Genomic DNA, 72,089 nt, shown 5'->3' on the forward strand with positions numbered 1-72,089 from the left:
GCAATCGGTACCTAAAGGAAGAACTTCCATAGCAACATAAGTCGGTGTCTTGTACCGCGGCACGGGTATGGCGCGGTCGCGCTGACTCGGTGCAGTCGCGCCTGTTTGCACAGCACTGCACTGTCATGCGGTAATGGATATTGAAGTGTCCGACCAAGCTGGATTTTTGTTACCAATAAAAAAAAAACTGATTCGTCACAAGTAATGGAACGCCACGTTTATTTTACAGTTGATGTTATGATTCTTTTCTGCATGGTAATGAATACCTTTTTCTTTCAATGATGGAGAACGAATACGAATACGAGACAATTGTTTGAAAAAATGTGTTCTACTTGAAGAACAAGAAACTGAAATCATTCTGCAACTCTAAACCTGAAAAACTTAAATATTTAACTATAACACAGGCGTGAAGTTATCTAAAGGACAATTTCTCTTCATAGCAATAAAAGATAAGTTAGACTTTATCGCGGCGAGCGCAGGAATAATGTGCTGTAGAGATGAGCACAGATATTAGCGCAATTACACACGGGAACACGCTCAACGACCGCTGCGCTGTACGCGGATAAGGGCTGGAGTACAACATCTGGATACAGCTAGGAGTAAACCTTGCGAAATAAAGCATGAATAGGCTATAATAGTGGGTCCTCTTTTAATGTTCATTACTTTGATTAAGGAAAATATAAGTACTGTTACATAGCTGCAAATTCTGGAAAAAAAACAGTTTTTTTAATGTCACATCCCGCTGCTTACTAAAAACTACCTCGACTATGACCTTTCTCCGATGTTCAATTAATTAATTATAGTAGGTAATAATAAATTGAATATTTCGTAATATCTATTAACCTTATATCAACGATGTTATTTCTATTATCGTTTTAATCCAATTTTATAAATATACCCTAAAGGTTAGCTTGTGATCGATCAATTATAACAAAAGACAGAAGGAGTGTGAATATTCTTTTTACTATTACAACTCAAAGAATATAATTATTGTTTATTTTATTGATTTAAATATATATATTTCAAATAATGACTTTTATATGGAACCAAAAGTATTATGTTTTAGATACAAACACAACACAAAGTTTTGTGGCATTTTCAGACTTATCCTCTGACTTAACAGTTGCTTTTATAAAATCTCTGCAGTTTGATTATGAACACATTACAGATTTTTTTAAAGGCCTCATTTATAATAACTTTCTCAGCACAAGAATTAACTGTAAACTATTGATTGATATTCTTATGCTAAATTAAAAACTATAACCAAATATTCAAAAGCTAATTCGTCAAGTGTAGACCTAGCTTAAGGTCACATTACATCGGTGCGCCACACCGCGTGTCACGCTCTGCGTACCGTGCAGATGTGAGAGCTCCTTAATAAATAGTGTGCTTCAGAAAAATTGTTATATCATGCTTCGTGAAAACGTACAAGTTTCCCTATTATGTTCCATGTTTACATAATAAATCGTGTTAGTGTATCCTAACATAACTGCTACTTGCTGATGTTCTTTTCTTAACAATTGTTTTATGTGTTTACTGTCATTCGATTTTTGTTTTACTTTTATAATTGGCATCTGTTTTTTGGACAGTAAATGTTTTGATGGTATTCGATGATGACGCAAAAATATTTTTTAGTTTTACAATTTATTAATCATATAGGAGCTCGTGGCTAAGCTATAACCGCGTAAGTGATTCGTTCACAGGTTAAGCTATGCTTGACGCGGTTGGTCCGTAGATTGGTGACCATCTTTGTCATAACGAGTTCCTCCGTGTTTCGGAAGGCACGTGAAATTGTGGGTCCCGGCTGTTATTCCTACATCTTTGACAGTCGTTACAGGTAGTCAGAAGCTTGAAAAAGTCTGACAGCCAGTCTAACCAAGGGGTATCGTGTTGCCCAGGTAACTGGGTTGAGGAGGTCAGATAGGTAGTCGCTCCTTGTAAAACACTGGTACTTAGCTGAAACCGGTTGGATTGGTAGCCGACCCCAACATAGTTGGGAAAAGGCTAGGCCAATGATGATACAATTTTATTAATCACTTTCATTTTAAACTAAAGTTCTAATATTCTTATAGTCCTAATCTTGATATTTTTATACCTTAACATATACAATCTGATAGCTTTCTTTAAGTATACGGTTAAGAAAACTTCTTTATCAGGATGCAGGGGCGTCATAATGACAAAATTCAAAGTCCTGATTTTCATTTCTATTCCTACTCTGTAATTAGTTTCTAAAACTAGAATCAAATTATACTCCGACCATGTAACTGTGTCCGCTCGATGATATCTGTTGATAATGTGTCCCTAGGTACAAATTGTTACAAAAGGGACTGGAGTATCTTTTGTTTAATCTTAATAATTAAATCTTTTATTTGTTCTGAATATTTGGAAAAGACAACTGTGAACCAAATAATGTGTTAATAAAAGTTACTTGTTGAAAATTAGGTGCCATGTTATGAAAATTAATTTTGATTGGTTAAAATATTTAATAAAGGAACGAATTGCGTATAAAATATTTTATTTCTTACTTTGAAAAATGATTCATCTGTTTCTCTCTCCGATAAAAAGCACTTAAGAAGTTTAATGGAATCTTTGTGAAATCTTTCACATGTTATGTAACTCAGCCATGCAAGCAACAACTGCACCACATCGTTAGATAAAACATTCTCCGTTCTAGTTAACAATCTCGGCACGTGCACAGTCCATCGTAGCTCCGAGTGCTACGGAGCGTAGCAGATCGGTGACCTGCTACGACCGCGACGACCGCGTAGCTACCGTTATTGCACATGCCACATATATTGCACCTGCTTTTTGAAGGTATTATAATTTGACTTGTATTTGTGAAATATTATGATATATATTTTTACTCTAGTAAATTTTACAATATAACTAGCTGTTGCCCGCGACTTCGTCCGCGTGGTTAGAAGAAATTGCGACTATAACTTGAGATTTAAACTATCCTATCTCTCAAGTTGGATCGAATTGCACATGGTGTGCGAATTTTATTTTAATCGGTTAAGTGGTTTAGGAGTCCATTGAGGACAAACATTGCATTGTGACACGAGATTTATATATATTAAGATTTTTTTCAGATTTAAAAGCAAAATCTGTAATTTTTGGCTTAAACATGGATTGAAAACATCTTATTTAAGTACTGTTATTGAGGATGGGTGTGATCTAAAAAAAAACATACAAAAACTTGGTCGTTGTTTAATTACGGAAAAAAGTTCTTCATCGATATTTTTTTACAGCGAGAAATAAAATTAACGAATAAAAAAAACACCATTACACTAATTAAATGTACATCAGTATGAGCATGTCGAAATTACCTATTTTTAACTTCCCAGTAATATGCTCACGCTTCTGCAGTAAACTCTAGCATAAATGTAGGTAACGACCAAAGAGGTACTAAGTCACCTGACGTGCACAAAGTTTAGGGTACCTTGTGAAAAATAAATTATTTGCTGATGGTTTTATAAACGTTTTGCAAGAGCACGAGATCTTGAATTGTAGGGTACCTGGGTTCTTTCCTGATAGTTCTCGTTTTAAAGAAAGTGTCTGTACCTTGTATGTAATTAAAGTTTTTTTACAGGGGAAATACTCAGGTCTCAAAAAAAATTGGAGCTGTTTTCTAATCAATAGGGTAGCTGACAGTGAGCAAATATTTTGAAGATTTCTATTTTTTATGGTAGCTTAATATCTGTAAATGTGAAAAAACGATCACATTGATTAAATAAATCATGATTATTTAATATTTTTGAGAATTAACATTCCAGAAATACTGTCATTAGTCACGAGACAACGAACGCCAATTTTGATGACGTCACTTGTTGCTACACAAAATAAACTTGACATTTAACAATATCCATTTTAAAAGATAATTTGTAAAAACTTGTTATTTACTCAACCACACAGTTCTTTGTTTAGCATATCGTGACGTAACACGAGTCGCCATGACAGTATGGCGTGTTTTTTAGCCATAATGTCAAATAGTTCATAAAAACATAAAATATAATATGTTACAGATTGAATTTTACTGAAATATTCATATTTCAGCTAAATTAGACCATAAAGCACACGATGAATTAGTTTTTCAAAATTAGTCAACTACCCTATTATGTTCATTATTTTTATTTCCGTCTCTATTCATTTTAAAACTCTACATTTAAAAAGTAAAGAGAGTAAAACCGTGTATTAAAATTCTTTGAAAATTCACATGATAACGTACATGACATGATAACATTTAAGATCACGAAAGAATCAATTAAGAAAAAGGCTGTATATGTTTTTCAGAGAATCAATAAATACACTAAAGTAGGTTGGAATGCGGTCTTCGTATTGTGACAGTAAATTGAATCGCTTTGGACTTGTTTAGGAAGCACTACACTCTCGTGACTCCTATTACACGAGTGTTCCACCAAGGATTGGCAAACGTTTGTGTTCAACGAATTAAAGTAAACGGGATCTAATGGTGCTGTTTATGTGACCTTAAAATATAAACTTGTGAGGGTAACGGTCTTACTTAGGTATAGGTTTAGGAACTTTATAGATGTTTGATGTTCTAATATATTTTATTGATCTGCTTACACTTCAAACTGCTAGTTTTACACATCATTCCATTATTTATCTCTGCCTTTTTATATTATGCTTCAAATAAACCAGAAAATAACCTCATGTTTGTGAAGTCTTAAATATAAATTCAAAACACACTGTTCAGATAACAAATACAACAAGAAGACTGTCGCTTCCAAAACACTAAAAATGTTATTGCGATGACCATCCTGTATTAATTTCCCTTTCGCGCCGGGGTTCACAATAAAGTGACCAAAGATAATCAGTGCGGTCGTAATACGCGGTAATACGCGCCCTACAGCCCTGCATTAGTCGGATATTGACGGGCCAATCGCGCCGCGTCCATCCGTGACGCGGATAAAGTGCGGTCGAAAGTGGCCGGCAGTTAGTCGCCTGCCCCACTAATGGAGGGAAAGTGCCTGATTACAATTACGTACCTACCGGAGTTCAGCTTTTATGATGGCTACTTGTAGATAGACGGGTGAACGAAGTGACTCTACAATGCCGTAATAGTACGAGAAACAGTGTTAACGAACGAATTTGTGAATGAAAATTTGATGGTTTTGATACTTGTTTTAATTTTGAAACTAATCTCAAGATTTATTTATGTCAGTTTAATTTTTCGAATATCGTGTTATCATTTAGTGTACTGTAATTTAATAGATGATTTCGAGCAACGTGATTCAGAGATTCACTTACTCTCAAAAAGACTCACTCTAGCTTTAATTATTTATAATTCATGTGTTATCGTGGTATTTTGAGAAACGAACCTCGAATATAAGTTCTAATGTAGGATTTACGAGATCTCACTTTAAAATAAGTTATGATGTCCTTATTTCATTCTCTTGGGCGAGCACCGCGCAACTTACTTAGAATGAGATTTAAAATGTATGTAACGACGCTTTACATTTTCCGTCACGTTTCTAAAAATATAAATTAACTTTTCAAGAGCTTAAAAATGAGTCTTTGTTACTTTCATAATTTAGTTTGAGGCATTGCTCTTTGCATGAATATTTAAGCTACGAGCAGACTGCTGACAACTTTAGTAGGTAGTGGTTTAGCGAAAATGTTAAAATTGTGTCTATAATTTTGATGTTTGTTACTGTGGACGAAGCAGTTTTCGGAGATTCATTATATAAAACACATGTAAAACTAAAAAAATGCAGAAAAAAATAAGCGGCTAGATAGATTTCAATGAAATTAGTATGGAGGTACCTTATACTTCGGATTAACAAATAGGTTACTTCTAGCCGACATCGCTAAAGGGATCAATTTTTTACAGCTATAACAACCATATTCTTAATCATCCTGTAATATATAAAATTCCCGCGTCACGATGTTAGTTACCGTACTCCTCCGAAACGGCTTCACCGATTTTTACCAAATTTTATATGCGTATTCAGTAGGTCTGAGAGTCACCTAACATCTATTTTTCATACCCCTAAGTGTTAAGGGTTGCTCAAACTAAAAAAATAAATATTTTTGGACGAAATTTTTTGTTTTATTTTTTTATAATGTGGCATTAAAAAATACATACAACTAGAAATAATTGATTAGGCAAAACAACGTTTGCTGGGTCAGCTAGTATTATTATAAAACCTAATCTACTTCTGTACAATAAAATACTTATTTTTCTTCAGAACTGTACAGTACCTTTGATTTCATGGCCCTGTGACGTCATACCTCAAAGAGACGGCAATAATTTTACAACCGAACAACTGCCAAATGACTATCTTCCGTCAATCCACTTCAATGTACTCGATATACAGAAAATGTGTGTTCGTTTGACTTTACTTTCTTAGGAGGCGTGTTATGTAAAATATTTTTGAACACACCCAATGCATAAAAATGGATAAACGCTCTACAAAAGGTCAATCCTCGCAAAAGCCAGCCAGCTATAGAAAACAAAAATGACATAAATAAGTCGACGGATAAAATTATGCATACGTACTCGACTACATCACATATATTTAATTGCCAAAAGACTTATCTTGTATCTCATAAATATCTAGTTAGGCAACACTAAGTACAATGAGACACGAATTGTTCAAGCTCAAATAAAAAAAACTCGTAATTTAGTCAGACAGAGCCAGGAGTGAGCGGTTGTAGTATTGTTAAAATAAGGGTTTTCAACGTCTTTTCACGATCCGTTCGAATGGAAAATCGCTAATGAGGCTGAAAGGAACTCAAAGAGGACATACTCTCCGAACAAATTTGCCTATTCCAACACGACGGGGATATTTCTTTTATCTAAGATATAGCGGCTTTTATTTTTATGACGATTTATTTATAAATTGCCGAATTAAATAATTTTCTGAATTATAAAATGAGTATTTTTTTCTTTGAGATAACGTCTATTCCAAGGAAATGCTTGGAACACGTTGATTCCTAGAACTGACCTTTGATTTGTATGCTACGATTTCTTTTTTCGCACTTAAGTTACGATAATAGGTTCATGACACTCAATTCAATGTTTACTGTCAACAAATAAGAATAAACAGGACATTTTTTAAAACATGGTATATTCAACTCAAATAGAATATTCGTAGCATATCAAATATTGCTAACTGGAAATTCCTGGTAAAGTCAACCAGTCATTTGCAGTAGTCTTGTTTTAGATCAAATTAGTATTTGTGTCAAATTGTACGTAAGTAGCAAATGGAACATTCGCGATGAGAAGGACTTTTGTAGCACACTTGACATTCGTAACAAATAAGGCAATTACATTTGTATATAATGACACAAAATAATTTAGCACAGTTGTATAAGTTAACGTGTCGTTTTCTTTTGATTATTTCTTGTGTTCTAGTTCACTTAAAGTAGAGTAGACAATTAAGATATTAAACTGTAAATTAATAACGAATAATTTAAAAAGGTAGACAATGAATAAATGTTCCCTTTTTCTTGATAATTCCTCCGCGCGGAAAATCGCAAAAGGGTTTTAAAGTGCTACGGATAAAGGAGGGTGGTGCGGATTAAAAGTGGAGGGAGAGGCAAGGGGAGCTTGGGGGGGGGGCTGCGAGCTCGTTAGCGACAATTTTTCTCAAAGCTCTCGCCAGGGAATTGTCACAATTCCGATTGTGACGAATTACGCCCGGAACAATATGGCGTATTCTTTTTTTGATTAAATTAAATAGAACTTAACGACTATTATTTCAAAGAGGTTAAAATCAATCGAACTCTTTCAATTTGAAACTCCAATGTCTTGCAAAAAAAATGCTCTTAATTCAAATTGAGAACAATTTTCTTGCTCTTGTATATTTATTTATTTACACTTCTTACACAATACTTGTGGCATTCTCTACCAGTCAACCAAGACTGTGTATCACATTTTTAAGGAACTTACGATCCTTTATGTCATTAAAATTATACAAGTAAATAACACTCCTTGCTATCATCAATAATTACTATAAAGCAATTAAAAAACTCATATCTCGTGGAAAATAAGCCTTTAAAACAGGCTCGTTTTAATAATGTTTTTCTTTGCCATCACTGGCTATTTAATCCCGCAGTGATTGTATTAAATTGTAATTTATTTTAGTTCGCCTCGAAGGCGTGCCATGCGGCTGTTAATTACAAAACTAATTAAAACTGCCGATTCTGTAATTAATCTCCTCGACGCCAGAGAAGGGGACGTCTGGTAAAAATAGCTGTGTATAAACTACTGCGACATTATCGTTGTTTCTTTACACTAGTTTGTTTAAGAATACATCATTCTTTACTATATGCATCTCACGATTTTCCAGTTTCTTTTCAGAAGAATTTTTGGGTAGTCTTGAAAGCAAATATGCTTTTTTTAGCTATTTTGTAATTCTTAGTGAAAGCTTCCAAATAAAATTAGATAACGTGACAAATTTACTATAAAAACTCAGAAAATATGAATACTACCCGGTAACTATTTTTAATATACCGAGTTAATACACACATACATCAACAACCTATTAACCGTTTTCCCAACAATCATATTTATTTCAATGAAAATTTGAGAAGCCAATCAGAGCACTCGTGATTCAAATAACAAAATCTATATTAAAGCTCTTAACTAATATAACACAATAGGGTTTTAATATAATAAATTAAAGTGTGGGACCGAGTGCTGGATAAAAGGGCATAAAAGACGACAAATTGATTGAGAGTTGCCACTGCGAACGGTACCGCACTCCCGATAGGGTTGTTACACCGATTGACTCGTGCTGAATAGCAAATTACATTAGGTAGGAAGTGGACTCGTTTGTATCGCTGCCAGTATTCACATTTGTTGGAACAGCTTTCGGTGAATCTATAGAGTCTTGATTCTGATGAGTTAGCTATGTGTGGTCTAAAAGCCAGTGGTTTATTTTGAGTTAATGAAAAAAAATTATCAACTTATGTAAAGACGACAAATACCATTTCGATATAACTTTATGTTTAAGGGGTAATATTTCTTAAGCTACATTGTGATCCTCAATATCTCACATGATCTTTTAGAAAAAGCAATACAAATAATAAATATTTTTTGATAATATAACACGTGGAACCATATTGATATTTCCAATAACTACATAAAGTGATACACCATCCTGTACAATTTACTACAGATACGATATATACATAATAGATTGTATATTGGAGGTAGTTTTTGCCAGCCCTGTGGGCGCGCCGGCACGGGCGGTGGATCTAATTACAGTGTCATTTCGACGCCCGCGCCGCGCTCGCTGTGACTCTGCCCCGGAATATCAATTCAATTTAAAACGTATGTCTTTGGTCGCCACATAGTTTATGAGCGTTGCGGGACTGAATTATGATGTAGTTATATATGAAATGTTTTATGCTTTGTTAATTTTTTAAAGAAAAAAACGACTCCCGCAGTAAGGAATTTAATCCTTGTTTCGCGGGGGTTTACAAACATACAAGTCACATGCACAAAGACGATCACAAATGCTTGTCCTACGCGGAGGTCGAACCCGCGACACGACTCGCATAGTGGGTTTGGCTTGGTGACCTCACCCACTCAGCTATCCGTGCAGTCAAATTATAAGGGCCAAATTAGTTTCAAAAAAATGGACTCTACTTTTTACGTCTTTGACAGCGCTCGTCGCTGACAAAATTCTTGGTATTAAAAGCACCCTTTTCTGTTAGGCGCTTACTTTGGCTTTAGTTTAAAAACGTGAAATACTGTAGCGGCTTAAGTCGGCTAAAAGTCAACTCCAGAAAATATTAGATTTTGTAAATAATGTTGCTGAAATATTTCAACAAAAATTAATTGTTGCTTTAAACTCTAATTGCTACTATTTTTGTGTTGGTGTATTCATACCTATCTGCGTATTTTTATTATTTTCATAAGTAAAAAAATTGATTATAGAATTGAGAGCATTCAGATGATATATAATATACATCCTTATAGAAATCTCCGGGGAAACCGAATTTGTGGACTGAATAACGCTTTTCACCGCAACACATATTAAATATGAAAAGCAACGCCAGCCAAACAACCACTACAAGCATTTCATGAAAGTAGTTCAAAGAAATATAATTTTAATAAAATTTTGAATTTTCACACTTATTTCAACTGAAGTTATATTAATGCAAAACTTTGTCTGGACTTTCAATTTTCAAAACTTAGACAAAACATAACATTACTTTTTGACATGAAAGGGTTTCGAAATACTGTTTCGGGAATTAATTTCACAATTTCCAGTTAAAATATCGTAACAATTTTATCAAGCAACCAAAACTACACATTTTGCTAATTTTTTTTTATTTATTCAGTTATTACAGGCACACGTTATACTTATGACAGTGCAGTGTCTCACAAAACAGTACACACTGTTTGTCTGCGAGACCAAATGTATATAAACTGATAGATAAACTTAAATTATACATATTATTATATAAACTTAACAAGGTATTACTTAATATTAATTCTATACAGGAGTGTTATTATGGCTGAGTATTATTTTTTTTTTTTTTTAATTAAGACTTAAATTTATTTTTATTTTGTTCATCTCTGATGATTAACACCCACACAGACACTCACTCACCTAGTGACACTGTAAACAAGGATCTATTTTCCGACTCAACTTACCTACTACGTCAAATAAACAAACCAAACACCAGTTTAAGCTTCATCTAATAACTCATGCCAACGTCAGCGTGGTATAAGACCTATTTTAACGTACTGCTAAGATTGATCGAGTCCGGTGTCTTTATAACTTGACACCAGCCGAGTAATCCTGGCCTACGACTAATTGTTTCACTTTGACACGTTATTTGCTGGAAATACGATGTTACGTGACGTTTTGGTAGTCTGTTATTATTACTTGTATTTAGAGAGAGTTATTATAGTACATTAGCAGTTGTTTATCCTTACATAATTTTAATGATTATCAAGTCAACCCCACTGAGCCAGACGTGTCGCGGGTTCGATTCCCGCGTAGGACAAGCATTTTTTTGATCCACGTATTTGTAAAGAGATATATAGATATGATAAAATATTTTAATTTTATAACACCCCGTAACACAACCATATTTTAAAAATAAATCACTATACTATTTTTGCTTGTTCAATGTATCAATCTATCACAGATCAAAGGATTATTCTTGTAACAATCTAAAATCACATTTGAGCCTGATTTAAATGGAATTGGAATCATTGTGATCCGTTAATCAAGTTTGCTGACAGACAGTGAATCATAAACAACTTGCTATGCTGATTGTACTCTCAAACGAGCTAATCAGAATCTGACGTTAGCATGCAAAACAATATTATTCTGATATATAAATTCTCGTGTAGCGTTGTTGCTGTTTTCAGTTAAACCCCTCCCAAACGGCTTGACCGGTGCTCATGATTTGCGTGCATATTGGTTAGGCGTGAAGATCGCACAACATCTATTTTCTTACTTTTAAATGTTGAGGGTTATCCATCCCTATATTTCTTTAAAAATTAAGCATATTTTTTACGCATCTTTAGAAAATACATAGGTTCAACCTTACATTTTTAACCTCTACATTTAACTCTATTTTTAAATGGCAAAAAATCTTTACAGGATCAACTAGTAATATAAAGATAATAATTCCATAATATAATCAACAAAAAACCTAAAAGGTTCCTAAAATACAAAAAAATGTGTTATTTAAATATTCTTTACAATATTTTGTGAACGACTAAAACGATCGATATTTATAAAAGCGAGACCTATTTTCCGTAGCCTGGACATTGGATAAACCCCAAATTTACCCAAATTTTAGAAACCTGAAGAGATGTGAAGGTCACCTGCAAAATATTTTATGTACATCATTACCGTTCATAGGTTTAGCTTACCTTAGATATATAGGTAAAGCCCTCGAGAATGGTGTAAGTTTTCATACTTGTGATTAATGGCTACACATGACGTAATAATCTACACTATCGCACATGTCTCTACCTGAGGTATTACCTTACCTACTATGAAAATATCAGAATATATTAAATATGACAAGTTTGTAACACTGAACAGTTGCAACAGTTTTCTCACGTATAGTTATCGGGATTGCCTGACTTTATTTTTATAGTAACTTAACGTGACAATAACTCTTAATGAAATTTTGCAACGGTTTACTGACACGTCTTTATCGGGATCCCCTGACTAGTTTCGAACCCAACCGAATCCTTTGTTATCAGATAATGCATCAACGTATTCAAATACATGTCATATTTAGATGATGCGGCGGTGGTGACACCAGTCGAACTCAATCAAAATACCCGCAATCCTGAAAAATACGCGTGGGATAACAGTTCCCTCAATTAGTTATTACCCGACCAATTTCTGTCCTAACCGCAGTCCTTAATCTCGAACTAAAACGAGTCTGAAAATAGTCCTTTGGAAAGTTACAATGAATCTCTGTAATATTCTGACGCATGGAGTACACAACCACATTTTGTAGTTCCCACAACGCAGCCGCAAAAAGCCGCAGTGACACTATTCACGTGGCCACAGCCCGACTACATTTAGTCGCCATGGTGTCGAATAGTTGTACGTATTTAGCTTTACTCTGTTCACATTGAATGTTCAGATTTCTGGACAGGGAAAAAACGAAAATCTGTTTCTAATACTTCCACCTTCTATTCGTCTGTCACTATGTATCTACGCAGCTCGCAAAATTAGACGATGAAATTCTCACAGATATTTGTGTTGTCGATGTTGCGAGTCCGACTCTATTTTGAGCTGATTTATTATATACAAAGTAATGCACTAATTTCTATATAATAATGCTTATATGATGCAAACATGATAATGACGGTGGAAGGTGTCGGGCTGGCAGACATTTGTAGCAATCAGGACATTCCTACAATAGCAGTATTTGGAACAACTTTATACAGATTTTTGATCCAGACTTCTGTAGCAAATGACCAGATGCATTTGTTTAATAAATGACATATTAACCTTTCAAAATTCTAATTTAACCAGTCTCATTAGTCTGGTTAGACTACATTTTGAAAATTAAAGTCAAAAACCCCGAAAAATATTCACGGAAAGATAATGATGAATACATAAAGGCTCTTTGTGCCCGTACGTTTATACAAAACGATCTCAATCAGACTTTTATTCTGCACTCAGGTTGATGATTTTCCATTACCCTAATCGTAACTCAAATCCTCGTTATTTCAGGTAATATAGAGTTTGACGGAAAATATAATTGTCTATCAGATACTATTCGAAAATTAAGAGTTTGCATATTTTTTTTTTATTTCATCAAATTAAAAAAAAGCAAGACACGCATCGTATATCTAGAAACGCATGGGCCAGTTACTGGTAGTGAAATCTCCATATAACTATGGGTTTCAGTTTTTAGTACGCGAAAAAAAGTGTTCAATAGTTATCGGTAATCTGTTAAATACTCTATTGAGATTTCGCGTAACACTGACAGAGTTGATACTGGCTTGGAATAATTCGAATAATTCTATTTAGGTGATAAGGTAATGGGCACATTGGGTTCTTGGGTGTCGTATTCGGGATATGTTATCAAATCGACCCAAAAGTTGGCTGGGTCTGCCCCGCGCACTGATAATACCTACTCGTACTTCGAGGGACCGTTTTCCATCAGAACGGATTTCGGGAATAAAATTTGCATACAAACGTGTTATATACGGTAATATACTGAAGCTCGTTGTGAACTACATCAACTGTGCGCTCTTTCGGATTTCGTTTTTGTATTTTTTTACGGCAACAGAACCACTAACTAATCCAATTAATATTTTTTCAGTTGAAGTTTCTGAATCTTCCTTCAATATTTGCGTAGGTCTTTCGAATTTGTCTGTATGGGATAGGAATTGTATTTTTAATTTAGCGAATTACTGTATTTTATTATTACTCTATCCCTTATTATTCTATCCCTTGGATGAAAAAAGTATATTTATTACAAAAATCTGTGGATTTATAAATACAAAAACCGATATTAGGTTACTTAACCCTAAAACACGACACAAACTCAATACAATAAAAGTCTGTCTGGCATTTTCGTGAGCAAATATTCTCATAGTGCGTGCGAGCGGGCAAGTGTTCGCAATTTACTTACATTTTTGTGTGGCCGCCATATGTTCGGAGTTGCCGGTTCTTAATTGCCTGTGTCGGGAGTCGGGACCCTCCTGCGGATTGTAGATTACGCGGCGGTGGAATAATTCAGTGGAAGTTCGGAATGAATTAGTTTAACTTATGTGATATTATGATATTGAGCATTAAATAATATGTTGATCTTTGATTAGGGTCACATACTGTACGGTTGTTGGTTCTTATGACCTCATTTTAAGGGATCCGTACATAAATTGAAAAACAACGGTGTTACGACGCAGAGGCAATATCGTAACCAATGAGTTACCTCATTGGTTACGATATTGGTTACGAGTTACGTATTCGAGGTGCGATTATTGCTAGTTGACAACTTTCTTCTCTTTTACGAGGTTCCGCAGTCGATCCGTCTTTTATCAGGGTTTATTTCAGGAACCGTGTTAGATAGATAGTTGAAATTTCACAGGATGGTGCATTTTTGTTTCTACTGTAATTAAAATTAGAGAAAATAGATATTGAAGTTAACGAATGCTTGGTATGCTAATAAAATTGTCGGTGATTTCTTTTCGCTGCAAATTGGTTTTTCTTAAGCCATAACCCATAAACCAGCGTTGCGAGTCGTATCGTTCTCAAAATATTTCTATGAATAACTATTTCAGCATGTTTGCTATAACCCTGTAAGCAGAATTGAGAGTCAATCACTCTCGGAATAGAATCCACAACCTAGCACAAAATGTGAACATACAATTTAAGCGAATCATAACAGAGTCAGCTTATGTTTAATTACGAGTTGATAATAACATTTGAGGGAGTTACCTCGTAAGGATCATACATATCCAACGTTTATGCTTGTAAGCGGATTACGTGCTAATTGATTCTCGTCGGTTAAGACGAACACTGACTGACTTGATCCCAGATTAATTGTTACCGTATTATATATGCGGGCACTTCAAATTTTCACGTTAATATGGTAAGAGGACTTGCTAGTATGTACTGTCTTAAATTTTTGACCGGAACGTTTGTTTTATATGTTGTGAAATGAGGTTGATGTTGAAATGAACTAGAATCATAATCATAATGTTATTGCCAATAACTTTACAACTCTCGTAGCAAAGTACGGCATAATTTATTAACTATAAATATATATATTTTTTAAATTTGGGTTTTTATAGCTAAGTACAAAGTACGTAGTTAAGGAATAATTTTGTTTCATAAAGGCCAGAAATATAAAGTCTGACGAAACTTATGTGTCGTTTTTACAGCCCAGTAACCGTCCCATACAGCTTTCTTATAAACTCAGCAAACATAACAAGGTAAGATCCATTCTCGTTTCTTTCAGTTATAACACTTCATCCTTAAGTTTACGAGTAACCAAATCGACCTTTAAAGGGAAGAGCAATAACCTGTTGCATTTTAAGATAGCGATCTTGAGAAATGGACGTGTTCAATGACTTTCAGTCGACAGTATTGTTGTGAATAAGTCGAGTCAACTAAAACTTTGAGGTGTTGAACGAAATGGAAACGGCCGTACGTGCGTGGATCATGATGGTACGATGCCTTCTGTTCATGCAACAAGAACGACCGAAATGTGCCTCCGCTGTCTGTCTAGCGTCCACTCATTAATCGTCGGCTGTTTTTTGAAATTTTCACCATTTTATCAAATCAAATTCATTAAATTTTCATAAATAAATGTAATGGACACACTGATTTACTTGTCTACCAATAGTTTTGCTCATCTTAAGTCTATTTACCGAACTCTTTGTGTTGCGAGACCGAGTAGAACTAAACAAGTTTTAACAGCTACTATCGGTAGCATCGACATTTTTACCGTCGGCAGTTTTACCGGTATCATCACATGGTAGTTTGATTGCAAAATGCATTTTCTTTATTACCCCAGTCGAGAGCGTAATAATGGCCTCACGTATTAATAAAGTGCAAGAAGCTGAGTTTTAGGTTGTTGCAGCTGAGAAATATGAGGCATTTTAGTAGCAGCGTAAATGCCTCAAAATTTTCAGATATAATCGTAATTTAGAAGTTTGGTTCTTCTCGAAAAATACTATAATTACAGTTTAAATGTAAATCATAAGACCGACATAACGTTTTTAAAAATTTTGATAGCAAAATCAATTCTTCCTAGCTTCCTAAATTCTCAACATCATTTGGTATTTCTGTTTGTCCGTGCATAAATATTGCACTTTATTCATTCAGCATTACTTTGTTTTATGTACTCTATGTAGCTATCTCAGACGGCTCAAAGAAATATTCGCTTTGTACTTGCATTGCTATTGATAACCTTAGAGGAAAAATAATCTCAAATATTTATTGTGTAACATTATCTTTTATTGAAAATTTCGGGAAAATAGGTAAAGAAAAACATCGTAATATAAATAGACAATATTATTGTATAAATTTTTGTATACATATTAATATGTATAACCGAATTAACTATATTATTACACTGACTAGATATTTTTCACTAAACAATTTGGCAGTTTTGTTTCTCAACTTCCTGAATCTTGTGAGCAACCTGTGGGCAAACAGACATATTTTTTGTTAATATATGTATATATTTACAAAATATAAGATATACTTATATTTCAATACAAATGTCGTTACCGTGGTCGGGGCAGTAATGTCGTCGGCGTCTCCGTCGGCGTTGAGCATCGCAGGCATCCACGCACGTTTCTTCTGTAGATACGCAAAGCATTTTAATATTTTTTATAAATAAAGTTCTTTGTTTTACCCTAGCCTATCATTACCCTATCAAGCTAGGAGGCTTGGTCAAGTAAAAATAGTGTCACAAGTATCACTGCTCCATTTAAAAATCGAATGCTTTCAATCATTGAGCAAGACAATAGGTTGCTACGAGTTATGGTACCTGCTAAATAGCCATGATCCATCTTAATATACACGTTTACGTACACGTTTTTTATGAGGTTTTGATCGTTTTAACCTGAGGATACAAGACACTGGAGTAGGATGGCGTTGACGATCTTCGAGTCTGTATTGATGCAGTTTCTTACCTGTTCTTTTCCAAAGGAAATTTTAGGTATCGCCATCATCAGTCTATAATAATGCAACCATTTTCTTTTCGATCTATAAAGCAGCATGTATTTGTATCTACAAGTCTTACCGTCGCAGCAGGCGGGGTGCTGCGGGGGAGCGGCGTCGTCATCGTGCCGCGCGAGCGCCCGCAGTTGCAGCGTGTAGGCGCGCGCGCCCCCGCCCGCGGTCACGCCCGCGCCCCCAGCGAACGTCGCGTATGGACTTATCTCGTAAACATCTGTACGAAGATTAAAGTTAAAGGTAAAGTAACCTATTTTAAAATAGCTATTAATGATGAATGTTGTGGCTGAAGAGAGAAGAGATCGTTTTGATCGTTGTGAAAACTGTTTCTGTGATATGTGTCGACAAAGATAGCTAATATTTTGAAGTTTAAATTGTTGTGCTGGTAGCAAGAAGTTTCACATACTTCTATACTAATATATAAAGCTGAAGAGTTTGTTTGTTTGTTTGAACGCGCTAATCTCAGGAACTACTGGTCCAAATTGAAAAATTCTTTTTGTGTTGAATAGACCATTCATCGAGGAAGGCTTTAGGCTATACACCATCACGCCGCTACGACTGATAGGAGCAAAGTTACAATGGAAAATGTGAAAAAAACAGGGCAGGTATAAATCATAACTTATATCTTTTAGCCACGGGGACGAAGTCGCGGGCAACAGCTAGTTATCTATATAAACGAAACTGAAATATTTCATTTATATACTCGACTATGAAATAGCTACGCCGTAGCAAACACTAGCTAGCTACGTGTCACGATCGTAGTTTTTATTCGATTCATAAAAAAAATACGAGAAAATTTTGTGTTCACTCTGCTATTACCAGGAATTGGATAGATAAAATAGTCATACCGAAAAACGCTAAAAGCATTTATCTGGAATTTAGATTAGTTTATGATTTTGATGATGTTTTGTAGGCAATGTAGTCATGTGTTATATTACTATGAAAATACATCCCTTTTTCAACCAAACACTTTATGAGGACAAAATCTAGGCTTAAAATATTAATAAAAGATAATTTTTTTTGTTAATTACCTCCTAAGTACACTGACTCGCGTTATTCGAGCATTTCCCCGAAGCTCAATAGGACTTATGAAATTGGAACCAGAGTATTAAATATTAAATCCCCCGAGTAAGTGTCCTGAAAGCCTTGTAAAAGGTTTCGACGCATTTTCTTAGTAACTTTTATTCCAAGTTTTGAAAGAAAATTGATAATGAAATGTTTTGTCGAGTAGCATTCTACTATACCTGTATTGTGTGAAAATTCTTTTATTAAATTGAAAAGGAGGTTCTGTATTGCGTTTTCAGATATTGATTAAATTTTGCATTTTTAAGTCCCGCGATAATCTTATTTCGATTTTTTAAGCTAGTTTAGGAAATTTTTATTTTAAATTCTTTTGGTTAAGCGGAGTAACACAAATAAATGTTTTTTTTTTAAGTTTGAAAGGTAAATAAAAGTAAAAAAAAGTATTAACCATTGAAAACCAAATCGTTGCGCAACCAGAAATAATATTGAAAAACTAAATTATTTTCCGATACACTCCCTAAAAAGTACCTACCCCTAAAAATTACATCTCATCGATACCAAAATAATAGATTCAAAGTAATTTATGTTCAAAAAGTACACATTAAGTAAGACTTACGGCCAACAAATGCCCTTCCCTACATAATGACCTATTTAAATGTCAAGTATTAATTAAAACTTTAGGGAAAAGGGGAAAGTTTACAAAGTGTCATCTTGTTACAAGTTTTGAGTAAGGTGGCCTCGCGTTACAAAAATGTTAAGTAACATTATAAACCAAAAAATGACCGCAATTTGCAAAAAGTTGAAGAAAAGATGTCAAATTCTAATGTCTAATGGATGGCCTATTGAGTAAATAAGAATTTTCTCTTCTTAAAATTATAGAGCGCGAAGGCTGGTTTGAAGTGGCACAATATAGGGAATCATTGAAACATTTTTGCAACAACATTTTTTCACACTGGGAGAGAAGCGGGCAAGACAAAGAATGTTTAAATGACAAAAAAAAAATGATTGACCAAAACCAAAAAACTAAATGGTACCACACCGTGATTTTTTAGTCGTCTTACAAAAGCAGCCCAGTTCATGTATCCAATGACTAGAACACGTTCATGATAAAAAAATAGGTATTTATGAGATTTGAAAAAAAAATGCAATTTTTATTCAATATTATTATGCAATTCGTTGTTTTTGAGAAACACAGCTCTGTTGCGAGTGCGGTCCGAGCCTTATTACAATGGTGAGAGGCGCGGGCGGCGGCAATTTTATCATTTTTAAGAGTATATTTCAGATTTCTCTTGTTTAATTTTCTTCGTACTTATATCTTAGTTGATGATAATAAAAAAAATCGCGCCTAGGGGTATTTTAGGTCGGATACATGAACTGGGCTGTTTTTGTAAGACGACTAAAAAATCACCGTGTATAGCTTTTACGTTATTTATTTCAGTAACCCTTTACTTTATAGTTTCTTCACAAAGAGTAAAACAATATTCTCCACTGTATTCATGCATAAAAGTAAAGTTTACAAAAGTCGGTTTGGATTTCATTTCCATTCGGTTTTCTGCACATCGTCGTTTTTCCGGAAAATCTCTTGAAACAGAATCCGCTTTAGCTGGTTACTAGAGAGTACTAGACCAAACAAAATGACGGCCAAATACACAAGATTATTAAATACGTTGAAAGTTTTAAGTTTATTTTTCATTTATTAAGTTTAGATTCTTATGTAAGAGAGCGTTGGACTCTGAGGTCCCGTTCGAACCTAACGTGTAATCAGCCATGAATTGTGAATAGGCTCTCGGTTAGCCGAAATGTAAATCTGAACTAAACGGTACATTCTCTTTTACTTAAAACGCAGAAAGCCAGAAAAGAGAAATAAATACAAAAATGTAAACCTAAGACTTAACTATGCGAGCCCTAGCTAAAAGCACCAGGCGCTTCACCAAGTTAGCTCGCAGTATAAGAGCTGAAATTTGTCTGCTGAAGTCTTGTCACTACTTATGCCTTTTGTCCTATACTTTTCGGTAATAGGTAAAAAAAAATTAAAAGTACATCCTGTAAAGTACATGATGGAAAGTTATTCATAAAAAATAGTTTTATTCAGGATTATAACGTACCTGGCGGGTCGGGAGGTAACTTGGTGGCTTGATGCTGTGGTGCTCTGTAGGTCCCGCATGGAGGCTTCTCAGCGCTCGTCGATACTCTTGCTACCGCACCGTCAGTCCTTTTGACAACAGAAAATTATTAACGTTTTAAAAAAAATACTATCATACTAAGTGATTTCATCCTTGTGTCGCGAGGGTCTCACAAACATTCAAGTTAATTGCCCAAAGACACCCCCGGATTCTGGACAAGCATTCGTGGACCACACTAACGGTCTTTGAATAAGACACTCAGGGATCGTACATGTGACAAGTGGTGTAAGTTTTTCTCGTGGTAGCCTCAACTAGGCTATTAGAAGAAAATGTACGAGTATAGGAATCAATGTAATTGAAATATTGATAATTAAATTGAGATTTATCTATTTTTGAAAAGTATCAAAGGAAACATCCTAGCATTATTAAAATCCTGATTCAATTATATAAAATAGTTATATCAGAATTTCACTCAAAATGAAAAGATTCCCTCACTCTTTTATAACAAATTAATTTATCTACATAAAGTTCACTAGAGGTACAGCCACGTAGTAATTCATTTCTGCGCGCGTAGTTTCAATGTTCACTTTTCATTATCAAAATGGTTATCGATAGTGCATCGGCTATACAATGTTACACAAAAGGTATCTGGGTCACGCTTAGTTCAAAGTGTTCGAACACGCCATTTATTTAAAACCAGAATATTCATACTTCATATTATGTTGAATCTGGATTTATGACGTAACACGTATATACCGTGATTCCCGCCCTATGTAAGATATGAGCAGGATTAGTGACTGTAGCTTGCTACTCGTTCTATAAAAAAAAACACTATGACGATAAGAAAAGAGTATCAAGTCTTTGACAATAAGCTTTGATATCAAACGCCGGACATTTGCACTTATCAATTCACTAGGTACCCATAGACTGAAATCAAATCACTCAAATCCTTCTCATAGATACCTGTTATCTTGCATTTTGTAAGGAATAGCGATTTTATCGTTTATAGTAGAGGCCAGTATCCCTGATTCACTAACTACTCCGGGTTTTACGGGCTGTATAATCTGAATGCCGTTGCCATTGTTTCGTAAAGTTGTAATGATTGTTAGAGCAAGGAGGACCATTAACTTCCACCCCGGCAAAATACAAACTCCCTTTATTTCTCCGCATACAGGAACGTTAGGTTTTTAACTTTATTTTATAACAGCACTGGCTGAATATACTCTTAATTATGAATGGACTTAATGTGTTTCGCTAGAGCAATTTTTTTGTATGCATTTATATTCCTTTTAAAAATACACGAGAATTTCCAGTCGTAATAGGACTTAGACCGATACCCGTAGTTGTGAGATTATTTAAATATTTATGTATTAATTTAATTAATCAGGTTACAAAGTTTGAAAGTACAATATGTTTACGAATCAATCATGATCAAAAGTCTTCGTTAATTGTGAAAGTTCCCGGCAGCGTTCCAACAAAGTTGCAAAACAGTAAAACCAAAAGTTGAAAGTAGAAGCTAATGTATGACGCACCATATAAATATATATGCTATAAATTCTGAATGAGTAATATCGCTAAATATGGATTACTCTGGTTTGTTTTCAATATAGTAAACAAAAAAGCATCTGTGGATAAATAAATGAGTAAAACCTTATTTGATTTCCTATAAATAGAAAACGTTTTACGTTATTCATATTTATTGCTGTAATCCAGAGCTCGTAGAATTTTAAATGAGAGTTTTAAATCAGCTAAAAACGTGTTAATTAACGTTTCTCATCAAGCACGTTAAATCCGATTTAAACAAACCTTTTTACATCAAATTAATATATTCGACAGCCAAAAATGTTTTCACAATCATTCTCATGTCAAATCTGGCGTGGAACGAATCAGGCGAGTCAAAAAAACTTGCAAACGTCAGATCGGCTCTTCAAAGTCAAGGCGAGTGAAAAGGGTCGATGTGACGTCGCTTATGTTAGCACTCTGTCACGCACAGAGCGCAAATACTAACGAGTAACGAGCAAGGATCAGAAAAGTCAGAGGAAGTGGGTGTGAGTTACATGTGTGTGTCGATATTAAAGGGTGATGATCAACCTTATAGCGTCCTGCAAGTAAAGATCACTTGTCGACTTGCAAAAGCTGTTGCCTCGGGTTTATAACAAGGGATAACCTCTGTTTATAAGTACGTCAATAAAACCCGTTAATACTTTAAGAATGAAATCCTATAAACTTAGGCATTTACTAGTTTGCTTGCCAGACATTCGCTGTCTAATTTTCATCGCAATCATCTAATACACAAACGACGGCAAGAAAAACTTCAATGTTACTTATACAGGACAAATTTGAATCTATTAAATTGAATGCATGAATTGGTAGACCCTACGTAACAGAACTGCAACAATGTAGGAGCACTTCCCTTTACTTCTCTATTCAATGCCAGCGAGTGAAGACCCACCTTTATTCCTACTAATTATATTTTCTATACTTCGCTTAATGATTCCGAGAATATAGACTTTGATCAAGCTACCTTTTAATCTCTTTGAAGTTTGTTAAAAATATTTACATACCTAGGTAGGTATCGGGCGTTTTTTAATGTAATTTGTTAGTCTGGTTTAGACACGTTAAAAGGTTTCATATAATTCACATTTTTATTTGAAACTCGCATTACAAACAAAATAGAGTGAAAATTTCATAAAAAAATTTACGAAAAATTCAATATTCGTTACAAAAATAGATTTTACAACCGAAACTTATAATAAATCCGTTGCATTAAAACTTTTGCAGTAAATTCATTTTTATTTTGGCTTTTTTGTCATTTCAGTTGCCTGAAATCCCGATATCAGTTTTAAAATTGCAATAAAATATTTCCATTAGGTAATTACTATGATAACATACTTTTCTTGTATTACACTGTACATGGCTACTCAACATAACTGAAAAGTTCTTTCATTTACCACTTACGGTACCGTGTAAAAATAAACAGGTTGGAAAACGTATTCATTAGAATCCCTTCTCTTTTTCAAAGCATTTCAAAAACCGTTGTGAAAGAGGCAACAGTCCAAACTTACATTTATAATTTCAGGAAATTCCAAAATGTGCTTTAATATAATGACGTACCTTTTCCTTCGCAACAAAATGGCGAGGATAGTGAGCGCGGCGAGTGAGAGTGCAGCGCACAGAGCGAGTAGCAGCGCCAGCTCGCCGGCAGTAGCGGGGAAGGGGGCATCGACCTCTTCAGCCAGGTGGCCGTCCGCGGCTTGCGTCGCGAACTCAAACACCTCCCGAGTCCAACCCGCCTCGTTTGACGCGCGAGCGGCCACGCGGTACCGTGACCCAGGAGTCAGACCTAAGATAATATGAAATTATGGAGACTACTGGATGTAGAAGAACTCGAATGCTGATTTTAGTGATATATGAAATTCCACAACTTACCTCCCAAAATAACTTCTCCTCCAACAGGTACATCCCTAGCGCCGGCCACTCCAGACCCTGCCCATTCCAGTTTCAACGCGACGGGACCGCATCCACCGTCAGTCCAAGCGCTCGTATCAAACTTCGCATGTGTCGCATTAGCCCTGATCCATCTGACATCTGGGGGAGCTGTGGGCGGGCCACCAGACGTCCTGACCGCCAATTCAGGTCCGGGAGCACCTCCAGCTTCGCCGTAAGCTCGGTATGCGGAGCCACATCTGAGACCTGACAGTGTGACTGGACCGGGACTAGCTAATTGTTTTCGCCATTCACCCTTAAATGAATTTTACGAGTTATAATTTGATAAATGATGTTTCGGCAAAAAAATACAAATTTATTGATCTTTTACTGCTGGAAATTTATAACTGTGGAATAAAAAAAAATACGTAAATCTATGGATCTCATTACAATTTCATTCCTGACAGTACTAACCTCTGGTGACGCCAAACGCCAGTGCAAGGTATACGTCTTGGGGATAGCATGTCCAGGTGCTCTGGGCGCCGGTCTGATCTCAAGTTCTAGTTCCCTAGACCTTGCTTCAAGTAAGGCAAGGCCTGGAGGAGCAGGAGGTCGCAGGACTATCACACGCCAAGTAGCCGAGTCCGAACCGTGAGGGTTCTCCGCCACGCACGTATAATTGTCGGCATGGGAGAGTTCTAAACCTATGAGACAAGAAAAGTTATGAATTTATGGGCCATTAAGTTTTCGGTAGTTCCCAAAATATTACTTGGCATAAAATCTATCCAAAGTTATTTTGAAAGCTACAAGTGGCTTTGAATACACAAATCAATTGTTTGAAGTATATCAAGCAGTAGTTTTAAAAAGTTGATTACAAACAGAAAACGGGTCGGAAAATATCAGGCATCAACAATATTTGGCTTCATAACAATCGTAGCAACCGGCCGCTAGTTGTAAAGTTAAATTGAAACTGGCGTATTTGCCATGTCAGCCTATTTGATTTCGAACCATAAAGGTCTAAAACAACTATGTTCCTTAATTTTGCGGGTATTTAATTGTTTTTGAACCCTTTTAGTTAAACAATATGGACAAACTGATTTTCGCCATGTTAACTGTTGAATACCGTTAAAATTAAATAGGATTATGATTACAACCCGAACCTACTAAAATACGTTAAGCCGGTTGGTAGGTTTTACAAAATAAGTTTAACTATTTCATCTAAACTCATAATACAGAGAGAACGTATTTTCAACCTAAGAAACCAAGAATGAATCCTCATAAATACTTTATTCACTTTAAAAAGCTAAGAAAATATTCTTGCAAAGTTTTTCAAGGAGTTTTAATGTAGTTACTGATTTGAAGCGATTACCTCTTATAAGTAGCGCATCTCCGTCGAGGTGGAAGGGTGGGCGCGGGTGGAGGGGAGCGCCCCCCCGCAGCCAGCGCTTGGCCGGGGGCGGAGCGCCGCCGACCACGCAGCGCAGGGACAGCGAGCCGCCCGCTGCACCCAGCGCCACGCCGCCGAATGATGAGATCCGGGCCGGAGCTAAGAGGTATTCATTTATTTTTAAGTATGTATAAGGTCTTGAAAAAAAGGATAGAAAAAGCTGCTATAAAAACTAAGTGGTAAGTTGCGATTTCGTTACATGGAACAATAGCGTTTTTACAAAGTCATAAAGATAGAGATTGAATTTCGAGGTCGTGAGAAATAATCAAATATAAATAACTAATTGTGAATAACAGAGATCAAGAATTGCATTTCAACTCGTTCACGAGTATGACGCTGGGGTCAACCGACGTCCCTCGCCTTGAAGGGAAGGACGGAGGAAACTCGAGCCCAAAGTCTTTGTCGTCTATCTATTTACGAGTTTCACGTAAATTAGGATGCAGACATAAATTAGGATTTTCTAACAGCATTTATTAATAGGCTGTAAGGATAATCTAGGAGCACGGCAATCTATTCCATATTTCAGTCATTATAATTCGTTTAGTATACCGCAGTAAGTGCATGCACCATTCCTCAAAACTAAGAAAGTCTATAGTTGTACACACAAAATCACACGCAAGTAACTTCAACATCTGTACCAAGACATACGGCTTTTATGACCTAAGCATATAATAACTCTAACTACTAACTTACCCAGAGAGCTGGTCTGACAGGCCACAGCGGGTGAAGGAGGTCCTTCTCCTGCAGCAGTAACGGCGCGAACCCAAGCCTCGTATGTCCTTCCAGCGCGCAACCCTCGCATGGTCCGCATGCATTCGGTTGTGATACCTTCCACCTCCGTGCACGGGTTCACACGAGTTACATTCGGCTCTTGCGACCTAAGATTTTTTTTTATGAACGACGGTTAGGCAAAAATAATTTGATTGTAGATTATCTAAACACGTCAATCCCTTTGGACACATAACGCAATACTAAACCACTGATTGAAACTTACTCTTTTCCTATGCTTCACATAATTATGATACCTTTCCCCTTTAATGGACTTTAATAAAATGAATGAAACAATTGTACGTATAAGAGCATGCCTACATGACGACAATACTTCACCAAACATAATAAATAGCTAGCCGTATACGTGCGTTGTCTAAAGTCTTAAGCCGTAAAAACATCAGAAGATCAAACATGTTTTCCCTAACAACAGATTTGTTTAATAACCACCATTATAACTTCCATAAAGTTTAAATTTCATTACATTCGGAGAGGCAATTAAAGCAATTTCTTGGCTTGCAACCAAATCATAGTCCCGGCTGACCAAAACATCAGAACACAACTTAGTTACCAGAACAACTAGTTGGACTGGCTAACTGTACGGAGCCGGTCACAAATAGCTCAATTCAAGTGGTATTTAACTTTGATTAACGGTAAACTTTGGTTCCCCTGTCAGGTAGAAGTTTGAATTATTTATTATCCTGTCCATACAACGGTTTAACAGGTAATTGCTTTTCTAATATCAGAGTAAATATAATTCGGAAAGAGATTAAGCTTATTACTTAAATATTTCCCTTATGTGAGCAATTTAGGCAAAAACTTCCCGCGCAGAATTCCCGGAATACTCCAATAATAATAGAAACAAATTGTTTAGCTTCGATATAAACTGTTATACTAACTAAACAAATGAAACATAATATCTTCTTACTTGGAGATATTACCAATGCTTACTAACTTCAATTTGTAATAAGGTTTGGTTTGAAAACAATTGCGAACCTGTGAATAGTCACATAAGGCTAGGAAAAATTTGAACGAATCATGGAAATATTAATTGAAACATCTTACCCGGATAGATCTTTGACGTGAAGAGTGTAGTGTGTGAGTTTCCCGTTGGGTTCTGGAGGTGGAAGCCAAGAAGCTCGCAGTGATCGTTCACCCAGAGCTATCAGCTTCATGCCACCGGGGGCACTGGGTACTAGTGGGAAAACGATATAACAGTTCAAATAATTTGGAAGAAGGAAATCTCATCAAATCGATCTTTACTTAGGTCCAAAACTAGTCTGGGAAATACGCGTTTGTAAATCATTCTATCATTTAAATATGAACCACTCTCACGATATAAAAATGTTTTCAGTCCTTATGTTTAGTTTTTAAGACTAAACCCATAACATAATTTTGCTACTAAAGAAAAAATACAAACCATTTGTTTTCTGAAAGACTCCTAATTCTACGAAGTATTATGTTACCACTTCTTAACACTGCTTCTTGTACTATGTTTGACTTATTAACTAATAAATCAATAGCTGTTAACTTACCATCTTCATCAGTCCTGCACACTTGAGGTGCTGACAGTGGACCGTCGCCGGCCGCGTTATGCGCACGCACTCGGATCTCGTACTCGGCGTATGGAGTTAAACGGGAAACTGTTGCTTCTTCACCCTTTGACCACAACGTTATAATAAGTACATTGTACAAAGTTCACGTCTCGAAAACAATTAAGGAAATAGAATCTGCACCAATTTCAGTTATAGTAACGTTCACATCTGAGTCAGGAGGAAAGCGGAATGATGATCTACCTTTAATTATTCGCATAAAACTCTTTCCTGGGATCTTACCACCAGTGCCTGCAAAAAGGCTATTAGCCCGGATAGCTAAACAGTATTTAACTCATGCACAACAAGAGAGAGTAGATTCTAGACCTTGACGGCTCTGAAACTTGGCGCCTGTTACCGTTACCCACGCCCCTTTCTAAATCGGCAAAACAAAACAAGACTTGCATCAGTGAAGCAAGACACAAATTAACATTATATCCTACGCGAACTCGATTCCACAAGTCTTGTTTAAGGCGCTGGTAATATAGACCTGTTATCCTCTTTTTTTAACACGGGGAAGTCCTCAGGCACTTTCTGCGCCCTGGGAAAGGCGGAGAAGAGTGCTGGACTCCTACCGGCTGAAACCACCGGAGTGCTACACCCTTCCCTTGTACCTGAGGTCACGAGAACGCGATGTAAACTACCGCGATCCCAGGCAGACCTGTTATCCTAACCCGTTATCTAGGTAAACTATAAAAGGCTGAAAGTTCAAACCTGTATCCGCAAATATGCGTCTTGAGTGGGCAGCATGGGGTCAGCATCTCTCCTAGTGTACTGCAGAGTGTAATGCGTGATGATCCCTCCTCTAGTATCGATGGTGGGAGGACGCCATGACACCCGGAGCGATGTGGACCCGCTGGATATGCAGGCCACTCCTTCTGGGCCCCCGGTTGGCGCTGGTCAGAAGTATCTTACTTATTAAGTATCGTATTTGTGTTAAATAAGGGAGTAGAGCCCCCTAGACCAAAGTTCAGGAGTGTTCATGATATTTGTACTTCGTACTCATAAAAAGTTCCGTTATGATAAAATTACAAAAACAGAAAAAAGGCTATGAGTTCCTATTGGCTTCCCTTCTGATTATACCATTGCTAAACATTCATCGCTACACAATATTTAGTACGCACCTAAAACAAAACATAATAACACAAAAGCCGATAATATGATACATGTTTTCATTTTCAAATACTGAATGACCAACGACGTTTAATAATGAGGTTTATTCAAAGACTAAGAGAAAACCTGTTCCGAAAACCATGTAGTTGTTCCCGTTAATTATTTTCAATCTCATTATTAAAGCTTTTGTATTCTCATTGTTTCAAACCGATTCTTTAATAACAATCTTCAAGATTAATTGTACAAAAGGGTTGTTAATCTCACTAATTTATGGAAAGCATTAATTAAGCTTTATCACTTGATAAAGGAGTTTGAATCAGACTGATTAATTAGGCCAATGTAATCTGTTAGTAGAAACTAAGTTGTTTCCACTTTTGTCAGGCTTTGTAACAAAATTTGTTGTATAATCTAGGTACTAAAAGAACATTTGTGAAAAAACTTATTGTTTTGAGAAAAGTTAGTAAGTTTTATTACTTTAAGAAGTTTAAATAGTTTTTACACAATGTCGTACAAAAACAAACAAAACACAAATAACAGGTAAAATAAATCGTGTAATTGAAAAGGAACGGTTCACTGTAATCCTTTCTGATCGATTGCAATACCGGCCGGACGGACAGCCAATCGAAACTATATTTCTTTTTGCCTCGAGATATGGAAGCTTAAAATAGAATTGTTTTGAATTTTCTATTTTTTGTAAGAGGAAATAAAATTGCTGAACACAAAAGTACAAAAGTGCCATCAATTTGTACTGAATCGTTTGACCTAGATCGGGAAGGCCACAGTCCAATTAAGCCATTTTGCATTTTGATGGGAAAATTTACGATCGCCGTTTCACGTCGATAGCCGAGCTCAGTTATTTACGCCACTACGACAAAACTTGACTCGTCCAAGTTTCAACTCCGATACGCTTCTGCGGCTGACTGTTCTTAACCCTTGAGAAATCGATCTTCATAATTTCCCGAAGTCTTAAGATTTCATATCGCTTTGAAGTCGATTATTGGGAAAATGAATCGGATTTAACTTTGTTTGTTAGTTGTTTTTGATGTTCTTTAGAATTTATTTTGTTTGCCAATTAAGTAAATTTTCCATCTCATTGGATAATATTTAGGAGATTGTTTATTGAATAGACTTACGTGATTCAAGTGTGTGTCGGTAATGTGGTGGTGAGAGGGGTCCAGTGCCGGCTGCGTTATACGCTCTGACTGTGACTCCATATCTCGTCGCCGCCTTCAACCCTCGCAGCGTCGTACTAGTGGCATCAGCACTGGCCCCACTCTCAGATCCAGGGCTATCAGTCAAAGTACCTTTTCCTTCTTCTGAGACCTCCCACCAGCGGATCGTGTAACCAAGTAAAGTACCGTGCCATGTCTCACGAGGAGGCGGCTAGAAAGAATATTGCATTTTTAACTGTTTTAGTTCTAATTGACGTTATGTAAATTTTGACCTTTTGATTAGATACTTTACAAAGTATTCGGTAACTTGAATACCAAGTCAATAATCCACACCAGTAAAAAACGCCTTGTGCGATATCCCACGATGGCGTGAATAATAAACTTTTTAAAGCGACTACATTGTCCTTCTATAACGTAAAATTCTCGTATGAAAGTCCATATACTCGTAAAACCTACCTGCCACGTAATATAAAGTTCGCGAGCTCTTAAAGCCCGCACGGTAATGTCACGAGGTGCTCCTCCCGGTGCTGCAAAAAAAAACGAACTTAGAAATGAGACCAACAAAAAAACTTTCCTCACATCGTCTTCTGTCATACAACATTGAACTTTAAGTACCATAAACTAGCGTTCAAAGTTCTACAAACTTTAAAAAAGTTTTATTCTTTGAACAAGGACCACATTCCACAGATCTACACGCATTTACGAAGCTTCCTGCGGAAATTGCAGACTACTGTTTTTTAATGGGCGGAAAATCTCGTTTAGTTTCATTTACTCCGAGCTTTAAGTAAGTAATACCTTTATAGGTACCAGGATTTCTAATCAAACTGTGGAAACTTTCATTTCGAAGTGTGTATTTGTACCTACAAATAAGAGCTATTGCACCTATGTCTAGCTTATCCTCAGCAGTTGGTCATTTATATGCTGATAATAACTCATCTAGTCCATCACCTTCTCAGTTTCATTGACATGTACACTTATGTTTCTTTACCTTCTTCCCTGGTCGTGAAGTGTAATGGAGTGGTGTACGATGACGCTCCGACATCATTGTATGCTGCCATACGTAGAGCGTAACGCGTGTCTGGTAACAGACCCGCTACGGACGCGCCCGCGCGCCCTGGTCCTTCCGAACTATGAACAACATACGTATTGGACTTTAGCTATAGTAACTAGAAGGACTACTCTCAGCATTAGACTCTGAATCTGCATTATTTTTTACACCTTACTCGCATTTTAAAAAATTACTGATCTTTAAAAAAGCCTGTGGCTCCCGAGTTTGTCTTGACATTTCTTCTCAGGGTAGTCAGATAGAAAATGTCAAGCCCAGCGTAGATTCTAGTTACAGAATAAATGATCTCATTTCAATTATTATACCGAGTTTTTAAAACGCGTCTTCCCTAAAGAACAGGCAAGAAAACCCCCATCCTTCGATATCAAAATAAAAAATATCTCCTTACAAAAAAATGCCAGAACTCGGATACCCTTTTAAGTTTAATGAGCAATAGGCACTTTAACATTTTAAGCATCTCGATTACGAAAAAAGTATTATAAACTGGAAATTAACTTTGCAAAATTTACGGAAACATTAATTGGTTGAGCTTGATTTTTTACCCGAGTGCCCAAGTTGTACAAAGCGTTATAAAATTCCAGGGCTCCCTGTTGGCCTAAAAGCTATTAAACTTTAAATCCGAAGCAACTGCTACACCGCACTCGGTACTTATTTCTATTACGACTTGGGGTACAGACATAGTTTTTATTAGGCATTGATAGTAAGCTCGATAAACAGAAAAACTTTTTGATGTTTAGCATAAAACTTTTTTTTACTATTTACGTTAACTTCAAAAGAAAACATCTTGAAACAAATCTGTCTAAAACAAATCAGCCCCTATTTTAAAATCGGCCATATTACAAAATCCACTTTGCGCTATCCTAATCAAAGATAAATGTAGCAATAAATTTATCAGTTGCCTTTACTTGATATACCACTAATTAACTTAGTCTGCCAAGTTTGGGAATAGTTCCAAACTAAAACAGATAGGTATCAATTGGTAATAAAGTTGTATACATGTCATACTGAAGATAACTCCAAGGTTTGCAGATATCACGACTTAACGACTTTGAAACTACGACATCGTTGTCAATGGAGATAATATACAGTGTATATATTAAGTAATAAGTTAATGCAACAGATAGACCGAAACAATAAGCGAAGGTGACTTTTGAAAGATTACTTTACAGAATCACTCATAATTTTGACATTGAAGGTTTCCTTTTGATATTTACCGATAATTTGTCTTAAGACATCAAAACTTTTTAATGATTTGATTACCTTGTAATTTGTGTTGGATGTAAAAATATAAAATGAAATGGAAGAAGCGAATGCGTTTATCGATGCTGATAGCGAATAACGAAATTGCGTAGAAATGTTCCACTTTTGTATCATGCCTCATCATGCCTCGCGTCTGAAGCATGAATACTCTAGCAAACACACAAATAGCAAGTCATAAACTCGGCTTACAAAAGTAATATAAAAATAGTGCAAACTTACGCAATATGCAGTAAATCGGAGTTAGCCAATGTGACGTTTAAGACGTCTGGTGTGTCCCAGTTGTCGAGCAGCGGTGGGAGCGGCGCGTCGAGCGGTGCGTGTGACAAGTCGCGCGTCAAGGCGCGGTATTGTAGCGAGTAGTGCGACACGAGCGCGCCTCTAGCCACGCGCCACGTGACGCGGGCTTTGCGCGACCAGACCTCCGAGACGCGCATCTCTTCGGGCACACTTGGACGCTCTGTTTAACAAAAAATTACTATGTTTCTTAGGGAATAAGGTAATATGAAATAGTAGTACGGGTTTCCCAAACATTAAAACTGTCACACCTGCCGACACAGCTCAAGAACTGTGCTAGGTTCCAGATGACCATCTGATATAAAACGCGAGTATAAAGAATTTTTTGTCAAAAAGCTTTTATGACTTGTATTAATCCATAAAATGTAGAATTTGTTAATAGGACGCTTTTTGCAAAATACTCGAAACTAAAAATAGATGACCGACGGGGCAAAATAACTAGAAATGTTCATAAACCAGAGAAAACTCATAATCTTTATACTGGTTTTCAATGCAGTCCGGCAAAAGTTATTAAGTAGATTGAGAACAAAAATAAAAAAAAAACATACACTTAGTTCCAAAAACTGAATTACAATAAAAGTAATTTTCTTTTATTCGTTGAATACGAATTAAACAATCGTGGGCAAAAAATACAGCAAGTCGACAAATTGTCGCATACTTCACTGGCCGGGGAACAAAATTTTAAACCAGCTATATTTTATTTACGCCATGTATAACCATAACCGAAACATCGTGTGACATAAATTACATGTTCGTAAGGGTAGCAGAAGGACAACGAATGTTCGGGCAGAAGGACCACTGTGCGTTTAACAATTAAAACTGAGGATGTATTGAATGCGATTATTAATCAAAGATTATCTATTTCTCACATTTATATTGCATAATTTGCATGGTAAAAAATGATGCTTAAAAAGATGCTCTCAATCACGTCAATATTAATACACGTGTGAAAAACAGGTCAACATCTTTATAATATAATCTTCTTATTTAACGTAACATGAAACTAAGAGTATGTTATGCAGTCAGAAAATCTAGTTGCTTAAATTAGTTTCATACGTATTTAAAAATCGAATACTATCCAGCTACAAAGTCGATTATTATTATGTCTTTTAACTCGGGGGACTTCTCATGGACCTAGATGGAAATAGGTAGTGTCAGACTCTTAAAGCTGACTAAACCTAAACCGCCGTGCTACGTCATCCGCATTTTTGTATCAGTGTATGGCAATGCGTTGCAATCCTTCATACACCGACCGTGGGGAGCTACCATAGTCCATCGTTCAAACTCATTTAGGTAATCTTCATTGTCCTGATAAAATGGAACTTCTGGTGTTACATTTCCAGTGAGTTTAACAGTGGGGCCACGTATTCAGTATTATCGCGGGCGCACATTACGGTTTATGGCCCTCGACGCGAGTGCATGACGGCCGGACGATACTGAATGTACCAGCAACTAGATTGTATTGTTATATTAACTTTTGTTTCTGTGTGTATTTTAAGAGCCACAGGAATGAAGGAAAATTTGTTAAGATAGGAGAAATGTAGATAAACAAAGAATTAATTCTTAAAATAAAAGACGATCTTATAACACAACGTGTAAGACTCTACATAGACTGTCATTTTAGGTGCAATCCAACCTCATCATTCAGACATTTCACACGGCTGCAATAGAACTGCAGTTCGTCTGTCTACAGCCTTGGACAGCAACGTTTTATATCAAATCCACGCAGTTTTGTTCATTTAATACAGACATACATACCTACTGTCCATCTATATGCACTCATTTAGAACTACATTCTGCCAAAAAATACGCCTCAATTAAGGTCAACACCAAAAAATAATAATGAATAGATTATTTTTAAACCCTCTTTGTTCTCTTCCTTGTAGACAGCACTCGGAACAGAAAAACTGAATGAATGATGGAGACGTGTTGGAAAATGCATTGAATCATCCAACAAAATAAATTAAAAAGACGTGAAAACATGTTCCAGTACAAAAATAAACTTAAGACCGTTGTAGTGTTGCCGTGTTCCAGTGCTGTCGTAACACTCTGAAGAAATAATGCGTGTTATAAAATGGTGTAACATAACATGCTGCATAACATATTCTGAGTATATGGAAGTTTTGTAGTTTGCAGCACAACATGTAGAAAATTATATTTCAGAATGTCCTTACTATGACGCGACGCGGGTGTTATTAGCAGTTTATAGAAGGTCCAAGTTTCTTCTTCAAACTTTTTGATTTCTCTGAACGAAGGTTGACAGAATTATTTGTTACGTAATTACGTAAGATGTCATGAGAAGAGCAAGTTACTGCGCCAAGTCAGATCTATCATAAAAAGCAAGAGGATCTAAAGCATGTACTTCGGAGAATGGGTCAAGGAAGTCTGATAACGAGAGACTCGAAACCAAATGCAGTTAAATCCTTTAAAACTGAAAGTCGATCTAAGGTCGACCCAATGTGACCTCAAATAAACTACGCATATTTATCAATAAATTATTCTTTTGTTTATTTTTTCTATAAAATCGTCGTATGAGACTCTCCTTTTTGGAATACAATTATATGAAGTTTCAAAACTTCATCATCATCATCATCAGCCCATATTCATTCGTCGTTTCAAGACTTACCTTTGACAAATAACCGGTAGACGAGTTCATCGCTCCCATACAGGTTTCTGGCTAGACATCGGTATTCTCCAGCATGTTCTGGTCCTGCATGAGGTATCGTCACCTCTGACGTCATCGCTCCTGCAGTTGTTTCCCGGTTTTCTACTCCTCCCGAACCACTATTGAATAGACTTATTTAAAAACTCAAGAGAAGGACTTCGAAAGTTTGTTGATGGTCAAAACGCACGAAAAAGCGATTGTCAAAAAGTGGTTGTCACCAAAGTACTAGACTTTGGTGACAACCATAAGGTTTCCAAGTAGATTTTTTCTTTTTTGGAAAATGGAGGGGGTTCCACAAACAATCAATTTACATGCACATAGAAAGGGATCGAAGCCACAACACGGACTTCAACCGCACGACTTTTCCCACCATTTTTAAGGAAGTATTAATAAAGCATACATTAAAACATCTTACTGCAGTGACAGTGGCCTGGAGTCGTGTGTCCAATGCACGTGTATCTCAGGCTCGCCTCTCACGGTGCACGAGAGGCGAGCGGTAGTGCCTCTCACTACCCATCGCGTCTCGCCACTACCACTTCGGCTCAGTCTTGGAGGCTCTGTTCAATTTAGGACTCTATACTATAAGGGTTAGGGTTTAAAATTAAACGTCTGGAATTAGAGTGCTACCTTAGACTCTAAAATATAGTATTTTGGACGTGATTATCGTTTCTCAATGCAAATTTAGGTACTATAATGTTTGTTTTTTTTTATAAAGATTTTGTTATATGTAGGTTGTGTGTCAACTTTGCTGTTGTATTTTTTTGCACAAAGACTAGTTATTTTAATAAGAAAAAATGTTTCTCGAGCTTCCTGTAGTTCAAAATTATAAGGTGATTCAAAACACAATTCAATGAAAATAATTATTTACTATACCCAGCAACAACACGTGTGGATACTTGTACATAAAAGCGTAGAGAAACGACAGAAAACAAAGATAAACGACAAACAAAAAACAAGAGGGAAAAGTTGAGTTCATATCCATAAAGTTCGTATATGAATTTTATAACGCTCGCCGAGTACCGTGCTATTATTAAAAAGTAAAAATATGTTGGGTCTCAGTGCTTTGGCGTGTTACGAAATAATAAAAGGAGAAAAAGGATTTATGTTTTAGAGCTTACCTCTTACGTCGAGGTAGAAGGAGTGGTGTAGGAAGGAGTGTTGGACTCTTGCGGTGCAGCGATACCATCCTTCTTGCTCGGGGCTGGCAGCTTTGAGCCAGACTGTACCGTCTATCAGAACAGAACCTCCACTAGTGTCAGTGGCCTCTGTCTGACCCCATAACACGTGTCGCCAGTTGTCACCATCTGTATGTTAGTTTGTGTTAATGACTCTAATCTAGTCTCAAAAATCAAAATTAAAACTAAAAGTTTTTATTTCAAGTAGGCCGTTTTCCATTCATTTACAATGATGACTCTAGTTGCGCGATTCCAAAGTGTCATTCTTATGGAGAAGAACCGGCAAGAAACTCGATAAATTACTCTTTTATAATCTAAGATAAAATTATGAATATGCAGCCAAAATTGGCAATAAAGTTATTAGGTATTTGCTTTTATTTACAAGTATGAGCTGCAGTTTCTCAGTTAAAAGACAAAATAAATTATTTTCTTATTTTTGATCACCACGCTGTTCCATATTTTGGCAAACATTTAAAGGGTAAATGAATATTTGCAACTGTTCATATTTGTGTCAACACCTGAAATTAGGCCAGCACAGAAATGTGATTTCCACATTAGCCGAATTAACGCGTTCATGAAATCGTTAATGACAACGCGACACAATGAATGTTGGTCGCTTTGATATGACATATATTACGACGTTATGCATGCAATTAAATGGAGGTATAAACGATAATTCGAAAAATAATTCCTATTTAGTTTTTCGGCGTGATTGATATAAATGTAAAAAAATGATAAATCAGCATTTCTAAACAATCGATTCCCTAAGCCCAGGCTTGAAGCTCCCCTGAACTTCAAGCCCTGAAATGAAACGGATCAGAATTACTTTGAGCATACCTAAAGGAAGAAAATCCGTATTACTTACCTGTAGAATATTCCCATGATATTCTAGGAGTAGGCTGTCCTTTTGCCGAACATGGGAGGAGTAGGGCAGCTCCAGCCGAAACCGACGTGTTCTGCGCCCGCCACACCCACGTCGGCGATTCTGTACGGAGAGACTGCTTTATATGTTACGCTGGCCCTCTTACCAATAAAGAAGTAGATGCTAGATAGAACAGTCAAAAGAACAGCTTTGCGAAAATCTTTCTCCCAGTAGCGTGTCAATTAAAGGTTAGGTCATTAGCCAGCCGGGGTAGCGGGACTGTTCGAACTGGTTACCGTGGCCCCGTACACTAAAGCCAAAGGAAATAACTTGGGTGGGTTTTAGTCAGTAGGAGTTTGACACTGCTTTCCGCTCAACCAAGCGGAAGGAGTCATTTGATAATTTCTCAACAGAAAAAAAGTTCATTAAATTATTAACAAATCCCAAAGTTTGACCGACCAGATTAAACATTAATCTGAGGAACTTAAACTATAGAAATGTATATATTCCCAATGCGATCATAAAGATGGCAAAATAATGTAGGAGACCACTTGGACCCTCCGTCTCGGTCCGACCCTGAACAAACGGATCTCTGTAAATAAAATTAAGATAAGGGAAAAACTAAAAATAACTAGAAACTAAAATTCTCAAAGCATATTGTCGATAATTTTTACATTGCAGAACGTAAGCCGCTTAAATGAAAACAACTAGTGTGAGTGAAATACGTACGTCGAGTAGCGAGACTGTCACAAAAAATAATAAAAATTAAGAATTCTCACGAATAAAATATTGCAAGTTGCAAGCTATAAAAAATGCTAATAACAAAGAGCTTTCTCTACTGTTACTTCCTTAATATGACGCTTAAAATCTATTCAATTAGTTCTATGGAAAAAGTAAGTCTAGGGTCCATTAACAACCTCTTTGCTAAAGTTGTGCTACCTTTAGAGTAAGACAATAAATACCTTTGACAATGAGCGAGGCGCTGTGGCTAACTGTTCCGAAGTCGTTAGTGGCTCTGCAAGTGTACTCGCCACTGTGTGCCGACGTCAAGTCTTGTATGATTAGCAGAGAAAAGAAATCCATGTTTTTCTGTTCAACCTGATACGAAAAATGGAAAATAAAACGAACGAAACTGTATTGTTTAACCGTTAAAAAGCAGTATCTTTCTTTTTAATTCAGTGTATTCAATAACTTGGGATGAACTGACGTTGGAAGAACTTGGAAACTTAATCATTCGCGCGCTTTAAATCTTCGAACTATTAACAAATTTTATCTAGAATTTCCATCATCAGTGTTGGTTCTATCATAATTATTGGTACAAATACCGAGGGACTACTTACTTTAAGCATCGAAGGTATTGGCAAATTGTCCTTATGCCAAGTGAACTGTATAGGCTTATCTCCTGACACTAAACTGCAGGTAGCTTGAGTGCTGCCACCTACTTCAAGTTCCTCCGGAAACTGAAATGGTGCTATCTTCGGCGGTTCTGTTGGTAGAAACTAGGAGTTTATTTATTTGTCAATGAGGAAGTAAACTAGTAGAAATATTGTGGATCTTACTATGGACTTCAAGTCTCACTGTTCTCCGAGCGAGCTCCCCGCTTTCAGCCCTCACTTCACAAGTGTAGCTTCCAGCTGCAGCGCTCCGAACTGCATTCAGTCTTAGAACTCCTCGGTCGTCACTCGAGTCCATTACATTTTCTACTAAAGAACCATCTTCTCGACGCCAAACTACTTCCCTAAAATGTACGAAAGGATTATGTATTTTTGTCAAGTCCTATAAAGAGACAAGTGACTTGAATATTTTTTTGTTTGGGTACTCACTTGATAGGATATCCTGAATATGGGCAGTGTATTGTCACATCCGTGTCAGTCTTAACGTGTAATGCTGGTAAATATCTGATATTTGGGGGACCTGATAAAGAAAAAAGGCACATTTATTGAAAGTAGAACCTATTGCTAATACCATTACAGTCTTATTTTATGTGGGGGCTCACCATATACATTTAAACGTGCTTGATGTGCATGAGAACCCTGTGAGTTAGTGGCGTTGCATCCGTATCGACCACCCTCGTCCGCTGTCCTAACTGTTACACTCAATGTAGAAACGATTGTGCCTTCCTCGCTTCCCGGTACCGACTCAGCTCTAGTATTAACACTATACCTGTATACCATTCAAAAAATCACTTTAACTATCGTGGAATATGAAATAATTACTAGATTTCAAAAATCTAAATAGCCACCAAGTTGTTAAATGTCACTCCATTCAAATTTTATCAAAATCTGTCGACCCCTTTTTATTGTTATAAATTGAATTGTCATCGGGTATGAAGCTATCCTGAAAATTTCAGACTTCTAACTTATCGGGAAGTGCCTCAAACTTGAGTTACAAAAATCTAACCTAAAGTGAAGCTATAAAAACGTGGGAAAATCACCACTTTTGTTTAAAGGAGATATTTAATGTATCTCGTGACTTACTTGTCTGGCGCAGCCGGCAGCGGTCTGTCATCTAAAGTCCAGAGTATACGAGGCGAGGGCACACCTGTGGCCGCACACCTTATGACAATGCTCTGTCCGATTCTGGTGACGGCTCCGCTGAACGTCGACACCAGCCGCGGCGGCCTGTCTGGAACGCGGGGTGACGATAAACACTGACACAGATTGCAGGGATGTGAACTAAGATAGGGTTAATTTAGATCATTGCTCATTAACAGTCAAAGTCATAAAGTACTACTAGAACACGCATGATAATTCTTGTGATATATCAATATTACTATGAAGTACCTACAAATGTAATACGGATGTAGGATTGAGTATTGTAAAACAATTTATTGAAGTAAGTGAAACGTTTGCTGAAGTTTGTAGAAGCGCGAAGTGCAAAGCGACGAGCTTCATGTTTCAATTTATTATAGGATTCTCGAGTACGTCTTCGTAAGTGTGAAATAGGTTTCATCCTGTATATGGCAATCATCTCGTAAGTAGTATGAAATTTAAGTTTAGTTTTATTATAAATATTCTCTACATTATTGAAACAACGTTATAAAAACAGTTAAGTCGGACAAAAAAGACTAGGATTCGGGAAGAATTTTGTTCGGAAAAAAAACATCAAGCATTATCATTCTTCTTTGCATGTTTTAGGAGGTCCAAGTTCTTCCAAAACCATAAATAATACATTATTATTACCAGCAATAACCAACTCGGCACCAGCCACGGCTGAATCGGAATGATCATGAGCAGTGCACTGGTAGAGGCCGGCGTGGTGGGACCGTACTGGACCAAGGGCAAGGCGTGGCTGCGGCGCGTGTAATGGACGGCCTTCGTGTTGCCAACTCAGCGTCACGCCGCCGCCGCGACCACCGTGCACCGAGCAGTTCAGGTGGCCGGTACCACCTGTGCCTATCATCTGTATAACAAGAAGGTATTTTGGTCCTTAAGAATCGGGAATGGGAACTAACAGGCGTGAAGTAGCATCCCTCTTCCACGAAAGCAAGAGTCAATTTTAAAAGGCGGTGGCAGGTATGTTTGGAAGTTTTTGTCAGATAGCAAAATACCAATCAGCTACGGTATATTAACGAATTTGCATTCGACGCAAATCCTAGATTGGAATACCAATCAATAAAAATAAAGGAATTAGGCAAAACTGAACCAATAGCTTCATTTATTATTGGCTTAAAATATATTTATTTTTTCAGCTGAGTAGCGCGTTGCGTCGCGTCGAGCGCCGGTTCGCATAAATATTCAACGGTTGCCGATTTCGGCTGTCATACGAGTTCGTGCGTTCATCTCGGGTAATATGATTTTTATAGGTAAAACGCGCGAAGTCGGCTTTCCAGAGTGATGGACTGCGTAGTTAGCACCTGAGCCTATATTTTGTGCCTCGTGTTCTTTGAGGTGTAACTTTCATTTATCTTGAAGTCATTTTGCTTTATGCTGACGTAAAAAGTAATGGATACTTTATAATGGTATAAAAATCGTTCAATACAGTGTCTTTATTCAAAAACATCCAGAAGTTAGATTTTGAGCATCAAATAACAATTTTAAACTCTATCCTATCAGTTAAAAAGCTTATTATTCTATACCAATCATTTATATCACTTCTAGAACTTACCAAAGGATTTGGTGCGACCGTAACAGTCAACGGTTCATATACCACCAGTTTGACTAGAACTCTTGTTGGTGACTCCGGGTTTGAAGAGCAGGCGTATCTTGCCGCATGATGGGATCTCGTACTAGATATTACTAATGCACCTCCACGTACTATCCCCTCCCCCGACACTGCCACCCAAGTGCTGGATGCTTCTTGTTTTTGCCAACTAATAATAAAAATAAAGAAGTAAATGCTATAAGATAGGGAATTATTAACGAGTAAAACTGTGGAGTAAAATAAGTCTTAGAAATAAATATTACAATTTGTTCTCAAAAAAGCTGAATTGAAATTTCTTAATAATGTCTCTAGGCAGGCTAAATGTAATTTATTAATATCGCCCTCAATGTATCTAAATTTGACGAACAACTTGCAACTTCTTTAATTTGCCAAATCATCGTTTATAAGTCTGAAAGCTAGTAGCAGAAAGTTAGTACTAAGTAAAATTACAATATTCACAATTACATAGCTAACTGTTGCCCGAGGTCTAGTACGCTACAAAACGAAAATGATCCGAAGGGAAAATAAAAACTATCCTATGTGTGATTCGATTCCTGGTTGTAAATTATCATGTTTCGTCTAAATCCGTTCCGTGGTTTTGAGAAAGAGAAATAAACATCCACACATACAAACTTTTATGAATAATATTGGTATAGCTATAGACACCTTACCTAACTGTATGTCCACTGATATGTCTTAAGATACACGGTAATACTACAGTATCACCAGCCCTCGCCTCCACTGAATTAAGCTCGATGTTTTCCAACCAGCTGCTGTCTGCACAAATAAAACAATCTCAGATCAATGACAGATCTACATTAAAGTAACTGCCTCAAAATCTAGAATTCTTTCTTGTGTCGCGAGAGGTTTTACAAGCATGTATCAAATACACAACTTAAAGATACTCAGACTCAAAACGAGCAGTCGTGGAGCACACTCATGCTTTAGCACACGTCACGCACGGAGGATTTTGCGCGTTGACCTTCAGTGAATCAACATAAAATAAAATAAATTTATACGGAGATGGATAAAAAATACACTTAGTATACACTAAGTTAAAAAAAAAACTAAAACGTAATCTAGTAAACAAACGCTGAATATCAGTACTATAACTGAATAATTATGGTAATTTACAAATCCGAATCCGTTATTTCAATTTTGTTGCTGGCCGTATTGAAAATACGTAATCAGAAACCCATTTGTCGTTTAATTCTCCAGTGTAGTACTGGAGAATTAACTCGATCACGTTTCTTGGATGACATAAAAATACACCTTGGAATGTCCAGTTCCCTTTGTGCACGTATAGCAACATTCTGCAATGCCGTTCTGTTTCTCAGGCTGATGGCAATATTACCTTTTATTGACGTCTCCAGTTGTAAAGGAAGCACTTTATTTGTGTTTGTGGTTGGTTCGAATTTAATCAATTTAAGGTTTTCCTATACCCATAATTTGTAGTATAATATTTTCCAACGGAAACGTTTTTAATCACATTTCGTCTAGCTTTACCACCGGTAGAATAAGCTTTCTAGACAGCATGCCCAAGACAATTTAAAACAAATTGTCATTTAAGTTTTGAGCGTTCTTTTTTATTCTTTTTTAGTCCTTCGTATTACAAATGGAAAGACACACACATGCACAGACGCTATGCAAATTATTGACGAATACATCCATTAGTTTAGACGAAATTTCAAGACGTACTCAATTCATAAAGCTATTAAACTGACCGTCTGTAGTAAGTTTCAAAGGCGGGCTGGGAGTGTCGAGAGCTACGCATGAATATTCTGCCTGGATATCCGCCTGTGTCAGGTCTAGACCTAAAAGGATACCGTTGGCTCCTGACACCCATCGAGGCTCTGAAAGAGGATGGTAATTTGAGAAATGTTTCGTTTGAGAGAAAATATTTAAGTTTCATCTTCTACTAGTTTGTAATTCGGAACCATATAAAGCAGGTGTTCTAATTTAATGGTGACGTTTAATTTGTCACGTAAAAATAACAAAAACAATAATTAACTGTTTTTGAAATGAAACTTTCTGGAAAAACATACTTCAGTCTGTATTATAAATATATTAAACAATGAATTTAACCGCTTTTTATTTTAAAATACAACGACGATAATTTAAAGCACTATTTAAAACAAAAATTACGTCTTTAGTATGTATAGTTATACCATTACTCATAACTTTTACTCCACGTAGTTTTTTTTATTTAATGCACATTGTAGCACAGACACATCGACTGAGCGATTCAGTGTCGATCCGAATCAGTGCTAACGTGCACGTCGTGAGTCGTCCACAATCTAATAAAGCGACCCGAGAGAACAGGTTACACTCATCAGGAATCAAAGGAGTCTTTAGTGTGGCAATGAAAAATACTCTCTTTTGAAATAGAGGTACATAAAATACAATTTGATTTGAAATTATACGTTCTTTTCCGTAATAGTGTTTTGTTCTCTTGTAATTGGCAACGTTTGCCTATAAAAAAATTGAATTCCACAAGCCGTTAATTCATCTAATTTTGCCTTTTTTTAAGTAAATTAATAAACAGAAAATTATATTCTGAGAGCCTAACGTTTTTAAGAACTCTTCAAAGATTCCATTCTATGATTTTGCATACTATCTCTCTAACTCTTAAGCGCTATCAATATCTATTTGCACCAAAATTAACATCTAACCTCCACTCAAGTACCCAGACGACAGAGGCAGTCCATCTTGAAGCCACGTCACATCCACCAGCCCGACCTGCGGAGACAGTTCACAGCGCAGCACCACCGCACCACCGACCTTCGCCGGAGTCAGCTGACGACATGTGTGGGATAGCACGTTGTCTTCCACTAAACAAGGAAAAAGAACACTATTTTATTATTAAAACACCATCTACCGTTCATGAGTACCCGGATTCAGCTAAGTACCAGTGTTTTGGAGTGACTGGGCAACCTGGACAACACGATAGCCCATTAGTCAGACTGTTTGGCAGACTTTCTAGTTTCTGAATACTCACAGTCAAAGATGTATAAATAAAACAGTCAGGGTTACGGAGCCCCAATTTAACGTGCCTTCCGATTTCCGAAACACGGAGGAAACTGTTCTGGCATAGTTATGCACCCATCAACGGAACGACCGTTTGAAGCATAGCTTAATCTATGTTCGATCAACATTTGTCGAAATCATTGTGAAATTTATTATTTTTACCATCTAATGAAATGCTTTGACTGTCGAACAAGCTGAAACGTAATCCAAAGGCAACATTCATAAGCAAATTGTTTTGTAATAAATGAAGAGCAAAAACATTTTTATACGATACCAAGTAACGAAGTAGCTCAAAAACATTGCAGCTGAAATGAAGTAAAGCCATAAAGGAAAAGCTACCGCTGCATGGTTTTAACATTTGAATAATTAAAAACGCTCCTCTATTTGGACTAGATTGGGTCGGCTTTAAGAATTTGAACAAAATGGACAGCGAAAGTTTTTAATTTAAAAATACCGTGGGAGGTGTTTGGTTGCACCCCAACTTAAAAAAAATCCTTTTTCATTTACCTAAACACGAAGTTGAATAAGTTGTTTTTTATTATAATAATGCGTAACTCAAGACTTTCATAACTTGTCAAAAGAAAATAACAAAACAAAAATGAGATGGAATAATAAATAAAGGAATAATTGCGTCCGACATGGCTTTGTTTGTGAAGCCATCTTGGGCTTGACTCCGTCAATCTCAAGCCATATTTAAGTTTCGCCTTTGTGTAATTTTATTGCGTTCCCTTTGTGAGTATAAAAATATATTGAGTTGATACACGAATATGATGGGTTAGAAATAGCTTTACATGATTTATATTGAAGCACCTTTGAGCATACATTATACATATTGCGATGTATTTATCAATGCACAAAAAAAACCGTAGAAAAAAACATGCTTAAATGTTCATTCACTGAGTTTTGGCAACTTAACTAAAGTTTATTTCGAATGTAATGCCAAATCAAAGAGAATCAACAAAATTTTGTAATTAATAACGTCTTACACAAGAGGAAAATAACATAAATATCACTACATCAAAAGTGTCGAATACTTTCTTCAAAACTCATTTGAATGAGAATAAGCTTCTGCTGCGCCTCCTAAAGCAAAATTGAAAGGTTACAAATGCCTTTCAATTTTTCCTTTGTATTCTTCGTTGTAAGGGAAAATATTAAAATATGGTAAGTTAAATCTGTAAGTTGAGAGCTAGTTTGAAAGGGGATGTTATTACTTGCCGCTATAGACCATTGTTGAGGTCGTTAGCGCTGAGTTGTTCCACGGAACCCCCGTTGGGTAACGCGAATGCTAAGCAACATTCTAAAGGTATATAGGTATACACTTCCAAGCATCTTCGTAGAGTAAATTAGTAGAAAATTGTGTGAAGAAAAATTCAGTTATGTTCTTGTCTAGTTACTTGAGATAGCACTTTAGATACAATTGTTTTTGAATCAGGGCCACTTTTTGATTAATGAATAACATTAATTTTAAAGTCATCATATTGACCGTGAGTGTGCCAATTATTGTATTGTCAAAATGCTTAAAAGAATACATTTTAATCGAATTTCCATTCATTCGGCCCTTGTAAATAGCAGAAATTTGGCAGAGATCTTAACAGTGAAGTATAGATATAGCGGGATCGTAAATATTTGGTAAAGATAACAACTTTTATCTTTCCCATTTAGACATTCCCATGTATCATTGAATGTATGTTCACTTTAAACAATAGGCTAGACATCGTTCGTCTACTGAATAAAGTTATTAAACTTCACACTAATTAAAGAGCAAATCAAAACTCCTTTACACAAAGGAGCTCTGAGTAAGCATTTCTGCTCACTCACTGTTCGATGGTCAATACAAAAGAAAACATCGTAACTAGGCTTATAGAAACAAAATTATTTTCAATTACAGACGCCCGCGTTGACTCTGCTATAACGATGTTATTTTTCCAAGATGAAGAACATAATGTCGCTCAATCTTTAATTAAAACTTTCCTCTACCCGCCGAGAAAAAGTAATTGAAGTGAAAAATATTCATCTTTTCAAATACCTAATTTAAAAGGACTGAAATCGACCGGAATGGAAAGTGGATGTTATGAATAGCAAATTAGTATGGACTTGATATGGGTATATTAATTTGCTTCTCGACATACTTTCATTAAAGCTCGGATTAAATTTATGTATTAATAACCAATTTATATTGGTTGAACAGTATCCTAACATTCATTTAGAATACGTACGTACCCGTGATCGATAACCTCAACATTGGGAAACTAATTAGTTATTGGCGGTTGTTTTATATATGAAAAATGTTTTATTATGAGTTAGTGTCTCATTCGACTTCATCACCATTTATTAGGATGGACATTTTCCTTGTTACACACTGCCCTTGGTAAAAAAAATGTGTGCCTGTACTAGTGTAAACGCGTGAGCTTTTTGAAAAATGATTAACTATCACTTATGCACCACCCTACAGGAATTGGTTAAATTAAGTTAAACTAGATAAAGTTCAACAAAAGGTTTTTATTGTCATAGAAAAGACGGCCCGTGACGGAAAAATGTGAAACATGTGACAGTACTTTTTTTTAAACGTCGATAAAGAAGTTTTAATTAAAAAAAAAACTAATGTTTTAAGATTTTAGTGTTCCGCACCCACATAGTGAAATTAGAACTTTATTAGTTATTACCGAGGCTCCGCTATCCGTCCGTCACCAGGGTATAATTATGTCAGGAAAATAGCTAGATCTTCCAAATTTTGACAGATGTATTTCGGTTGTCGTTATAACAATTATACGCATTTATGAAAAAAAAACGAAACGTTGAAACGGTCATATTTTTTTTACCCAGCCTTGCTTTTTCGATTGCCGTTATAACAATTTTCCCTAATTATCAGAAATAAAACGAGCAGCCGTTAAAACGGTCATAATTTTTTGACCCGACCGAATTGTTCTTCTTTATTCTATTTCTTGGAAACAGTCAGTGTCAAAAATCCAACTAGTACTTGACGGGTATTTTTAATATCACGTTCTCGACTATTTATAACGCATGCTTAATGCCTTTACCCATCTTTCTAAGAAAATCTCTACGAAGTCTAGTTAACTTTAACTAGGAGACGTTATTAACTTGGCGGCGCTCAATTTTTCCCTGACTTAATTCAATCAACTCGTATTGCAGTGCTAGATCAAGCTGAAAATAGAGTTATGTACCAAAGGTATTAATCAGATTTTGATACATGCATTTTCCAGATCGATTTTTCTCAATTTCGTACTTATTCCGTAGAAGATTAAGAACAATTTTGAAAAGCAGAAAATATTTCTATTCAAATTTTTTTCTAACTGCTAAAAGTATTTTGCAGTTCCTAGGTACTTCGGATTTCACTAGAGTTGCGCGTATCTGTTAATTAAATATGATAAATCCTCGCTTCTCTGCTGAGAATAATTACCTATTAGTATTATAGTCGTGAAAGTTTGTGTCGTCGTCAAGAGTATGCATGGAAGCATGAATACATGTTTATTACAACTTATTTAATTTTAAAATACTAAAGCTTTTGTGAGGCGGTTGCATAATTATTTATTATTATTAATAACGGTTTCCTACTGGACCGTAGTAGACTTTATATTTACCAATCACTGTGGAAAAAATGAATCTATATAATTTATACACAAAATTAAATACGGGAGAAAATTACAAACATAAATTATATTTGAAATAAAAGTTCAGTTAAATAAAAAGATAATTACAAACTACGAAATTAAATTAGTTGTTAAATAATCTACTTTTGTTTTGAACGTCCTACAAAGTACCAACTTTAAGACATTCCGTTTTCTTAATGAATGTTCCAGAACTTTGTTCAAGGGTATATTTTTTTATTCAGTCCTCAGGAGTACTGGGTACTAAGGTAAGATTTTAACAAGGCTTAATAGGGAAAGTCTGTTTCGAGATACTTGTCTATTTACTTGACCAATAATATTATTTTTGTTAATTTTATTTAAGAGCTTCTGCAGTGTAAGATTCTATTTTAGATCTTCTTATAGAGTCGTAAGCAGCAAAGGTATATTTATTAATCGGGTTATAAATTAAGAAATCTACTATAATAACAAAATTGTGCTGCCCCAGATAATTACTAATTTCAATCTATTTATGTATAGTGTGCAAAATAATAAGGTCCTCACGTAGTGCAATTATAAATATTATGCGTCTATAGTCACGAAAACCTGTCACGTAAACATTGTTTACTAAGTTAACTACTTAGTTTTATGTTATTTCTCTGGACCAATTGAATAAAATAAACAAAATCCAATTGAACTGATTCATTATTCTTTATTTTTCTTACAAGTAAACTATAAACAATACGAAAAGTTTGTCCGAGCTCGCTCAAATGTCATTTTTAAATCCCTTAATTAAAAGTTGTTCTGTAAAAACTCGGCTAGCCGCAGGTTGTATTTCATTTTTCATATTTCCCTCGGTGTAACAGAAAGTTAATTGGTCCAACTCGACTCGAAGTTGTAATTTGTTTTACCCTCTTACAGTACATCTGTTTATTAGGTAAGTCCGTTATTCGCAGTTTTTTATGATATCCGTAGCGACCCTACAATTGAAACGGTCTGAACAAGAAATAAGGAGTACATAGCCGGTCATGTGCAAGTCGGACTCGCGACGCTGTTGGTTCCGTACACAAAGGTCAATTAATTAATTGGTTGGGTGACAAACAAAAGTGAGAGTGAAGAGACTCACAAAACTTGGTGATCAAGGTTCAAACCTTCTCTATACGGGACGAGGCCTGTACCCAGCACACAGCATTAAATGATGTAACCTTTTACTCAAGCGTGTTAATCGTCGGCAGTTCGACTCGCGAGCTCATGATTACGGACTCGGGCAACATTTAACAATGATTATTTCTCAAGATTGTTATTATTGTATTCTAAAACTCACCAGGTTGCAGCATGACAGGTCTAGAGAGGACGGTGCCGGCTCTGTTGGAAGCGCGACACCGCAGCATTGCGCCCGCGCCGCTGCCCGCGTCCATCAGTGATCGCCTCGCGCCAACCACCAGTCTACCGTCACTTAGTACATGCCTGTGAAAGAAAGATAATGTTAGTAAAAATATTACTGGCAGTATCGCGATTCCAACTCGTACTTGGTCGCTTTGTACAACATTTTATTCGTTTTTTACAGCTTTCACACAACGCTATTTAGTCTCAAACTAAGCAAAGCTTGTATAAAGAGTACCAGACAACTGATAAAAAGATATAATATAAATAAATTACACCCAGACACAGGACAAATGATCGTGCTCATCACACAAACATTTGTCCTGGGTGGGAATCGAACCCTCCGGTAAAGTAGTCAGGGCCATTAACCACTAGACCAATCACTCGATCAATAGTCAGAGATTTAAAGGCTATTCCATTAAAAGGGCTGTTGACAAATATAACATTATACAAGAATAGCAGCTTTTAATTATGACACATTAAGCCACGGAGCTTGTATTTCTTGTTGATTTAAATAATTTATTACTACAGCGAATTTCGAAACTAAAATGTTGTTTATGAAAAGGCTTTTCGAGGAATTAAGAATAGTCGTGCCCGTAATGTCACAGTGTGTATTTTAATTAGAATTCAGTCAGAATTATTAGAATTTAATAACTAATATACAATTTATGTAAGCATTTTTATGCTTAAAATAGTGTTAATGTTTATTTATGGCATGGATATATAAAAAATCTTAATAATTTTTATGTTATAATATGTTATCATACTTTAAATGTACCTACTAAGCTTAAAATAAATTAGTGAGACATAAAATATTACCCATTTCCAAGATAATGTTCCATGATATGTATCATAACGAAAGCTACATAAATCATATATGTCGTAGGCGATGTGTGACAAGCACTTGTTAAAGTATTAGAGTTAAAAGCCTAGAATCAGACACCAAGAGTTTCGTATTTCGTGTTTTATTATTATTTACATTACAATTAAAAATATGTAACACTTTATATGAAGGCACTTAACGAGAATTAAATATATTTTAAAGACATCTAATTTGGTGTATGATTTTGGGTGGTTGAAACCAAATCGTTCTGTCTGCAATAAAGTAGATATACAGAATTTATAATAATTTTGAAAATCTGTGACTATTGACTGTCACATAACAATAGATAAATTAAGGGTATATTTCATAGAAATACATAAACTAACAAAAATCTTCAGATATTAGTTAAACTATGAATGTAATTAAATTTTTGTAATCAAAAAATATAAGTAAAGTTCAACCAGTTTTTATAAATATCTCAACAGCATATCTAGCGGAAAATCATTGCTATTTAAGTTTACACATCATCGAGGGCCAAAACCTAAATACAAGTTCACATTTACGACGGTTGACGTCACCCCGTTGGTATCCTTCTTACTGTTATCATAGGGTTCCATTCCTATTCCGTAACGTCCATAATATAAGTCGTATTTCAGGTCATAAAAACTTCAACCGCTCATATCGGTCGGGACAGTCGCATTTAAACTGAACTAATAAGACTTAGCTTATTTTATAGCTGGATTTAGATGTGTGGTTGATGATAGTGACACTACAGTTTTGTTAAAAAAAATGCTACTCCTGCTTTAATTAATTTTGGTAATCCTAATGGCGTGGGGCTTTTACAAATAAAACTCCCTTGACTGCTAGTTACGAAGTCATATGCACAATAACATCTAGATTCAGGACAAGCATTCGTGGATCACTCAAACACTTGCCTTATGGTTTCGAACAGTGGGTTATCACTCGCAAAATATATCTAACTAGCGACCTGCCCCGGCTTTGCACGGGTGGACATTTATTTTTTAAGCTTATTTTCCGTAATAAAATATAGCCTTTACGGATTCGGAAGAAACCCTCTAAGTAATGGTAAGAGAAATTTTGAAATCGGTCTAGTAGTTTTTGAGCCAATTCAATACAAAAATACAAAGGTCTTCTCTTTATAATATTAGTATAGATAGTGACGTAATGAGTCAATTTCATTTTCTTGCTAATGAAACAAATAATACACTCATCTCCCTCTCTCTTTCTAACTCATGACATTTTATACTTAACGTAGTTCACGGGATATTTATGATTCTCCAAGAAACTTCAACAAATGACTGTCATCAAAACTTTGGTATCGGAGTTATTGATATCTAAACGTAACAGTCGCAGTATAAAATGGAACTTAGCTCGTATAAAAAATATGTTATGGATATTCCAAGTACTTTCCTTGAGAGCCATTGTTAAAGATTTTTGTTTTATAGTAACGATAACTATAAAAAAATGAGATGATAGGCAAAAATTGGCAAGATTTAAGATAAAAAAATATGGACTAAATATCTGTAGGTACTGGCAAAGACAAGCAATGCCTGTTCAACAATGCCCCTGTTCTGTATTTTTATGGGAAAAGGCCTTATCCTATCTGGATGATATTAATTGGCCAATTTAGTACTATTACAATGCTTTTCAGCTTGCTCTCTTTCTATGAGATCAAAGAATAGGGTTGTGGCGTTAAAGTGACCTTTCAATGTCAGATTAGTTCATACTTATTATACATACACAAGGTAATTTTCACGTCAATAAGAAGCCAGGAAGCGAGTCTTTAACTTGCAAGATTTTATTTCAGACAAAGGCACAGGTGAAACTCAGCAAAAGCTTGTAAAAAGGCGTGGAAACTACTTGCGAACCGGGTAGTAAAACTGAGGCCATTTCTAAGAATTTCATTTATTCAAATTAATTCCATTATTTTAGACTATAAATTCCATTATTAAGAAGAAGTGTTAGGTTTCAGTGTTAAATATTAAAGAAATATCGTCGGATTCGTTTAACGTCAACTTTTAATGAACGTTAGGATCTATTAAGAAGAAGCAAAAAAAGCCTTAAATAGTTTTAAAAACCTTTGAAAAGTAAAAGGCTTTTTCACTATTAATTTATTAGCAAACAATACACAGAATTATTAGGTAGTTCTGAAGGAATATATGAAATGAAACGGCAGACCTGGCAGTTGTGAGACACAAGTAGACGTGGATCAAGATTTTTTTTTAAGTTACACCGAGATGTGCCCTGCACTTAAATTAGATGATGATGCACTCAAAACAAAGATCAACATCAGACCCAAAAAAAATACCACAATACATACAAGACTTTACGAACATGCATAAATTTATTATTTAATGATGCGACGCAATCAATCGTCTCCGCAATTAATAATTCTCACGGTTACTAAAAAAATACTGTATAAATATTACCGTATATACCGTATACGCAGTACATCGTATGTAAAGTACGCACTAGCTCTAAGAATTGTCCAAGTTTTTCCAAAAGTATCACGATAATGACACGATATCGACTTTTGTCAAAAACCCGCACAAAGACGCATAAAACAAACAATTGAAATGACCCCCCAATTTCACAATAGCCATGAAACAAATACATAATATATTTATCAAGGCTCCAAGGCTTGTTTAACTCGAGGCAGGTCGATCTTTAATTTTGTCGGTTGATCTTTCGTAACTTAGTTTCAGGGGTAGCTAACTTCATAGTAACTTAATTTGTGAGACGTTGTAACGATAGGCCGTAAAACCGAGTGTAACGTACGAGAACGAATTACCTCCCGAGTTAATGTCGCGTCGAGTCGATAATAGGTACCTACTAGTTATAATTAAAGTGAGAGAATGATGGAACGAAATACGGAAGTTGGGGAATTCTTTTTATGTGTTTTACTTAGTTAGGGGGTCTATTATCAAGTTCTTGAAGTAAAAGTAACGCAGTTATGGAAATGAGTTGCGGAAGAGTGGAAGTTCGTGATAGCACCTTCAAAATACTATAAAGAGTAAACATGGCAATCAATAAAAATGGTAACTAAGTATATCGATATCGAAGTATATGTCGATAACCCTTTCAATGATTTGTTGACTTGTCAATTATCATCAGAAAATGAATTCCTGTACTGATAGCCGAGTATTAGAGGTCACCAAGCCAAACCAACTGTGTGCTTCGTTTGTAAAAGAAGTGAGCCATTAGTCTTCCGTGTGTAAAAGAAGAAATAAATATTAAAAATAAAGTCATATAACCAGAAAAAGTACTTAATTTTAATCAATTACAAATGAGAATTACATCATATCTTACCACTTAAAACCCAGCATAAAAATACGGCAAAAAATGCAGAGCGGCCGCAATAAATTTATTTAACCTACATTATAAAGTATTGCTTTACTTGTACCGCTACTATTTCTTCCCTGGATTCAATCTCTAAGTCCGGAAAAGTATAAATTGGACTTTTAAGTAAGTTTTTTCAGTAATAAGAAGTTGGTAATTGGGGATTTTTTGGTTGATTAAGGTTGGTCCGCGGTTGATTAAGGTTTATCGGCCGGACGTGATGTATTTGTTTTTACTTGTTTTAGCGTGTATTACATTTGTTTTGTTTATATTGAGTTGAATTCTGGCGATAGTAGACTATTAGATATTTTTTTGAGCACAAAATATGTATTTTAAATTTACAGCACAAGGAAGGGTATTGAATGTGACTAAGTACTCAAGTCCTAAAATTCGTTTATTTGTATCAAAACACTCATTGTTTTGATAAAAATCAGTTTATCGGATTAAAAAATTGACGTTTTTCTTCATCACAACAATATACTAACAAAATAATAACGAGCACTCCGGTTAGGTCCACAACTAGTCGGGCTATCTCCGTAATGAAATAAATATTTATGAATCCTCACACAAGGTATTAAAATAAAGTAGGTACATATTCATGAAAAATCAATACACAATATTCAAACCGTGTATATGCTTATTATAACTATAAAAAGGCTTGGATATAAGGGAGTATATTCAATCTTTACGCGTCGAGACTGACAAGACTGACACGTTATCTACAGATGCCTGCGATACTCGATCATTGCCAATTTTACACTGACGTTAACATTATACACAACTTTTCGAACACAAGTTTTCGATATGGAAATCTAATTTTCAGCCTGTTTTGGTTTTGCGCCATTTTTGTATAACGTTTTAGTAGAACTTGGTAGTATTTGAAGTAACGAAATTTGTGGATTTTAAGTTTTTTTGCAACTAGTGAGTATTTTATGAAAATTCTTTCAATTAAATGGCAATTTAATGATATTTCTTCTTTTAATATGGTTTGTTCGAGAAGTTTCCGTCATGATAAATGGGAATGGGAAAAAAAAAGAAAAAAAATAAAGAAACGTAAAAATCTTTACTTTTGTATTGTAAAACGATAAAGAAGTTGCTACGCAGGCCGGATAATATAAATACCCGGAAAAAATTACATTTTGCCTCAAGAGTTATTCGTTCAAAAATTGTGGCTTTAATTTGTCATCAAACATCTTAATTTACTCATACATTTACTGCTCATTCAATTAGAAGCGTTTTTGATGTTAAAGGCAAAAGCTTGTAATTTGGTATATTTTAATCGATTTGAAAAAGGAGAAGTTTCTCGATTCAGCCTATATTTTAATAATTATTTACTATATTATGTATTTTCCTACCAAAGAAAAATGTACTCTGTCTTCAAAGGTTTAAAACCGGGTTTCATTAAACTGTTATTATTTTTGGACTTCAATTAATTTTCACAGTGGAATCACTAATTAAAATAACAATTTCAGAACAATTTATCGATAAATCCTTTCAGTAACTATTCATTGATCGAACAAATTAATCACTGAAAACTAAAACCAATTTCTAAACTTCCTAAATAGCATTAACTACGAGTACCTATTATAGAAATAGTTATTAAAACTAAAAATATATTTGACCGGAATTCTCTAGTATTTTTTCTAGGCTAATTTTATTAGATAACCCCGAAAAACCCATTTTGTCATCTTTGACACCGAGTCATTTTTTTCAGGTATCGCATCGATGATGACTTTCCACATTTCATTCACAAATATTGTATGAACAATCAATTTTCAGTCGAGTATGAACTAACCCTATATTTTGGTCGGATTGACCAGAATATTAGTAAAATAAATATTTTGTCAGCACTACCTCAACTTTCCTAGCGAGTTCCGAATAAACCTTGAAGTGAGTTCACAGGTGAGACGTCCGAAGTTTTCAACTAGTAGAGAGTAAACAACGCCTTGTTACTACTTACTGCTGACACGAGCGGGACGTGACACGTAACTAACCCAAACTACCTTTATTTTGCCGAACGGAATCTGTAAAATGACCCTTATGTCTTTGTTTTTTAATGCTGTTTTAGTGTAACTCCAGTACCAGCTACTTGGGTGAGCTAACTTGTCACTTCACCAACAAAAATAGAGACTATAGTAGCGTTTTAGAGAGCTATTATGCGGTTGGGTGCTTTGATGTTTTGTGAAACAAAACGTTTTATCCTACTGATATCAAGGGACCGAACATAATCACTGTGATAATGGAATGTCGAATCACGTTAAACGGATCCCTCTTGTGCGGTCGCTATCACGTCTGTAACAATAGATTCCATTAGCGTCCAAACAATTGACTGTGACACCCAAGTATTAACGGATACTTTATACTGAATCAACTGATGCCATGTAAATATTTAACTAAGCTTTAAATGCTTCATTTATCTATTTAGCAGAGAAACTACTATTCATTATTTAGTAACGATTCTGAGTAATAGACACGATAGAGTGCTCTTTGCATGTATATTACTGAAAGAAGCACAAAACTTGACTGCAAAAAGCAATTAATAATTTTGTAATGCAAATCACAAAAGCGTACAATTTTGTAATGGTCTTATCATTTGGTATCCCCTAAATATGATATGAAATAAACAAATTCGCAAACTCGTGAATTTTTTCATTTGTGAGCATCTTTTAATTTTTTTTATACTAAATATCTCTTCAATTCTCACAAATTCAACGACACCTCGTCATGAAAAACCGTCCAACCAACTGACAAAAAAATCGCATACACTTACGTACACCGAAAAGCATAACCCTCCTTGAGGCAATCGGGTAAAAACAAAATGGCGTGTATGTCATTTATCGCCGTTCTTCTAGCATAAGTCAACTGACACCATAATCGTTTGTTTCATGCTCACTTTGTTGCCGTGAGTAGAGTGTATGGCAATTGAGGGTTACTTGCACGATACGCCGAGCAAGCAACTTGTAACGTCTTTCAACGGGATAAGTGCTCGACGTAAATAATGCTTCCTCAGCAAGATAGATGGATGGAATCCAATTTTAATCTTTTAACTCTTTAAAAGCATTTTGCATGCATGCCATTACTGTTTGAGATGGCAAGAGTGGTATTAAGAAATGATATAATTCTAAGAAATAATGTGTCGTCATAATGTCATCGGCTTGCCTGCTTTTATTTTTCTCAAATATTATTAAAAAGTCCCTCAAGTGAATAAGAGTCCCAAGGTACTTAGGTACGTAGAAAAAGAAACAGTTTTGGTCAAAAAATAATTGGTCACACATCATATTCATAAGCAGTCCAACCATTGTTTAACCTCGATTTGTATTCAATATGTTGTTATAGCTGCAAAAGAAATACATCTGTTTTTTTAACTATTTATGGGACATACTCTTCTGACAGACAAAAAAAAGAACCTCATTTATAAGGTTCCGATTTCACTCTTAGGGTACGATACCCTAAAATGAAATTCAGAGGTACATCCTTACTAACCATGAATATTAAACTATGCATATTTTATGTGCATTTATGCATCTGCGGGGTAGTAAAATGTTTACTTATTAATTTAATCTATAAATAATTGTGATCGATATGAAATAAGTAAGAATTTACGTTTACGCCTTCGTTCTAAGAGTAGACAGCTGGTTTAACAAAAACTAACTTTAAATAAAATAAAAACTTCAGCTAGCTCTACCTTCACGACATCACAACATAAAGTAAATAATCTCTAAGATGTAAACTTAGCCCCTAACAAAAGGTTTAACTTAGTAAAATATTGCAAAGTGCGCGTTTTATTCAATACTTTGTCGTCTGCATCGAACTCTGGAACGGGAAAACTTCAGCCTTCGAGCTGTCGTATAATGTAACGCGGCGCTTCTCATAGCTGTCGAACTAACATGTTGCCATGGCAACATAATGGCGAAATTACAATGAATTTAACTACCGATAGCATGAGCAGTCTGCGACACGGAATAGTGAGTGAATGGAGTTTAATAAGAGTTTGACGTAATTTAAAATTGAGGAATTGTGGTTGCGTTTTAAATTAGTTCTATTTTTTAATTGGTATATTGTTCAATATAAAACCTTTTTATGCGTAGCATTAAGTATACAATCAGGCAGTCTCCTGGATTTTAAATATTTACTGTATACAACAAGTGTGCATCTGGGATATGTGAAAGACCTAGATTTTCACATAGAAAGTACGTTTTTGCTTCTAAGAAAAGTGTTTCTTGAAGTACCTCTTTCGATGTGAAATTCTATAGCTGATAAAAACGCAAAGTCTTGTTACATTTTCTGAGAATCGGAGAAAGAATATGAAACGCTAAAATGATGAAACCTTTTAGTTTTTCTTCGTGACTAGAGTTTTCTTTGCAATTACGGTACTAAAGTTTCCTGTGAGTTTTAATGATCATTCAAGAGTCGGTGATTCTAAAATACACTAAGATAACCTCTGACATTGTAAAACAATGTGATCAGCAGTTTTGTTTAATGTAGTTAAAAAAAGGAAATTTCGTCTCTCCATTTGATAGCTTTTTGTCGCTCGATCAGTTTAAAACTTAGTTTAATAAAACCTACATGTTGAAATTGTCAGCTATTTATACATATCTAAACGAGAACGTCAACATGATCGTGTTGAGAATTTGGTAAAGCGTAAAGTTTGCGAACACTGAAGACTTTAGTAATTGCGCCCTCGAAGTGTATCGGAGATCGGGAAAGTTTTCAACTCAGCACATAGGTACGTCTCGCCGACACGTCCTCGCTTCAAAACTTACCCCTAACGGACTCTGATCGGAAACTCAGCCAATTTATTAGCGGCACCCCGCAGGGAAACTCGAATTAGTTACTCCACACATCATTTTGCGATTGTGTTGCCCGTGATGAAGTAGCCTCTTTGCCTAAAGTGAAGATCACACCGAGAGCTAAATGGTACGCGAAGGTGTGAATTTCTACGGATTTGTAGTGAGTTTATTTTCATTACCTAGGTAGCTGTTCATTCTTGGTTGCAAAGGTATTTTATTTAACCTAGGAAAATCATGAACTTTCTCTGACGCGCCTTTGGAATTGCGTACCCCTCTCCCCCACGTTACTAAACTCTTAGCAGCTAAACCACCGCGTTGCTGCCCAGTTCCCTATCACCATAGATCATGCAAAAACGGGTTTACGTAGCCTAGCTCTTAGTGTACCCCTCCTCTAACATTACTAATTTTGTTTTATAACTAATCATAAAATTCCCATTACATACATTGTATCGTATGAGGTAAGTATTTATAGTTAACTTTCTGGAATGGAATACTTATTTGTAAACAACCTGAGCGTGTTAATTCCCTTAAGGTTAACAGTAGGGCTTCCGTTGATTACTCGTAGATCGAAATTCCAATATATCGGTATTAATTGGACGAAATTACAACACAAACACACGTATGCGTGTACACCTTCATTTATTTATATTTGTTTGTTTTATTTTCAGTACATTTGATTCGATTTTCTTTATTTGTCGGTTTTTGCTTCGCTCTTTTATTCGTTTTTGGAAAGAATCGTACTAACATAGAAACCCAGCAACCACGTGCCTACGGGATCAGTCTTTGATTCTCTATACCACCAAGACAAAACAACAACAAAGCAACAATCAGGAAAGTATCATAACAATCAATACATCACGTCTGCCTTAATGCATTTAGGCAAACTTACAAAGTGTTAAGTAAAATGTTGAGAAACTTTGTCTTCGAAGTTTTAAATATCTCTTCAGCTGAGTTGCGGAGTCGCCGGCACACTTACACAAGGCCTTATTAAAAATACAAAACTCGAGGCGCTTGCCGTTAGTCATTAGACACTCAGAGGCAAAAACTTTGGGACACCCGGTCCTCGCTGAAGTAGATACATTTTTCTTGTGAAATTTCCACAGAGATTAATTGACACAACTTTGTCATAAGCTTTTACGTCGCGATGGACATTTTGTGTAGCGGTAGCGTTGATGTTCAATCTCTTTTAATTATCCGCTATTATTATTCTGTTAGCATATATTTGGAGATATTTCTTTGATTTTTGTTTCATTATTGGACTTTGTGCTAATATACTAAAACGACACACACGTGCTGTTTGCTAGCTAATAAGAATTACATATTTTACTCGCATCAACAATATTGTTTAATACCTTTTAAAATTTAAGTTAATTAACAATTATACGCAAAATACATCTTTGATTAATATACAAAAACCAAATTCTAAGACATTACGAAAACAGATTCTAACTGAGAATTAAAATGGGGCACAAACAATAACAACTAGGCCATTAAATTCATCCGCTAAAAGCACGCCTAGATGATTTAGATACTAATTAACAAACAACATTCAAAGCGAAACATGTCTTCGAATAATATCGAATACTTCACGTGTACCGTAAATTCTTGCTTGCTCGTAACCGTATCGCTTTCTTGTAAAATATAGGTGAAGTTAGCGTAGTTTATTTAATGGATCCTTCGTCGACTTTCGCCTGTACTCCACTAACACCCAATCCCAAAGCAATCTAAAGTCCGATCAAGCGATCAGTCGCTTTTAGTGCCGAACGTAGAGTATTGTAAAACTTGATGCTGGTAACGGTTACAATGTAAGTTGTCAGAATTTGATATGAAAATTGTTATATAACGATGCTCTAATAGTTGTTGGATTGTAAAGTTTAGATTGTAGCGGTTGGGTAGAGTCGTTGTATGGGTAATATACGTAGGTTTAGCATATTTTTTGTGTGTATGTTGAGGTTGAAGAACAAATTAAGTATTTTCAGGCAGTAAAAAATTTTTAACATAATTATATTTGTCTTTATGCATGTGTATTAGTGTAGACAATTACTTTACAGTAACAACTTACTTTTAAAGTTTTCAATAATATAATTTAAAATTTGGAAAGTGTGTTTTCCGTTTTCTGACCTACAACGCGGCTTAACCAAAAGACATGTTTCGAATAATAATTGATAATTTTTACTCCAAAGCTATTTTTTTTTATCACTCAAATTTGCCACGAAAACCAAAATCTAATTCACGTCAGCGATTGAGTTGTGACTCTACCCATTGAGTAACGAACACTAAAAATGAGTCTGCTTAGTGAGGTTGTATAATAATTTATATAATAAAATAGACTGCACGGATAGCCGAGTGGTTGAGGTCACCTTACCAAACCCACTGTGCGCGACGTATCGCGGGTTCGATCACCGCGAAGGACAAGTATTTGTGTGATCCACGAATGCTTGTTCTGAGTCTGGGTGTCTTTGTGCATGTGATTTATATGTTTGTAAAACCCCGCGACTCAAGGATTAAATTCCATACATCGGGAGTCGCTTTAAAAAAAAAACAAATTATACTCCTTACCTCAACCCAGGTATGGTAGTCAGCAGCTGTCCCTCAGCGGTGACCCAGTGCACATCAGGCGGTGGATGGCCAGTCGCGCGGCAGAGTGCGTGCGCGCCGCGCGTGGCCGGCCACAGCACTCGCGCCGGGGGCTCCGTCACGAACCGCGGCCGCTTGTCGCTCGCGCCCGCCGCTTGTAACACCGCTAACGCCATTAGGAGACACGGCAGCCTGTTCTCTGTTGAACAATATGGAGAATTAAATATGAAGAAAACTGAATTGTAAAAATCTGTTAGGCGCGAGTTCAACCCGAGACTAAAAGGATTCCGTACTTAAAAGTGTTTTTATTTTGATAGCGACGTCAGAAATACATCATCTGTGAATATTTCTACTATCTAGTTATCACGTTTTATTAAGATACAGCCTGGTGACAGACGGACAGATAAACAGTAGAGTCTGTAATAGGCATCTGTTTTTACCTTTTGGTACTGACATCTAAAATATAGATGAAAGTGTATTTAATAAGGTCTAAGTATTCAAACTAAAATTCTTAGAAATAACTTTGTTTATATGTCTGCTACGCTTTCTAAAGTATGGTGTTATAACAAAGATTTAAAGACATACTCAGACAGCATTCATATTAAAACGGGTAAAGTCACTGACCGAACAGTAAACAAGTTACTTAGAGCTACTAAATAATGTTAACGACAAAAAAGTCTGAAGTCAATATTATGATGAAAATTAAAACTATTGAAAATCGAGTTGAACTCTTAACTAGGATTCCATACGAATAGGCCATTTCAATTTATACCTTGTAATTTATACCATTCCAAGTGTTGCTAAATCTCAGTCTAAATTTTATTATTTGTTGTTACAACGGTAACAGAGATGCATGGCTAGAGTAAATTTCAACCGTGTAGCTATAGTGTTTTATGAGATACAATGCTTGACGGGCAGACAGTGGAGGTTTAGTAATAGGGTTCGAGGGTTACCCTTCGGACAGAGAACAAATTTTACTGCACTGATAAACATAATATCCATACTAATATTATCTCAAAAGTAAATACAGAGCGTATCTCTGTCTGTCCTGTTTAAGCAGATTGTAATGAAGTTAGATACGCAGATAGATGAGAGCCTTTTTTAATGGAAGAAGGAGTTTAAGGTTTTCCCACGGAAACGGTAACCACCGCACGCTGTAAACTGACGCCCACGCGGACAATACTAGTTGCTTATATAATACTAAATGAATGAAGTGAATACTCGTAAATTACTTAAAGAAAATCTTTAGATTATAAGAAAACAAAGAAGTTTCTTGGAATTTGATCACCAAGTTAATTTAGAACTAATTATTAATTAACTATAAGGCTAGCGTAAATATTTGATCTTATCTCTTGTTTTTGTTACAACTAATTTTTTAAGATAATCTTAAAGTAAAGAAGTATTAAAAAGGATTACATTGTTTACTCAATTTGTATGATTATACACAAAAAGATTTTAACGACCGTTTTGAATAATGCGCTAATACTGGCTATTTGCATTTTTTAAAACCATAATTATAAATGGCGGAATATTATTCTTCACATTGTTTCGTTTTTTCAATTTCAAATTAACCGATAACTAATCGATCATTCGAAAAATAATTTGAAATTTAAATGAGGAACGCTACACAATACTCTTTAAAATTTTACATTTGCAAACTCGAAGTATAATCCATCAAAAGTGAACTAAAATGAACGGAGATCGAACGCTGAGTCGAGTTTCAAAACTTTATAAGGGAGTGCTTTATGCAAAAGGCTTCGAGTCAGCGCATTTTAAGTTAATTTTGGCTTTTGAGACGAGCTGTGATGTCGGCCATAACATAAATCAGGCTGACAGAGCGTCTATCACGGACGGTGACCTACTTGCTTAAAACATTGCTCAGCTCTAAATCAAGATTTTTTTTCTTTTTTTTCGTGCCAGTGGTGTGAAATGTAAATTTTATTTAGGTGCGAGGTGAGAGTTTATCTGATGTTGTTAAGTGTTGTTCTTGCTTTCTTTATTTGTTATGATAACACCCTTGATACTTTGTTTACAGATTTTAAATTATTATGACGGTGTAATTTTTCCTTTTTCCTAATTTTCCTTTATAGCAGAAGATTTATATTTTTTGCGTAGTTTCTCTCCTACCAACTTCTATTGGGTCAATCCTTTTTCAAAAACTGTTTTTACAAAAATAATAGTGAGTATGAACAAATGGAATATTTAAATATTAATAATTTGTAAGCAATAAGTTTTCTAATTTTTTCTCAATTTTTTCTTGATTTTGACACAGGTAAAAACTAAAAGCTGTATTTTCATAACTATTTTCAAGATAAGGGGTAAAAATTTTAACCCCTGAGAATTTCTTTGCTTCGGAAAGCTTTATGCTATCAAATTATGTAAAACTGTTGCAAAGTGAGATGCTAAAAGTTTTAGCACTCCGGAGAATTAACTTTGAGCAACTTATGATTTTTTCCCTGGATATAATAATATTCATTCATTGCTTTATCTTATAACAAATCGTTATTTTTCTAATTCTTTTCCCACTTTGATCTGATTTCAAAACAAACTTTAGGCGCATGGGAAAATATTTAACAATCAAAAGTCGTGACATTCCCACATACCGATATTACATTTAAATCAGAAAAAAATACCGAATGAGTAATAAACTAATAACCGACACAAGTAAATTGATAAAAATATATATTTTAAAGAACTTGCACAAACCTTTCATTATTCCGCAATCACTGAACACCACTTCCAAAGCGATCCAAGTCAATAAACATTTTCGAACACATTCATAAAACTACATTCTTAATTAAAACACACTGCAGTTCCCTTTTTAATCGCAAACGTCATTTTTTACAAAACATAATTTCCGGAGTTCGTTCGAAGTTTTCCCTCCAAATGTTTTAGAGGAGGGTACGTGTTGCCCGGGCAGCGTTCGCACGCGGACTGACTGAGCGCAAGGCTCGCCAAGCGCCGGGGGTTGAAAGCCCGCCCTCAACTGCTGTCGGCTGATACGCTCCTCTCACAACTTAATAGCGACTTAACTTTGATTTTATGTGAGAATAGAGTTCTTGCGGTCAGCGGATATGCGAGCTTCAGTTTGAAATGATTAAGCGCAGTGGTTTGGACTAGTTTTAGATGCAAATTATTTTTGATGGCATATAATATAATGTTATCATTTGCTTAAGAAAATAATATGTATTGCACCATATACAATAAAATGCCTCTCTAAAGACGGCTTGGAAAGTTTTTTTTCAATTTATAAAACAACAAGTAAAATTAATTAAAATTTTAAATAAGAAGACGGTTTTATTGTACCTTCTTGGGTAACACAGCCCCTAACTATTATCATTCAATCTGAGTGACGTGATGACGTAAGACGTAATTACGTCAGCCTTATCTTAGGCTTAGGACCGTGAAATTCGGAAAAACAAGGCAATAAATGAACCTGACTGATTTATTGTGACCATCAATATAATTAAAATGTGATGTTTGTCATCGCAGTAGTTTAGGTGAAGTCAACATGTTTACAGCCAAACTGTTCGGGTAAATAAACCGCAAAAAGACGCTGATGTCGAAATTTCGATAAATAACTTTCTTGTATTGAAACGAAACTTAAACTTGAATAGTTCTTATATCAAATGTAGGTACTGTAGTATTTTTGAAGGGGATGTTAACAAACCCCCTTTGCTCTGTTCTAAAGTCCAGAAACATTGTAGATACGTATTGTTTCTGAGTTCTGTATTAAAAAGTACGCATTACTAAGGATCCGCTGTTCGCCGTCTGTCACCAGGCTGTATACCATGAACTCTGATAGTTATACAGTAAACATTTTTGTAGATGATATAATTTTGTAATTCTGAGCATTCGGTCAAAACTTTTACAGGTGACAATTTTATTTTTGCAGAATCCGTTCCCTCATGCTTAATTTTACGGAACAGGTACTTGACAGTTTTTATATTAAAAAATTAAACGTAAGTTACGATAATATTAACTAAATACAATGAAATATTTTTCAGGTACGGTAAAATTGCCCTTATCAGTTGTGAATTTGTTTCTTTGTCACTTTTTATAATCTTTTTCATGTTAAAATAGCGTAATACATCTTACGATATCCAAACAAACAAAAACATTTCAGCTCATTTTGAGATTTTACCATTTACTCGAGTATTTATCCTTTGTGAAAACAAACGAAGTAACTATGACCACTTCGAAAGCTTTCGAGATTTGTCTTTTTCTCAGAGTACTGTTGAAATGGAAACATTTAATTGTTCGTCGGCCATTGGGCACCGTTGCATTAAATCGCTTCAGAGCGGGTAACCTACTATGTACCTAGAAGTAGACTTGTTGCTTTCGTGGAAGCGAGACAGCGCAATACATGCTCATATAGCGGCATCTCTTTTCAACAAATGCAGGCATGTTACCTACGAGATGTGGTAGCCGATGCTCAGTTATTACCGGTTATTATTGGTCTAAAACGCTTTCGAGTTGCCATGCAATTGTGAATACGAACAAAAAGACTGGTCGGTGCTGTGTGTTCTATTGTTTCAATATTTTAAAAACAGTTGGAGTTGAGTTTGTGGCTTTTTGTACCGTGTTTTGCATACTGGTGTGTCTTATAGATGAATCTTACAGACGTCTTGTACTTTGGTAACTAATAAGGAGATTTAAAATTTATTAGATTATTTTTTATTCGAAACGTAACCAGACACCATTTCTTTTTACTGTGCAGTCGTCCTAAGTATTTGTAACCATACATACAGTATTTACTACAGTATTTTTACAGAGAAAACATACATTCAGTGGTCACTCTCCTTTACAACAAAAACGTCCTGAAGCTTGCAACGGTTGGTCCAGTCAAAGAATTAATGGCTGGCCAGTTTTTTACAAATGCGTATTTCAGTGCTTTATATGGATAGATCCCTTAGTGTCACGAATCTGACTCACTACAAACTCTTCCCCCTACAATGTATCAATGTCAATTGTAATCAATACCTAAGTATTTGCCATCTATTGTAATGAACACTTCATTCCATTATTCAAATGAGTTTGAAATAAACGGCATCTATTAAGCCTTTACTGAAATAGATTATTTCTATTAAAAGTGCTTTGGGACGTGTTAAGGACATTCTGCCACGTCTTAAAGTAATAATATGGTTTGTGTGGAAGAGAGATGCCACTATACTCTGTGTATTACGCTGTCTTGCTTCGACAACCATGATAATATTGCTTCAAGACTTCGGTAGACTTCGGTAGACCCTCTGATCGGCCGTAGTTGCTCGTCGCGCATTAATTTACTGGACCCAAGTTATACGAGGGATTACCTGTTTAATGCCCGGAAAATCTCTTATTGTCATTATAGTGTCATTTCAGGCTTTACAATTTAAGTGGATGGAGATGTTTTGCTTTTATACTTCGGTGTTTATCGATGTTAAGGAGATTATATTGGCAGATAGTAATGATTAATTTGAGTGATAACTGAAGCTTTTGTTTTGATAAACGTACTAAGTAATGCTAATTAAGGTGATGAGTCATGTTTTGATGTCTACAGATATAATTTATATCATTATAAATTTATACCTGAGTTAAAGAGGTACGTCACCAAGCCAAACCCAAAGTGCGCGACGTATCGCGAGTTCAATCAACGTGTAGGACAAGCATTTGTGTGGCCCACCAAAGCTTGTTTCGAGGGTGTCTTCGTACTGTGACTTGAATGTTTGAGAAAGCCCCGCGACACAGGGATCGAACTAATTACGGCGGAGAAATCGGAACAAAAAACATTCTTGAAATCGACACTTGCTAATCGCATGAGACCCATTACAATTAGAATGAAAACACACATTCCATCGCTTGAAGAGTATGCAGGATAAATTTGTACCCGTCTAATAAGTAGGCATTAACTGGCTCCTCAAGATCGACTCCACATTCAATCCACCGAAAAAGCTGAGATTTATCGCAAAATGGTCGGACAAAGTTGAAAAGCGGAACATTAATTCTGCTAATGCATTAGCCGTATTCACAAATACCTGTATGTGTTACACAGAATATGTAGCGATAGATTTACTCGCATACAAAACGAGGTTTTATTAAAAATAAAATAAAAAGCAAGCTTTCTGCTCGGCCTTTGCCTCAGTGTTTAAGGTACTCGTAAAGACAAATAAACAAACCAAAAAGGTTGGGATTGTGGAGTTTTATTACAGAGTTTCCACCATCAGACCTATTATAATGTCTTAAAATTCAACTGTTGCAGGTCTATAGGATATCTGTCTGAGGGACAAAATAGTTTTTTTTTGTCAAATTGCCTATTTTATTTATGATATTTTGTCACAGACATAGGTACAAACATGAGTAAAAGTAATAAAACATTTTATTTTTCAATTTATATACGCAATATTATTTATTACCGCATTATTTTTTGCGTGAAAGCATTAGCAAAAGTACGGATTACGAACACACATTAGTTGGTTAGTGAAAATGCTAAAAGCAGTAATAAGATTTTCTCTTTTGTTTTATGTGAAAATAATACTTTCTTCTTAATCCTTTTATTGAACCAGGAGTTGGTGGAAGCTAGGTCGAGTTGTGGAGAAATATGTGTGTGTGTGTGTATTGATTCAACGAATTCGTGTTTGTGTGTGTGTGTTCTTTGTTAAATTTTATGAAAAAGAAAATGAACTCAATACTAATTCTCTATTTACTCAGCCACGTGAATATCTATTATTTAATTCGTATCATATTGACATTTTTCGTCAGTTCGTTATGAATTCTTAAAAAAAAGGACCTCCTACAAATTTACATTGATCTAATCTCCATTGACTGAACTTTTTCCATTATATCGTAATTTCAATTTTACATCCCTTTAGATTTTAGATATTATCACAACAAGAAAAGTAAGAAATTTCAAAATATTTAACATTTATTTAGTTCCAGTTTTTTTTCTGTTATCATTTACATTTGTTACCACCTGTACTTACAACCTACCATCAACCTCCTCAAACTAAACATTGTAAATCAGCTTTCTCAGGTTCAATTGGGCGGTGATTTTCGTAGAAATCTCAAGTGTAAGTAGTCGGTGAATCTTTAGCGGGCTGAGTCAGCGAACACCGGTGCCCGATCTACATTCAATGCTTACGAAAAAGATTCTCATTGCCGACGTGAGTGGTGCAAATAAATGCCTTATCACGAACTTATTTTATCTTCGATGAAATGTGAAAATAATGAATGTTTTTAGAATGTGGGAGCAAGCAGGTTTTGTTGACAGTAAGAAGTATATTATGTACATGATGAAATGTTTTTCGTGTCGGAATTGTCATGAAAATCGTCACTTACTTTTTAGTAAAATACTGCCGTGTTGATACGTTCAATCTCTCAGAAAATAGAGACTGCGTTATCATTTGTGTTTCAATGTGAACAAAAAAAAATCTTCGGTATTTTTCATTAAATGAAAAGTTTCAGAAAAATACTGAACGTTTTAAGTATGCACAATGCTACGCTAAATACACTAGCTGCCGAAGGTTTTCCATTAGAATTCAAATCTATTTCATATCCTAAACTATATTTGATACTATCCGAATTAATGATGATTTTGATCTTCGCATCTTGGCAGTATTACGTTATGAGCAGCCGTAAACACAATAGTTTATGGGTCTTTGGTGTTTTAAATAGATTTGGGACTAACAAATTTATTATTCGGAATAAATTTCTATTGCTGTTGCTTGTTAGAGGAAAGTTCTTTCTAATGAACGCAGACTAAATTTTAAAGTACATTAAATAAGTAGTTACGCACCACTCTTTTTGTCGGTATAATATTATAATTGCTTAACGCCATAGCCACTCTTGGATAGCACTTATATTTTAAACTCAACCCACGCTTATTAATCCATATCGTGTTAAAAGTGATCGTGTATAATTTGTCGTCTATTTATAGCTAAGTTCCAATTAATAAAAAGTAACCGCTCAAGTGCGAGCAGGACTCGCGACACTGAGGGTTCCGTACAAATAGGTTAAACAATAACTTCGCCGAAAATTAGATTATACCCAGTAAATGGTTGGACAGTTCAAGTAATAATTCTCACGTGACATTTTTAACTGTCTAGCTGTTACTATTCATGAGTTACAGCCTGGTGAAAGACGGTGAGACGGACAAACAACGGACCCTTAGTAATAGGGTGCCCAACCTTTGTGTACGGAACTCTAAAAACGTTTCCACGACAATATTTTTCCATTAACAATACTTTTTATCTGTAATGCTATTTAAAGTTACCGCCTTTCAGCCCTATTAAATTTCTTCCTCGTTAAAACTTCAGTACGCGAGATACTATCAAAATTTCTAAAAGTCCTTTCATTCAGTCGGCAAAAAAATAATAACAATAAAGTGTAATGACCAAAAGTCCATTAAAGTTTATTATTTAACAGTCAAGTTGGGCGTCCCCGGTGCTAAGTGCAGGTTTATGCGAAAGTTCCCGCCAAAACTGTAGTATCGTTATTCTTAACTTTGTAAGCAGCTGCGAAGGCCAGTTTGTGCTTCGGCGACATAATTTACTCTCGGACCTAGGAAAATGAACTTGAAAAAGTGTATTAATATTGATCTTAATATTTCAAAGATATTGCTCTTTCTTCACTGCGGTTCGGAAGTTGGACTAGAACTTCATGCATTTCGGACCGCTTTGGTTTTATCATTTACATTTACTTGTGATAATGTTATGAAGAACCAATTCAGAATTAAAATGTTATTTATCAAATATTGTTGTCAAAAGCACTTGAACAAATATTTTATGCGTTTTTATCAAATACATAAACAAATGTAATATTTAATTTTAATAGAGGAGCTCGTGGCTAAGCTATAACCGCATAAGTGATTCGATCACAGGTTAAGCTATGCTTGACGCGGTTGGTCCGTAGATGGGTGAGCATCTTTGTCATAACGAGTTCCTCCGTGTTTCGGAAGGCACGTTAAATTGTGGGTCCCGGCTGTTATTCGTACATCTTTGACAGTCGTTACAGGTAGTCAGAAGCTTGAAAAAGTCTGACAGCCAGTCTAACCAAGGGGTATCGTGTTGCCCAGGTAACTGGGTTGAGGAGGTCAGATAGGCAGTCGCTCCTTGTAAAACACTTAGCTGAAACCGGTTGGACTGGTAGCCGACCCCAACATAGTTGGGAAAAGGCTAGGCCAATGATGATAAACAAATGTAATATTTAAAACCAAATAATATATACTATCTGATAGAGTCAGAAAAAGTCTGATGTTATAGTTAATGAGATTAAACTACTTAGAGCTTCGTGTCATTTTAAACTGACATTGACTGCACGGATAGCCGAGTGGTTGAGGTCACCACACCAAACCCACAGTGCGCGACGTGTCGCGGGTTCGATCCCCGCGTAGGACAAGCATTTGTGTGATCCATGAATGCTTGTTCTGAGTCTGAGTGTCTTTGTGCATGTGATTTATATGTTTGTAAATCCCCCGCGACACAAGGATTAAATTCCTTACAGCAGGAGTCGTTTTTAAAAACGAAAAAAAGACAAAAATCATTTTTACTTAGCAACGATCGACTTCTCCGTAATCTTATGGTAATCTTGTAAGCAATAACTCTACAAAGAAAACAAACTTCTTTAATTTAGTCTGTGTAAGCGACGAAGCTTCACGTATGCACTTAATAGTTATAAAGGACTCGATAGAATTTACCTACCGAAACGTCTTATAGACTATTTATGACAGTTGTGGGAGAGTGACAGCGCTCTACACGGTATAGCGGCATCTCTCTTCCACGAATTACATGGAGATGTGGTGGTATGCCCTCAGATTGCAGGATAATTACCTACATGCGGTAATATGCGGGAGTATGCGCCGTTGACCCAATTCATGCGGCCTTTATAGCTTCTGTGGTAAGATGAGAAGGCCCCGGCAAATCCCATGAGCCGTATCTTGTTAAAAATATTAATTAAACTTTATTTTTGCTTGGAAATATACGAAATTAGTTTGTTTATTTTTTACAAGTAGGTCTTTGGGTAGGTTCATTATGATTCTTTTAATCTTTGAGCACGTTGCTTTTTGCAATGCACACGCGTTTTTATTTAAAGTTTTAAAAGATCGTGCTCTAAGCTTGGTTTTTATATGTTAGCTAAAGATTTTTAAGACTTGCAAATTATGATTTCTCTTATAAAATAAGAAAACTTATTTTATTATTCCCTGTTCATGTATGACTCATTACACATTAAAAACTATATTTAATCTGTGGATATCAAGCTCAAAATGGCGGCATCATATCTCAACATTTCTTTGAGACTATAGCATAGTCAATATCTAAATCAAACGTGAAAACCCCGTTATCCAGAACTTGGAACGCACAACCGACTGTAACGAGATGTCGTATATTTTCATTTACTTGCCCCGAATCCCGTGTTGCAGGTAAGGACCGGGATTCGTCGATAATTGACTTTAGTTTGCTTTGTACCGAGCTCTTCTAGTACTGGGATTCGACTCTAAATGCTCGTGATATACCACACGTTATCTCGGTGTTCGTGGTGCTTTTAATAGTAACGAGTATTTAGACTGGTTGTAGATGCTAAAAGGATGAAAGTTTCAAATTGTTTCTATTGCTTTAGAATCATCGTGAAAGCTTGAAGCCTAAGTGCCTCCAAGTTTTGATATTTGTCAAATTATAATTTTGCTTCAACAACAAAAACTACGGAGCCAAACTTGATGACATGTTGACGGGACCAAATACTATTTCACTTTAAATGAAATAAAGAAAAAATAATAACCGTTCTTAGGTAACAGATATAAAAAGAAACAAAATTGGAAACCTTCTCCTTTTGTTGTGAGGAAAAGTGTTCTTTTGAAAGGAAAAGTGTCTCTTATCATATTTTTATCACGTGACTCTAGAATATCCGAAAGACTACGGTATTTATTAATAATGTAACCTTTTAAAGACCATCGTAAATTATCAGACAGTTTTAAAATTAAAATTATACCTCGCTTCATTAGATTTATCTTTTCAAAAGTTTTATCTTTTTAAGTGGTGCAAAAACCTTCGCCTTCGCTGGATTTGGCGTACCCAATTGCGTAAAGGACTTATTTTTAAAGTACACTAAATTATTTATGTAGACCATTATCAGTTCTAGTATTCGTATACATAATGTGCGCATTGATTATTTAAAACACGATATGCACTACTACGGAAAATAATTGAATAGTTGAACTGTGTTTTAAAATTGGAATGCGTTTCACAACGTTGACTTACGGGGCACACTGCGTTTAAAAAAAACGTAT

At 35.7% G+C, this 72,089-nt stretch overlaps 1 protein-coding gene across 1 annotated transcript; it reads right to left on the reverse strand.

Moving 5' to 3' along the window:
* Positions 1-16,519: 16,519 nt before the first annotated feature.
* Positions 16,520-49,479, reverse strand: LOC113492022 (Down syndrome cell adhesion molecule-like protein Dscam2). The gene is made up of 32 exons (XM_026869297.1): positions 49,224-49,479; positions 43,961-44,119; positions 43,013-43,141; positions 41,960-42,065; positions 41,253-41,457; positions 40,328-40,547; positions 39,623-39,770; positions 39,142-39,308; positions 38,969-39,059; positions 38,705-38,883; positions 38,486-38,631; positions 38,108-38,243; positions 37,149-37,268; positions 36,227-36,412; positions 35,524-35,665; positions 35,070-35,227; positions 32,369-32,606; positions 30,812-30,951; positions 30,280-30,350; positions 29,785-30,034; positions 28,253-28,434; positions 27,482-27,605; positions 27,012-27,141; positions 25,872-26,056; positions 25,101-25,277; positions 24,206-24,435; positions 23,735-24,047; positions 23,420-23,648; positions 20,288-20,394; positions 17,227-17,376; positions 16,710-16,781; positions 16,520-16,620 (listed from the first exon to the last, which is right to left on the reverse strand). The coding sequence occupies exons 1-32, from the start codon at positions 49,315-49,317 to the stop codon at positions 16,595-16,597; spliced, it is 5,010 nt and encodes a 1,669-aa protein (XP_026725098.1). The 5' UTR covers positions 49,318-49,479; the 3' UTR covers positions 16,520-16,594.
* Positions 49,480-72,089: the final 22,610 nt, after the last annotated feature.

The sequence above is a fragment of the Trichoplusia ni genome, chromosome 3 (genome assembly GCF_003590095.1).
Source record: "Trichoplusia ni isolate ovarian cell line Hi5 chromosome 3, tn1, whole genome shotgun sequence".
In the NCBI taxonomy this organism is placed as follows: Eukaryota; Metazoa; Arthropoda; class Insecta; order Lepidoptera; family Noctuidae; genus Trichoplusia; species Trichoplusia ni.

What these genes read in the sequence shown, in the direction of transcription:
- LOC113492022 (XM_026869297.1), bottom strand. Translation starts at nt 49,317, where the DNA reads ATGGACGCGGGCAGCGGCGCGGGCGCAATGCTGCGGTGTCGCGCTTCC. An exon ending in TTTGAAACTTACTACAGACG is followed by an intron (nt 42,066 to 43,012) that starts GTCAGTTTAATA and finishes TTATTTGTGCAG; the next exon opens with ACAGCAGCTGGTTGGAAAAC. An exon ending in GGCGTTTGGCGTCACCAGAG is followed by an intron (nt 24,048 to 24,205) that starts GTTAGTACTGTC and finishes AATTCATTTAAG; the next exon opens with GGTGAATGGCGAAAACAATT.